Source organism: Salvelinus fontinalis, chromosome 38, assembly GCF_029448725.1.
Source record: "Salvelinus fontinalis isolate EN_2023a chromosome 38, ASM2944872v1, whole genome shotgun sequence".
In the NCBI taxonomy this organism is placed as follows: Eukaryota; Metazoa; Chordata; class Actinopteri; order Salmoniformes; family Salmonidae; genus Salvelinus; species Salvelinus fontinalis.
In genome coordinates, this window is record NC_074702.1 from 2,925,139 (window position 1) to 2,997,227 (window position 72,089).

Consider the following 72,089-nt stretch of genomic DNA (forward strand, 5'->3'; position numbering starts at 1 on the left):
TACTATAACCCTGACCACATCTAATATAACCCTGACCACATCTACTATAACCCTGACCACATCTACTATAACCCTGACTACATCTACTATAACCCTGACCACATCTACTATAGACCACATCTACTATAACCCTGACTACATCTACTATAACACTGACCACATCTACTATAACCCTGACTACATCTACTATAACCCTGACTACATCTACTATAACCCTGACTACATCTACTATAACCCTGACCACATCTACTATAACCATGACTACATCTACTATAGACCACATCTACTATAACCCTGACTACATCTACTATAGACCACATCTACTATAACCCTGACCACATCTACTATAACCCTGACCACATCTACTATAACCCTGACTACATCTACTATAGACCACATCTACTATAACCCTGACTACATCTACTATAACCCTGACCACATCTACTATAACCATGACTACATCTACTATAGACCACATCTACTATAACCCTGACTACATCTACTATAGACCACATCTACTATAACCCTGACTACATCTACTATAACCCTGACCACATCTACTATAGACCACATCTACTATAACCCTGACCACATCTACTATAGACCACATCTACTATAACCCTGACCACATCTACTATAACCCTGACCACATCTACTATAACTCTGACCACATCTACTATAACCCTGACCACATCTACTATAACCCTGATCACATCTACTATAACCCTGACCACATCTACAATAACCCTGACTACATCTAATATAACCCTGACTACATCTACTATAACCCTGACCACATCTACTATAACCCTGACTACATCTACTATAACCCTGACCACATCTACTATAACCCTGACCACATCTACTATAGACCACATCTACTATAACCCTGACCACATCTACTATAACCCTGACCACATCTACTATAACCCTGACCACATCTACTATAACCCTGACCACATCTACTATAACCCTAACCACATCTACTATAACCCTGACCACATCTACTATAACCCTGACCACATCTACTATAACCCTGACCACATCTACTATAACCCTGACCACATCTACTATAACCCTGACTACATCTACTATAACCCTGACCACATCTACTATAACCCTGACTACATCTACTATAACCCTGACCACATCTACTATAATCCTGACCACATCTACTATAGACCACATCTATTATAACCCTGACTACATCTACTATAACCCTGACCACATCTACTATAGACCACATCTACTATAACCCTGACCACATCTACTATAACCCTGACTACATCTACTATAACCCTGACCACATCTACTATAGACCACATCTACTATAGACCACATCTACTATAGACCACATCTACTATAACCCTGACCACATCTACTATAACCCTGACTACATCTACTATAACCCTAACCACATCTACTATTACCCTGACCACATCTACTATAGACCACATCTACTATAACCCTGACCACATCTACTATAACCCTGACCACATCTACTATAACCCTGACCACATCTACTATAACCCTGACCACATCTACTTAAACCTGGCCACATCTACTATAACCCTGACCACATCTACTATAGACCACATCTACTATAACCCTGACCACATCTACTATAACCCTGACTACATCTACTATAACCCTGACCACATCTACTATAGACCACATCTACTATAGACCAAATCTACTATAACCCTGACCACATCTACTATAACCCTGACTACATCTACTATAACCCTGAATACATCTACTATAGACCACATCTACTATAACCCTGACCACATCTACTATAACCCTGACCACATCTACTACAACCCTGACCACATCTACTATAACCCTGACTACATCTACTATAACCCTGACCACATCTAATATAACCCTGACCACATCTACTATAACCCTGACCACATCTACTATAACCCTGACTACATCTACTATAACCCTGACCACATTTACTATAGACCACATCTACTATAACCCTGACTACATCTACTATAACCCTGACCACATCTACTATAACCCTGACTACATCTACTATAACACTGACCACATCTACTATAGACCATATCTACTATAACCCTGACCACATATACTATAACCCTGACCACATCTACTATAACCCTGACCACAATTACTATAACCCTGACCACATCTACTATAACCCTGACTACATCTACTATAACCCTGACCACATCTACTATAGACCACATCTACTATAACCCTGACCACATCTACTATAGACCACATCTACTATAACCCTGACCACATCTACTATAACCCTGACCACATCTACTATAACCCTGACTACATCTACTATAGACCACATCTACTATAACCCTGACCACATCTACTATAGACCACATCTACTATAACCCTGACAACATCTACTATAACCCTGACCACATCTACTATAACCCTGACCACATCTACTATAACCCTGACCACATCTACTATAACCCTGACCACATCTACTATAGACCACATCTACTATAACCCTGAGCACATCTACTATAACCCTGACCACATCTACTATAGACCACATCTACTATAGACCACATCTACTATAGACCACATCTACTATAACCCTGACCACATCTACTATAACCCTGACCACATCTACTATAACCCTGACCACATCTACTATAGACCACATCTACTATAACCCTGACCACATCTACTATAGACCACATCTACTATAACACTGACCACATCTACTATAACCCTGACTACATCTACTATAGACCACATCTACTATAGACCACATCTACTATAACCCTGACCACATCTACTATAACCCTGACCACATCTACTATAACCCTGACCACATCTACTATAACCCTGACTACATCTACTATAACCCTGACCACATCTACTATAGACCACATCTACTATAACCCTGACTACATCTACTATAACCCTGACCACATATACTATAACCCTGACCACATCTACTATAACCCTGACCACATCTTCTATAGACCACATCAACTATAACCCTGACTACATCTACTATAACCCTGACCACATATACTATAGACCACATCTACTATAACCCTGACCACATCTACTATAACCCTGACCACATCTACTATAACCCTGACCACATCTACTATAACCCTGACCACATCTACTATAGACCACATCTACTATAACTCTGACCACATCTACTATAACCCTGACCACATCTACTATAACCCTGACCACATCTACTATAGACCACATCTACTATAACCCTGACCACATCTACTATAACCCTGACCACATCTACTGTAACCCTGACTACATCTACTATAGACCACATCTACTATAACTCTGAACACATCTACTATAACCCTGACCACATCTACTATAACCCTGACCACATCTACTATAGACCACATCTACTATAACCCTGACCACATCTACTATAACCCTGACCACATCTACTGTAACCCTGACTACATCTACTATAGACCACATCTACTATAACCCTGACCACATCTACCATAACCCTGACCACATCTACTATAACCCTGACCACATCTACTATAGTCCACATCTACTATAATCCTGACCACATCTACTATAGACCACATCTACTATAGACCACATCTACTATAGACCACATCTACTATAGACCACATCTACCATAACCCTGACTACATCTACTATAAACCTGACCACATCTACTATAGACCACATCTACTATAACCCTGACCACATCTACTATAACCCTGACCACATCTTCTATAGACAACATCTACTATAACCCTGACCACATCTACTATAACCCTGACCACATCTACTATAGACCACATCTACTATAACCCTGACTACATCTACTATAAACCCGAACACATCTACTATAACCCTGACCACATCTACTATAACCCTGACTACATCTACTATAACCCTGACTACATCTACTATAACCCTGACCACATCTACTATAACCCTGACAGCATCTACTATAACCCTGACCACATCTACTATAACCCTGACCACATCTACTATAACCCTGACTACATCTACTATAACCCCGACCACATCTACTATAGACCACATCTACTATAGACCACATCTACTATAGACCACATCTACTATAACCCTGACTACATCTACTATAGACCACATCTACTATAACCCTGACCACATCTACTATAACCCTGACCACATCTACTATAACCCTGACCACATCTACTATAACCCTGACCACATCTACTATAACCCTGACCACATCTACTATAACCCTGACCACATCTACTATAACCCTGACCACATCTACTATAGACCACAACTACTATAACCCTGACCACATCTACTATAACCCTGACTACATCTACTATAACCCTGACTACATCTACTATAGACCACATCTACTATAACCCTGACCACATCTACTATAACCCTGACCACATCTACTATAGACCACATCTACTATAGACCACATCTACTATAGACCACATCTACTATAACCCTGACTACATCTACTATAGACCACATCTACTATAACCCTGACCACATCTACTATAACCCTGACCACATCTACTATAACCCTGACCACATCTACTATAACCCTGACCACATCTACTATAACCCTGACCACATCTACTATAACCCTGACCACATCTACTATAGACCACAACTACTATAACCCTGACCACATCTACTATAACCCTGACGACATCTACTATAACCCTGACTACATCTACTATAGACCACATCTACTATAACCCTGACCACATCTACTATAACCCTGACCACATCTACTATAACCCTGACTACATCTACTATAACCCTGACCACATCTACTATAACCCTGACCACATCTACTATAGACCACATCTACTATAGACCACATCTACTAAAACCCTGACCACATCTACTATAACCCTGACAACATCTACTATAGACCACATCTACTATAGACCACATCTACTATAACCCTGACTACATCTACTATAACCCTGACCACATCTACTATAGACAACATCTACTATAACCCTGACTACATCTACTATAACCATTACTACATCTACTATAACCCTGACCACATCTACTATAGACTACATCTACTATAACCCTGACCACATCTACTATAGACCACATCTACTATAACCCTGACTACATCTACTATAACCCTGACCACATCTACTATAGACCACATCTACTATAGAATACATCTACTATAGACTACATCTACTATAACCCTGACCACATCTACTATAACCCTGACCACATCTACTATAACCCTGACTACATCTACTATAACCCTGACCACAATTACTATAACCCTGACCACATCTACTATAACCCTGACCACATCTACTATAACCCTGACCACATCTACTATAACCCTGACCACATCTACTATAACCCTGACCACATCTACTATAACCCTGACCACATCTACTATAGACCACATCTACTATAACCCTGACCACATCTACTATAACCCTGACCAAATCTACTATAACCCTGACTACATCTACTATAGACCACATCTACTATAACCCTGACCACATCTACCATAACCATTACTACATCTACTATAACCCTGACTACATCTACTATAACCCTGACCACATCTACTATAACCCTGACCACATCTACTATAACCCTGACCACATCTACTATAACCCTGACCACATCTACTATAGACCACATCTACTATAACCCTGACCACATCTACTATAACCCTGACCACATCTACTATAACCCTGACCACATCTACTATAGACCACATCTACTATAACCCTGACCACATCTACTATAACCCTGACCACATCTACTATAACCCTGACCACATCTACTATAGACCACATCTACTATAACCCTGACCACATCTACTATAACCCTGACCACATCTACTATAACCCTGACCACATCTACTATAGACCACATCTACTATAACCCTGACCACATCTACTATAACCCTGACCACATCTACTATAACCCTGACCACATCTACTATAGACCACAACTACTATAACCCTGACCACATCTACTATAACCCTGACTACATCTACTATAACCCTGACTACATCTACTATAGACCACATCTACTATAACCCTGACCACATCTACTATAACCCTGACCACATCTACTATAACCCTGACCACATCTACTATAACCCTGACCACATCTACTATAACCCTGACCACATCTACCATAACCATTACTACATCTACTATAACCCTGACTACATCTACTATAACCCTGACCACATCTACTATAACCCTGACCAAATCTACTATAACCCTGACCACATCTACTATAACCCTGACCACATCTACTATAGACCACATCTACTATAACCCTGACCACATCTACTATAACCCTGACCACATCTACTATAACCCTGACCACATCTACTATAGACCACATCTACTATAACCCTGACCACATCTACTATAACCCTGACCACATCTACTATAACCCTGACCACATCTACTATAGACCACATCTACTATAACCCTGACCACATCTACTATAACCCTGACCACATCTACTATAACCCTGACCACATCTACTATAGACCACATCTACTATAACCCTGACCACATCTACTATAACCCTGACCACATCTACTATAACCCTGACCACATCTACTATAGACCACAACTACTATAACCCTGACCACATCTACTATAACCCTGACTACATCTACTATAACCCTGACTACATCTACTATAGACCACATCTACTATAACCCTGACCACATCTACTATAACCATGACCACATCTACTATAACCCTGAATACATCTACTATAACCCTGACCACATCTATTATAACCCTGACCACATCTACTATAGACCACATCTACTATAACCCTGACCACATCTACCATAACCCTGACCAAATCTACTATAACCCTGACTACATCTACTATAGACCACATCTACTATAACCCTGACCACATCTACCATAACCATTACTACATCTACTATAACCCTGACTACATCTACTATAACCCTGACCACATCTACTATAACCCTGACCACATCTACTATAACCCTGACCACATCTACTATAACCCTGACCACATCTACTATAGACCACATCTACTATAACCCTGACCACATCTACTATAACCCTGACCACATCTACTATAACCCTGACCACATCTACTATAGACCACATCTACTATAACCCTGACCACATCTACTATAACCCTGACCACATCTACTATAACCCTGACCACATCTACTATAGACCACATCTACTATAACCCTGACCACATCTACTATAACCCTGACCACATCTACTATAACCCTGACCACATCTACTATAGACCACATCTACTATAACCCTGACCACATCTACTATAACCCTGACCACATCTACTATAACCCTGACCACATCTACTATAGACCACATCTACTATAACCCTGACGACATCTACTATAGACCACATCTACTATAACCCTGACCACATCTACTATAACCCTGACCACATCTTCTATAGACCACATCTACTATAACCCTGACCACATCTACTATAACCCTGACCACATCCACTATAACCCTGACTACATCTACTATAACCCTGACCACATCTACTATAACCCTGACCACATCTACTATAACCCTGACCACATCTACTATAACCCTGACCACATCTACTATAACCCTGACCACATCTACTATAACCCTGACTACATCTACTATAACCCTGACCACATCTACTATAACCCTGACCACATCTACTATAACCCTGACCACATATACTATAGACCACATCTACTATAACCCTGACCACATCTACTATAACCCTGACTACATCTACTATAACCCTGACCACATCTACTATAACCCTGACCACATCTACTATAACCCTGACTACATCTACTATAACCCTGACCACATCTACTATAGACCACATCTACTATAACCCTGACTACATCTACTATAACCCTGACCACATCTACTATAACCCTGACTACATCTACTATAACACTGACCACATCTACTATAGACCACATCTACTATAACCCTGACCACATATACTATAGACCACATCTACTATAACCCTGACCACATCTACTATAACCCTGACCACATCTACTATAACCCTGACCACATCTGCTATAACCCTGACCACAATTACTATAACCCTGACCACATCTACTATAACCCTGACTACATCTACTATAACCCTGACCACATCTACTATAACCCTGACCACATCTACTATAGACCACATCTACTATAACCCTGACCACATCTACTATAGACCACATCTACTATAACCCTGACCACATCTACTATAACCCTGACCACATCTACTATAGACCACATCTACTATAGACCACATCTACTATAACCCTGACTACATCTACTATAGACCACATCTACTATAACCCTGACCACATCTACTATAGACCACATCTACTATAACCCTGACCACATCTACTATAACCCTGACCACATCTACTATAACCCTGACCACATCTACTATAACCCTGACTACATCTACTATAGACCACATCTACTATAACCCTGACCACATCTACTATAGACCACATCTACTATAACCCTGACAACATCTACTATAACCCTGACCACATCTACTATAACCCTGACCACATCTACTATAGACCACATCTACTATAACCCTGACCACATCTACTATAACCCTGACCACATCTACTATAACCCTGACCACATCTACTATAACCCTGACCACATCTACTATAGACCACATCTACTATAACCCTGACCACATCTACTATAACCCTGACCACATCTACTATAGACCACATCTACTATAGACCACATCTACTATAACCCTGACCACATCTACTTTAGACCACATCTACTATAACCCTGACCACATCTACTATAGACCACATCTACTATAACCCTGACCACATCTACTATAACCCTAACTACATCTACTATAGACCACATCTACTATAGACCACATCTACTATAACCCTGACCACATCTACTATAACCCTGACCACATCTACTATAACCCTGACCACATCTACTATAACCCTGACCACATCTACTATAACCCTGACTACATCTACTATAACACTGACCACATCTACTATAGACCACATCTACTATAACCCTGACCACATATACTATAACCCTGACCACATCTACTATAACCCTGACCACATCTACTATAACCCTGACCACATCTACTATAGACCACATCTACTATAACCCTGACCACATCTACTATAACCCTGTCCACATCTACTATAGACCACATCTACTATAACCCTGACTACATCTACTATAGACCACATCTACTATAACCCTGACCACATCTACTATAGACCACATCTACTATAACCCTGACCACATCTACTATAACCCTGACCACATCTACTATAGACCACATCTACTATAGACCACATCTACTATAACCCTGACTACATCTACTATAGACCACATCTACTATAACCCTGACCACATCTACTATAGACCACATCTACTATAACCCTGACCACATCTACTATAACCCTGACCACATCTACTATAACCCTGACTACATCGACTATAGACCACATCTACTATAACCCTGACTACATCTACTATAGACCACATCTACTATAACCCTGACCACATCTACTATAGACCACATCTACTATAACCCTGACCACATCTACTATAACCCTGACCACATCTACTATAGACCACATCTACTATAGACCACATCTACTATAACCCTGACTACATCTACTATAGACCACATCTACTATAACCCTGACCACATCTACTATAGACCACATCTACTATAACCCTGACCACATCTACTATAACCCTGACCACATCTACTATAACCCTGACTACATCGACTATAGACCACATCTACTATAACCCTGACTACATCTACTATAGACCACATCTACTATAACCCTGACCACATCTACTATAGACCACATCTACTATAACCCTGACCACATCTACTATAACCCTGACCAAATCTACTATAACCCTGACCACATCTACTATAACCCTGACCACATCTACTATAACCCTGACCACATCTACTATAAATCTGACTACATCTACTATAACCCTGACCACATCTACTATAACCCTGACCACATCTACTATAACCCTGACTACATCTACTATACCCCTGACCACATCTACTATAACCCTGACCACATCTACTATAGACCACATCTACTATAACCCTGACCACATCTACTATAACCCTGACCACATCTACTATAACCCTGACCACATCTACTATAACCCTGACCACATCTACTTAACCCTGACGACATCTACTTAAACCTGGCCACATCTACTATAACCCTGACTACATCTACTATAACCCTGACCACATCTACTATAACCCTGACCACATCTACTATAACCCTGACCACATCTACTATAGACCACATCTACTATAACCCTGACCACATCTACTATAACCCTGACCACATCTACTATAACCCTGACCACATCTACTATAACCCTGACCACATCTACTATAGACCACATCTACTATAACCCTGACCACATCTACTATAACCCTGACCACATCTACTATAACCCTGACCACATCTACTATAGACCACATCTACTATAACCCTGACCACATCTACTATAACCCTGACCACATCTACTATAACCCTGACCACATCTACTATAGACCACATCTACTATAACCCTGACGACATCTACTATAGACCACATCTACTATAACCCTGACCACATCTACTATCACCCTGACCACATCTTCTATAGACCACATCTACTATAACCCTGACCACATCTACTATAACCCTGACCACATCTACTATAACCCTGACTACATCTACTATAACCCTGACCACATCTACTATAACCCTGACCACATCTACTATAACCCTGACCACATCTACTATAACCCTGACCACATCTACTATAACCCTGACCACATCTACTATAACCCTGACTACATCTACTATAACCCTGACCACATCTACTATAACCCTGACCACATCTACTATAACCCTGACCACATATACTATAGACCACATCTACTATAACCCTGACCACATCTACTATAACCCTGACTACATCTACTATAACCCTGACCACATCTACTATAACCCTGACCACATCTACTATAACCCTGACTACATCTACTATAACCCTGACCACATCTACTATAGACCACATCTACTATAACCCTGACTACATCTACTATAACCCTGACCACATCTACTATAACCCTGACTACATCTACTATAACACTGACCACATCTACTATAGACCACATCTACTATAACCCTGACCACATATACTATAGACCACATCTACTATAACCCTGACCACATCTACTATAACCCTGACCACATCTGCTATAACCCTGACCACAATTACTATAACCCTGACCACATCTACTATAACCCTGACTACATCTACTATAACCCTGACCACATCTACTATAGACCACATCTACTATAACCCTGACCACATCTACTATAGACCACATCTACTATAACCCTGACCACATCTACTATAACCCTGACCACATCTACTATAGACCACATCTACTATAGACCACATCTACTATAACCCTGACTACATCTACTATAGACCACATCTACTATAACCCTGACCACATCTACTATAGACCACATCTACTATAACCCTGACCACATCTACTATAACCCTGACCACATCTACTATAACCCTGACCACATCTACTATAACCCTGACCACATCTACTATAGACCACATCTACTATAACCCTGACGACATCTACTATAGACCACATCTACTATAACCCTGACCACATCTACTATAACCCTGACCACATCTACTATAACCCTGACCACATCTACTATAACCCTGACCACATCTACTATAACCCTGACTACATCTACTATAACCCTGACCACATCTACTATAACCCTGACCACATCTACTATAACCCTGACCACATATACTATAGACCACATCTACTATAACCCTGACCACATCTACTATAACCCTGACTACATCTACTATAACCCTGACCACATCTACTATAACCCTGACCACATCTACTATAACCCTGACTACATCTACTATAACCCTGACCACATCTACTATAGACCACATCTACTATAACCCTGACTACATCTACTATAACCCTGACCACATCTACTATAACACTGACCACATCTACTATAGACCACATCTACTATAACCCTGACCACATATACTATAACCCTGACCACATCTACTATAACACTGACCACATCTACTATAGACCACATCTACTATAACCCTGACCACATCTACTATAGACCACATCTACTATAACCCTGACCACATCTACTATAACCCTGTCCATATCTACTATAGACCACATCTACTATAACCCTGACTACATCTACTATAGACCACATCTACTATAACCCTGACCACATCTACTATAGACCACATCTACTATAACCCTGACCACATCTACTACAACCCTGACCACATCTACTATAGACCACATCTACTATAGACCACATCTACTATAACCCTGACTACATCTACTATAGACCACATCTACTATAACCCTGACCACATCTACTATAGACCACATCTACTATAACCCTGACCACATCTACTATAACCCTGACCACATCTACTATAACCCTGACCACATCTACTATAACCCTGACTACATCTACTATAGACCACATCTACTATAACCCTGACTACATCTACTATAGAACACATCTACTATAACCCTGACCACATCTACTATAGACCACATCTACTATAACCCTGACCACATCTACTATAACCCTGACCAAATCTACTATAACCCTGACCACATCTACTATAACCCTGACCACATCTACTATAACCCTGACCACATCTACTATAACCCTGACTACATCTACTATACCCCTGACCACATCTACTATAACCCTGACCACATCTACTATAGACCACATCTACTATAACCCTGACCACATCTACTATAACCCTGACCACATCTACTATAACCCTGACCACATCTACTATAACCCTGACCACATCTACTTAACCCTGACCACATCTACTTAAACCTGGCCACATCTACTATAACCCTGACCACTTCTACTATAGACCACATCTACTATAACCCTGACTACATCTACTTTAACCCTGACCACATCTACTATAACCCTGACTACATATACTATAACACTGACCACATCTACTATAGACCACATCTACTATAACCCTGACCACATATACTATAGACCAAATCTACTATAACCCTGACCACATCTACTATAACCCTGACCACATCTACTATAACCCTGACCACATCTACTATAACCCTGACCACATCTACTATAACCCTGACTACATCTACTATAACCCTGACTACATCTACTATAACCCTGACCACATCTACTATAGACCACATCTACTATAACCCTGACCACATCTACTATAGACCACATCTACTATAACCCTGACCACATCTACTATAACCCTGACCACATCTACTATAGACCACATCTACTATAGACCACATCTACTATAACCCTGACTACATCTACTATAGACCACATCTACTATAACCCTGACCATATCTACTATAGACCACATCTACTATAACCCTGACCACATCTACTATAACCCTGACCACATCTACTATAACCCTGACCACATCTACTATAACCCTGACCACATCTACTATAGACCACATCTACTATAACCCTGACCACATCTACTATAACCCTGACCACATCTACTATAGACCACATCTACTATAACCCTGACCACATCTACTATAACCCTGACCACATCTACTATAACCCTGACCACATCTACTATAACCCTGACCACATCTACTATAACCCTAACCACATCTACTATAACCCTGACCACATCTACTATAACCCTGACCACATCTACTATAACCCTGACCACATCTACTATAACCCTGACCACATCTACTATAACCCTGACTACATCTACTATAACCCTGACCACATCTACTATAACCCTGACTACATCTACTATAACCCTGACCACATCTACTATAACCCTGACCACATCTACTATAGACCACATCTACTATAACCCTGACCACATCTACTATAACCCTGACTACATCTACTATAACCCTGACCACATCTACTATAGACCACATCTACTATAGACCACATCTACTATAGACCACATCTACTATAACCCTGACCACATCTACTATAACCCTGACTACATCTACTATAACCCTAACCACATCTACTATTACCCTGACCACATCTACTATAGACCACATCTACTATAACCCTGACCACATATACTATGACCCTGACCACATCTACTATAACCCTGACCACATCTACTATAACCCTGACCACATCTACTTAAACCTGGCCACATCTACTATAACCCTGACCACATCTACTATAGACCACATCTACTATAACCCTGACCACATCTACTATAACCCTGACTACATCTACTATAACCCTGACCACATCTACTATAGACCACATCTACTATAGACCACATCTACTATAACCCTGACCACATCTACTATAACCCTGACTACATCTACTATAACCCTGAATACATCTACTATAGACCACATCTACTATAACCCTGACCACATCTACTATAACCCTGACCACATCTACTACAACCCTGAACACATCTACTATAACCCTGACTACATCTACTATAACCCTGACCACATCTAATATAACCCTGACCACATCTACTATAACCCTGACCACATCTACTATAACCCTGACTACATCTACTATAACCCTGACCACATCTACTATAGACCACATCTACTATAACCCTGACTACATCTACTATAACACTGACCACATCTACTATAACCCTGACTACATCTACTATAACCCTGACTACATCTACTATAACCCTGACTACATCTACTATAACCCTGACCACATCTACTATAACCCTGACCACATCTACCATAACCATTACTACATCTACTATAACCCTGACTACATCTACTATAACCCTGACCACATCTACTATAACCCTGACCACATCTACTATAACCCTGACCACATCTACTATAGACCACATCTACTATAGACCACATCTACTATAACCCTGACCACATCTACTATAACCCTGACCACATCTACTATAACCCTGACCACATCTACTATAGACCACATCTACCATAACCCTGACCACATCTACTATAACCCTGACCACATCTACTATAACCCTGACCACATCTACTATAGACCACATCTACTATAACCCTGACCACATCTACTATAACCCTGACCACATCTACTATGAACCTGACCACATCTACTATAGACCACATCTACTATAACCCTGACCACATCTACTATAACCCTGACCACATCTACTATAACCCTGACTACATCTACTATAGACCACATCTACTATAACCCTGACTACATCTACTATAACACTGACCACATCTACTATAACCCTGACTACATCTACTATAACCCTGACTACATCTACTATAACCCTGACTACATCTACTATAACCCTGACCACATCTACTATAACCATGACTACATCTACTATAGACCACATCTACTATAACCCTGACTACATCTACTATAGACCACATCTACTATAACCCTGACCACATCTACTATAACCCTGACCACATCTACTATAACCCTGACTACATCTACTATAGACCACATCTACTATAACCCTGACTACATCTACTATAACCCTGACCACATCTACTATAGACCACATCTACTATAACCCTGACCACATCTACTATAGACCACATCTACTATAACCCTGACCACATCTACTATAACCCTGACCACATCTACTATAACTCTGACCACATCTACTATAACCCTGACCACATCTACTATAACCCTGATCACATCTACTATAACCCTGACCACATCTACAATAACCCTGACTACATCTAATATAACCCTGACTACATCTACTATAACCCTGACCACATCTACTATAACCCTGACTACATCTACTATAACCCTGACCACATCTACTATAACCCTGACCACATCTACTATAGACCACATCTACTATAACCCTGACCACATCTACTATAACCCTGACCACATCTACCATAACCCTGACCACATCTACTATAACCCTGACCACATCTACTATAACCCTAACCACATCTACTATAACCCTGACCACATCTACTATAACCCTGACCACATCTACTATAACCCTGACCACATCTACTATAACCCTGACCACATCTACTATAACCCTGACTACATCTACTATAACCCTGACCACATCTACTATAACCCTGACTACATCTACTATAACCCTGACCACATCTACTATAATCCTGACCACATCTACTATAGACCACATCTATTATAACCCTGACTACATCTACTATAACCCTGACCACATCTACTATAGACCACATCTACTATAACCCTGACCACATCTACTATAACCCTGACTACATCTACTATAACCCTGACCACATCTACTATAGACCACATCTACTATAGACCACATCTACTATAACCCTGACCACATCTACTATAACCCTGACCACATCTACTATAACCCTGACCACATCTACTATAGACCACATCTACCATAACCCTGACCACATCTACTATAACCCTGACCACATCTACTATAACCCTGACCACATCTACTATAGACCACATCTACTATAACCCTGACCACATCTACTATAACCCTGACCACATCTACTATGAACCTGACCACATCTACTATAGACCACATCTACTATAACCCTGACCACATCTACTATAACCCTGACCACATCTACTATAACCCTGACTACATCTACTATAGACCACATCTACTATAACCCTGACTACATCTACTATAACACTGACCACATCTACTATAACCCTGACTACATCTACTATAACCCTGACTACATCTACTATAACCCTGACTACATCTACTATAACCCTGACCACATCTACTATAACCATGACTACATCTACTATAGACCACATCTACTATAACCCTGACTACATCTACTATAGACCACATCTACTATAACCCTGACCACATCTACCATAACCATTACTACATCTACTATAACCCTGACTACATCTACTATAACCCTGACCACATCTACTATAACCCTGACCACATCTACTATAACCCTGACCACATCTACTATAGACCACATCTACTATAGACCACATCTACTATAACCCTGACCACATCTACTATAACCCTGACCACATCTACTATAACCCTGACCACATCTACTATAGACCACATCTACCATAACCCTGACCACATCTACTATAACCCTGACCACATCTACTATAACCCTGACCACATCTACTATAGACCACATCTACTATAACCCTGACCACATCTACTATAACCCTGACCACATCTACTATGAACCTGACCACATCTACTATAGACCACATCTACTATAACCCTGACCACATCTACTATAACCCTGACCACATCTACTATAACCCTGACTACATCTACTATAGACCACATCTACTATAACCCTGACTACATCTACTATAACACTGACCACATCTACTATAACCCTGACTACATCTACTATAACCCTGACTACATCTACTATAACCCTGACTACATCTACTATAACCCTGACCACATCTACTATAACCATGACTACATCTACTATAGACCACATCTACTATAACCCTGACTACATCTACTATAGACCACATCTACTATAACCCTGACCACATCTACTATAACCCTGACCACATCTACTATAACCCTGACTACATCTACTATAGACCACATCTACTATAACCCTGACTACATCTACTATAACCCTGACCACATCTACTATAGACCACATCTACTATAACCCTGACCACATCTACTATAGACCACATCTACTATAACCCTGACCACATCTACTATAACCCTGACCACATCTACTATAACTCTGACCACATCTACTATAACCCTGACCACATCTACTATAACCCTGATCACATCTACTATAACCCTGACCACATCTACAATAACCCTGACTACATCTAATATAACCCTGACTACATCTACTATAACCCTGACCACATCTACTATAACCCTGACTACATCTACTATAACCCTGACCACATCTACTATAACCCTGACCACATCTACTATAGACCACATCTACTATAACCCTGACCACATCTACTATAACCCTGACCACATCTACCATAACCCTGACCACATCTACTATAACCCTGACCACATCTACTATAACCCTAACCACATCTACTATAACCCTGACCACATCTACTATAACCCTGACCACATCTACTATAACCCTGACCACATCTACTATAACCCTGACCACATCTACTATAACCCTGACTACATCTACTATAACCCTGACCACATCTACTATAACCCTGACTACATCTACTATAACCCTGACCACATCTACTATAATCCTGACCACATCTACTATAGACCACATCTATTATAACCCTGACTACATCTACTATAACCCTGACCACATCTACTATAGACCACATCTACTATAACCCTGACCACATCTACTATAACCCTGACTACATCTACTATAACCCTGACCACATCTACTATAGACCACATCTACTATAGACCACATCTACTATAGACCACATCTACTATAACCCTGACCACATCTACTATAACCCTGACTACATCTACTATAACCCTAACCACATCTACTATTACCCTGACCACATCTACTATAGACCACATCTACTATAACCCTGACCACATCTACTATAACCCTGACCACATCTACTATAACCCTGACCACATCTACTATAACCCTGACCACATCTACTTAAACCTGGCCACATCTACTATAACCCTGACCACATCTACTATAGACCACATCTACTATAACCCTGACCACATCTACTATAACCCTGACTACATCTACTATAACCCTGACCACATCTACTATAGACCACATCTACTATAGACCACATCTACTATAACCCTGACCACATCTACTATAACCCTGACTACATCTACTATAACCCTGAATACATCTACTATAGACCACATCTACTATAACCCTGACCACATCTACTATAACCCTGACCACATCTACTACAACCCTGACCACATATACTATAACCCTGACTACATCTACTATAACCCTGACCACATCTAATATAACCCTGACCACATCTACTATAACCCTGACCACATCTACTATAACCCTGACTACATCTACTATAACCCTGACCACATCTACTATAGACCACATCTACTATAACCCTGACTACATCTACTATAACACTGACCACATCTACTATAACCCTGACTACATCTACTATAACCCTGACTACATCTACTATAACCCTGACTACATCTACTATAACCCTGACCACATCTACTATAACCATGACTACATCTACTATAGACCACATCTACTATAACCCTGACTACATCTACTATAGACCACATCTACTATAACCCTGACCACATCTACTATAACCCTGACCACATCTACTATAACCCTGACTACATCTACTATAGACCACATCTACTATAACCCTGACTACATCTACTATAACCCTGACCACATCTACTATAACCATGACTACATCTACTATAGACCACATCTACTATAACCCTGACTACATCTACTATAGACCACATCTACTATAACCCTGACTACATCTACTATAACCCTGACCACATCTACTATAGACCACATCTACTATAACCCTGACCACATCTACTATAGACCACATCTACTATAACCCTGACCACATCTACTATAACCCTGACCACATCTACTATAACTCTGACCACATCTACTATAACCCTGACCACATCTACTATAACCCTGATCACATCTACTATAACCCTGACCACATCTACAATAACCCTGACTACATCTAATATAACCCTGACTACATCTACTATAACCCTGACCACATCTACTATAACCCTGACTACATCTACTATAACCCTGACCACATCTACTATAACCCTGACCACATCTACTATAGACCACATCTACTATAACCCTGACCACATCTACTATAACCCTGACCACATCTACTATAACCCTGACCACATCTACTATAACCCTGACCACATCTACTATAACCCTAACCACATCTACTATAACCCTGACCACATCTACTATAACCCTGACCACATCTACTATAACCCTGACCACATCTACTATAACCCTGACCACATCTACTATAACCCTGACTACATCTACTATAACCCTGACCACATCTACTATAACCCTGACTACATCTACTATAACCCTGACCACATCTACTATAATCCTGACCACATCTACTATAGACCACATCTATTATAACCCTGACTACATCTACTATAACCCTGACCACATCTACTATAGACCACATCTACTATAACCCTGACCACATCTACTATAACCCTGACTACATCTACTATAACCCTGACCACATCTACTATAGACCACATCTACTATAGACCACATCTACTATAGACCACATCTACTATAACCCTGACCACATCTACTATAACCCTGACTACATCTACTATAACCCTAACCACATCTACTATTACCCTGACCACATCTACTATAGACCACATCTACTATAACCCTGACCACATCTACTATAACCCTGACCACATCTACTATAACCCTGACCACATCTACTATAACCCTGACCACATCTACTTAAACCTGGCCACATCTACTATAACCCTGACCACATCTACTATAGACCACATCTACTATAACCCTGACCACATCTACTATAACCCTGACTACATCTACTATAACCCTGACCACATCTACTATAGACCACATCTACTATAGACCAAATCTACTATAACCCTGACCACATCTACTATAACCCTGACTACATCTACTATAACCCTGAATACATCTACTATAGACCACATCTACTATAACCCTGACCACATCTACTATAACCCTGACCACATCTACTACAACCCTGACCACATCTACTATAACCCTGACTACATCTACTATAACCCTGACCACATCTAATATAACCCTGACCACATCTACTATAACCCTGACCACATCTACTATAACCCTGACTACATCTACTATAACCCTGACCACATTTACTATAGACCACATCTACTATAACCCTGACTACATCTACTATAACCCTGACCACATCTACTATAACCCTGACTACATCTACTATAACACTGACCACATCTACTATAGACCATATCTACTATAACCCTGACCACATATACTATAACCCTGACCACATCTACTATAACCCTGACCACAATTACTATAACCCTGACCACATCTACTATAACCCTGACTACATCTACTATAACCCTGACCACATCTACTATAGACCACATCTACTATAACCCTGACCACATCTACTATAGACCACATCTACTATAACCCTGACCACATCTACTATAACCCTGACCACATCTACTATAACCCTGACTACATCTACTATAGACCACATCTACTATAACCCTGACCACATCTACTATAGACCACATCTACTATAACCCTGACAACATCTACTATAACCCTGACCACATCTACTATAACCCTGACCACATCTACTATAACCCTGACCACATCTACTATAACCCTGACCACATCTACTATAGACCACATCTACTATAACCCTGAGCACATCTACTATAACCCTGACCACATCTACTATAGACCACATCTACTATAGACCACATCTACTATAGACCACATCTACTATAACCCTGACCACATCTACTATAACCCTGACCACATCTACTATAACCCTGACCACATCTACTATAGACCACATCTACTATAACCCTGACCACATCTACTATAGACCACATCTACTATAACACTGACCACATCTACTATAACCCTGACTACATCTACTATAGACCACATCTACTATAGACCACATCTACTATAACCCTGACCACATCTACTATAACCCTGACCACATCTACTATAACCCTGACCACATCTACTATAACCCTGACTACATCTACTATAACCCTGACCACATCTACTATAGACCACATCTACTATAACCCTGACTACATCTACTATAACCCTGACCACATATACTATAACCCTGACCACATCTACTATAACCCTGACCACATCTTCTATAGACCACATCAACTATAACCCTGACTACATCTACTATAACCCTGACCACATATACTATAGACCACATCTACTATAACCCTGACCACATCTACTATAACCCTGACCACATCTACTATAACCCTGACCACATCTACTATAACCCTGACCACATCTACTATAGACCACATCTACTATAACTCTGACCACATCTACTATAACCCTGACCACATCTACTATAACCCTGACCACATCTACTATAGACCACATCTACTATAACCCTGACCACATCTACTATAACCCTGACCACATCTACTGTAACCCTGACTACATCTACTATAGACCACATCTACTATAACTCTGAACACATCTACTATAACCCTGACCACATCTACTATAACCCTGACCACATCTACTATAGACCACATCTACTATAACCCTGACCACATCTACTATAACCCTGACCACATCTACTGTAACCCTGACTACATCTACTATAGACCACATCTACTATAACCCTGACCACATCTACCATAACCCTGACCACATCTACTATAACCCTGACCACATCTACTATAGTCCACATCTACTATAATCCTGACCACATCTACTATAGACCACATCTACTATAGACCACATCTACTATAGACCACATCTACTATAGACCACATCTACCATAACCCTGACTACATCTACTATAAACCTGACCACATCTACTATAGACCACATCTACTATAACCCTGACCACATCTACTATAACCCTGACCACATCTTCTATAGACAACATCTACTATAACCCTGACCACATCTACTATAACCCTGACCACATCTACTATAGACCACATCTACTATAACCCTGACTACATCTACTATAAACCCGAACACATCTACTATAACCCTGACCACATCTACTATAACCCTGACTACATCTACTATAACCCTGACTACATCTACTATAACCCTGACCACATCTACTATAACCCTGACAGCATCTACTATAACCCTGACCACATCTACTATAACCCTGACCACATCTACTATAACCCTGACTACATCTACTATAACCCCGACCACATCTACTATAGACCACATCTACTATAGACCACATCTACTATAGACCACATCTACTATAACCCTGACTACATCTACTATAGACCACATCTACTATAACCCTGACCACATCTACTATAACCCTGACCACATCTACTATAACCCTGACCACATCTACTATAACCCTGACCACATCTACTATAACCCTGACCACATCTACTATAACCCTGACCACATCTACTATAACCCTGACCACATCTACTATAGACCACAACTACTATAACCCTGACCACATCTACTATAACCCTGACTACATCTACTATAACCCTGACTACATCTACTATAGACCACATCTACTATAACCCTGACCACATCTACTATAACCCTGACCACATCTACTATAGACCACATCTACTATAGACCACATCTACTATAGACCACATCTACTATAACCCTGACTACATCTACTATAGACCACATCTACTATAACCCTGACCACATCTACTATAACCCTGACCACATCTACTATAACCCTGACCACATCTACTATAACCCTGACCACATCTACTATAACCCTGACCACATCTACTATAACCCTGACCACATCTACTATAGACCACAACTACTATAACCCTGACCACATCTACTATAACCCTGACGACATCTACTATAACCCTGACTACATCTACTATAGACCACATCTACTATAACCCTGACCACATCTACTATAACCCTGACCACATCTACTATAACCCTGACTACATCTACTATAACCCTGACCACATCTACTATAACCCTGACCACATCTACTATAGACCACATCTACTATAGACCACATCTACTAAAACCCTGACCACATCTACTATAACCCTGACAACATCTACTATAGACCACATCTACTATAGACCACATCTACTATAACCCTGACTACATCTACTATAACCCTGACCACATCTACTATAGACAACATCTACTATAACCCTGACTACATCTACTATAACCATTACTACATCTACTATAACCCTGACCACATCTACTATAGACTACATCTACTATAACCCTGACCACATCTACTATAGACCACATCTACTATAACCCTGACTACATCTACTATAACCCTGACCACATCTACTATAGACCACATCTACTATAGAATACATCTACTATAGACTACATCTACTATAACCCTGACCACATCTACTATAACCCTGACCACATCTACTATAACCCTGACTACATCTACTATAACCCTGACCACAATTACTATAACCCTGACCACATCTACTATAACCCTGACCACATCTACTATAACCCTGACCACATCTACTATAACCCTGACCACATCTACTATAACCCTGACCACATCTACTATAACCCTGACCACATCTACTATAGACCACATCTACTATAACCCTGACCACATCTACTATAACCCTGACCAAATCTACTATAACCCTGACTACATCTACTATAGACCACATCTACTATAACCCTGACCACATCTACCATAACCATTACTACATCTACTATAACCCTGACTACATCTACTATAACCCTGACCACATCTACTATAACCCTGACCACATCTACTATAACCCTGACCACATCTACTATAACCCTGACCACATCTACTATAGACCACATCTACTATAACCCTGACCACATCTACTATAACCCTGACCACATCTACTATAACCCTGACCACATCTACTATAGACCACATCTACTATAACCCTGACCACATCTACTATAACCCTGACCACATCTACTATAACCCTGACCACATCTACTATAGACCACATCTACTATAACCCTGACCACATCTACTATAACCCTGACCACATCTACTATAACCCTGACCACATCTACTATAGACCACATCTACTATAACCCTGACCACATCTACTATAACCCTGACCACATCTACTATAACCCTGACCACATCTACTATAGACCACAACTACTATAACCCTGACCACATCTACTATAACCCTGACTACATCTACTATAACCCTGACTACATCTACTATAGACCACATCTACTATAACCCTGACCACATCTACTATAACCCTGACCACATCTACTATAACCCTGACCACATCTACTATAACCCTGACCACATCTACTATAACCCTGACCACATCTACCATAACCATTACTACATCTACTATAACCCTGACTACATCTACTATAACCCTGACCACATCTACTATAACCCTGACCAAATCTACTATAACCCTGACCACATCTACTATAAACCTGACCACATCTACTATAGACCACATCTACTATAACCCTGACCACATCTACTATAACCCTGACCACATCTACTATAACCCTGACCACATCTACTATAGACCACATCTACTATAACCCTGACCACATCTACTATAACCCTGACCACATCTACTATAACCCTGACCACATCTACTATAGACCACATCTACTATAACCCTGACCACATCTACTATAACCCTGACCACATCTACTATAACCCTGACCACATCTACTATAGACCACATCTACTATAACCCTGACCACATCTACTATAACCCTGACCACATCTACTATAACCCTGACCACATCTACTATAGACCACAACTACTATAACCCTGACCACATCTACTATAACCCTGACTACATCTACTATAACCCTGACTACATCTACTATAGACCACATCTACTATAACCCTGACCACATCTACTATAACCATGACCACATCTACTATAACCCTGAATACATCTACTATAACCCTGACCACATCTATTATAACCCTGACCACATCTACTATAGACCACATCTACTATAACCCTGACCACATCTACCATAACCCTGACCAAATCTACTATAACCCTGACTACATCTACTATAGACCACATCTACTATAACCCTGACCACATCTACCATAACCATTACTACATCTACTATAACCCTGACTACATCTACTATAACCCTGACCACATCTACTATAACCCTGACCACATCTACTATAACCCTGACCACATCTACTATAACCCTGACCACATCTACTATAGACCACATCTACTATAACCCTGACCACATCTACTATAACCCTGACCACATCTACTATAACCCTGACCACATCTACTATAGACCACATCTACTATAACCCTGACCACATCTACTATAACCCTGACCACATCTACTATAACCCTGACCACATCTACTATAGACCACATCTACTATAACCCTGACCACATCTACTATAACCCTGACCACATCTACTATAACCCTGACCACATCTACTATAGACCACATCTACTATAACCCTGACCACATCTACTATAACCCTGACCACATCTACTATAACCCTGACCACATCTACTATAGACCACATCTACTATAACCCTGACGACATCTACTATAGACCACATCTACTATAACCCTGACCACATCTACTATAACCCTGACCACATCTTCTATAGACCACATCTACTATAACCCTGACCACATCTACTATAACCCTGACCACATCCACTATAACCCTGACTACATCTACTATAACCCTGACCACATCTACTATAACCCTGACCACATCTACTATAACCCTGACCACATCTACTATAACCCTGACCACATCTACTATAACCCTGACCACATCTACTATAACCCTGACTACATCTACTATAACCCTGACCACATCTACTATAACCCTGACCACATCTACTATAACCCTGACCACATATACTATAGACCACATCTACTATAACCCTGACCACATCTACTATAACCCTGACTACATCTACTATAACCCTGACCACATCTACTATAACCCTGACCACATCTACTATAACCCTGACTACATCTACTATAACCCTGACCACATCTACTATAGACCACATCTACTATAACCCTGACTACATCTACTATAACCCTGACCACATCTACTATAACCCTGACTACATCTACTATAACACTGACCACATCTACTATAGACCACATCTACTATAACCCTGACCACATATACTATAGACCACATCTACTATAACCCTGACCACATCTACTATAACCCTGACCACATCTACTATAACCCTGACCACATCTGCTATAACCCTGACCACAATTACTATAACCCTGACCACATCTACTATAACCCTGACTACATCTACTATAACCCTGACCACATCTACTATAACCCTGACCACATCTACTATAGACCACATCTACTATAACCCTGACCACATCTACTATAGACCACATCTACTATAACCCTGACCACATCTACTATAACCCTGACCACATCTACTATAGACCACATCTACTATAGACCACATCTACTATAACCCTGACTACATCTACTATAGACCACATCTACTATAACCCTGACCACATCTACTATAGACCACATCTACTATAACCCTGACCACATCTACTATAACCCTGACCACATCTACTATAACCCTGACCACATCTACTATAACCCTGACTACATCTACTATAGACCACATCTACTATAACCCTGACCACATCTACTATAGACCACATCTACTATAACCCTGACAACATCTACTATAACCCTGACCACATCTACTATAACCCTGACCACATCTACTATAGACCACATCTACTATAACCCTGACCACATCTACTATAACCCTGACCACATCTACTATAACCCTGACCACATCTACTATAACCCTGACCACATCTACTATAGACCACATCTACTATAACCCTGACCACATCTACTATAACCCTGACCACATCTACTATAGACCACATCTACTATAGACCACATCTACTATAACCCTGACCACATCTACTTTAGACCACATCTACTATAACCCTGACCACATCTACTATAGACCACATCTACTATAACCCTGACCACATCTACTATAACCCTAACTACATCTACTATAGACCACATCTACTATAGACCACATCTACTATAACCCTGACCACATCTACTATAACCCTGACCACATCTACTATAACCCTGACCACATCTACTATAACCCTGACCACATCTACTATAACCCTGACTACATCTACTATAACACTGACCACATCTACTATAGACCACATCTACTATAACCCTGACCACATATACTATAACCCTGACCACATCTACTATAACCCTGACCACATCTACTATAACCCTGACCACATCTACTATAGACCACATCTACTATAACCCTGACCACATCTACTATAACCCTGTCCACATCTACTATAGACCACATCTACTATAACCCTGACTACATCTACTATAGACCACATCTACTATAACCCTGACCACATCTACTATAGACCACATCTACTATAACCCTGACCACATCTACTATAACCCTGACCACATCTACTATAGACCACATCTACTATAGACCACATCTACTATAACCCTGACTACATCTACTATAGACCACATCTACTATAACCCTGACCACATCTACTATAGACCACATCTACTATAACCCTGACCACATCTACTATAACCCTGACCACATCTACTATAACCCTGACTACATCGACTATAGACCACATCTACTATAACCCTGACTACATCTACTATAGACCACATCTACTATAACCCTGACCACATCTACTATAGACCACATCTACTATAACCCTGACCACATCTACTATAACCCTGACCACATCTACTATAGACCACATCTACTATAGACCACATCTACTATAACCCTGACTACATCTACTATAGACCACATCTACTATAACCCTGACCACATCTACTATAGACCACATCTACTATAACCCTGACCACATCTACTATAACCCTGACCACATCTACTATAACCCTGACTACATCGACTATAGACCACATCTACTATAACCCTGACTACATCTACTATAGACCACATCTACTATAACCCTGACCACATCTACTATAGACCACATCTACTATAACCCTGACCACATCTACTATAACCCTGACCAAATCTACTATAACCCTGACCACATCTACTATAACCCTGACCACATCTACTATAACCCTGACCACATCTACTATAAATCTGACTACATCTACTATAACCCTGACCACATCTACTATAACCCTGACCACATCTACTATAACCCTGACTACATCTACTATACCCCTGACCACATCTACTATAACCCTGACCACATCTACTATAGACCACATCTACTATAACCCTGACCACATCTACTATAACCCTGACCACATCTACTATAACCCTGACCACATCTACTATAACCCTGACCACATCTACTTAACCCTGACGACATCTACTTAAACCTGGCCACATCTACTATAACCCTGACTACATCTACTATAACCCTGACCACATCTACTATAACCCTGACCACATCTACTATAACCCTGACCACATCTACTATAGACCACATCTACTATAACCCTGACCACATCTACTATAACCCTGACCACATCTACTATAACCCTGACCACATCTACTATAACCCTGACCACATCTACTATAGACCACATCTACTATAACCCTGACCACATCTACTATAACCCTGACCACATCTACTATAACCCTGACCACATCTACTATAGACCACATCTACTATAACCCTGACCACATCTACTATAACCCTGACCACATCTACTATAACCCTGACCACATCTACTATAGACCACATCTACTATAACCCTGACGACATCTACTATAGACCACATCTACTATAACCCTGACCACATCTACTATCACCCTGACCACATCTTCTATAGACCACATCTACTATAACCCTGACCACATCTACTATAACCCTGACCACATCTACTATAACCCTGACTACATCTACTATAACCCTGACCACATCTACTATAACCCTGACCACATCTACTATAACCCTGACCACATCTACTATAACCCTGACCACATCTACTATAACCCTGACCACATCTACTATAACCCTGACTACATCTACTATAACCCTGACCACATCTACTATAACCCTGACCACATCTACTATAACCCTGACCACATATACTATAGACCACATCTACTATAACCCTGACCACATCTACTATAACCCTGACTACATCTACTATAACCCTGACCACATCTACTATAACCCTGACCACATCTACTATAACCCTGACTACATCTACTATAACCCTGACCACATCTACTATAGACCACATCTACTATAACCCTGACTACATCTACTATAACCCTGACCACATCTACTATAACCCTGACTACATCTACTATAACACTGACCACATCTACTATAGACCACATCTACTATAACCCTGACCACATATACTATAGACCACATCTACTATAACCCTGACCACATCTACTATAACCCTGACCACATCTGCTATAACCCTGACCACAATTACTATAACCCTGACCACATCTACTATAACCCTGACTACATCTACTATAACCCTGACCACATCTACTATAGACCACATCTACTATAACCCTGACCACATCTACTATAGACCACATCTACTATAACCCTGACCACATCTACTATAACCCTGACCACATCTACTATAGACCACATCTACTATAGACCACATCTACTATAACCCTGACTACATCTACTATAGACCACATCTACTATAACCCTGACCACATCTACTATAGACCACATCTACTATAACCCTGACCACATCTACTATAACCCTGACCACATCTACTATAACCCTGACCACATCTACTATAACCCTGACCACATCTACTATAGACCACATCTACTATAACCCTGACGACATCTACTATAGACCACATCTACTATAACCCTGACCACATCTACTATAACCCTGACCACATCTACTATAACCCTGACCACATCTACTATAACCCTGACCACATCTACTATAACCCTGACTACATCTACTATAACCCTGACCACATCTACTATAACCCTGACCACATCTACTATAACCCTGACCACATATACTATAGACCACATCTACTATAACCCTGACCACATCTACTATAACCCTGACTACATCTACTATAACCCTGACCACATCTACTATAACCCTGACCACATCTACTATAACCCTGACTACATCTACTATAACCCTGACCACATCTACTATAGACCACATCTACTATAACCCTGACTACATCTACTATAACCCTGACCACATCTACTATAACACTGACCACATCTACTATAGACCACATCTACTATAACCCTGACCACATATACTATAACCCTGACCACATCTACTATAACACTGACCACATCTACTATAGACCACATCTACTATAACCCTGACCACATCTACTATAGACCACATCTACTATAACCCTGACCACATCTACTATAACCCTGTCCATATCTACTATAGACCACATCTACTATAACCCTGACTACATCTACTATAGACCACATCTACTATAACCCTGACCACATCTACTATAGACCACATCTACTATAACCCTGACCACATCTACTACAACCCTGACCACATCTACTATAGACCACATCTACTATAGACCACATCTACTATAACCCTGACTACATCTACTATAGACCACATCTACTATAACCCTGACCACATCTACTATAGACCACATCTACTATAACCCTGACCACATCTACTATAACCCTGACCACATCTACTATAACCCTGACCACATCTACTATAACCCTGACTACATCTACTATAGACCACATCTACTATAACCCTGACTACATCTACTATAGAACACATCTACTATAACCCTGACCACATCTACTATAGACCACATCTACTATAACCCTGACCACATCTACTATAACCCTGACCAAATCTACTATAACCCTGACCACATCTACTATAACCCTGACCACATCTACTATAACCCTGACCACATCTACTATAACCCTGACTACATCTACTATACCCCTGACCACATCTACTATAACCCTGACCACATCTACTATAGACCACATCTACTATAACCCTGACCACATCTACTATAACCCTGACCACATCTACTATAACCCTGACCACATCTACTATAACCCTGACCACATCTACTTAACCCTGACCACATCTACTTAAACCTGGCCACATCTACTATAACCCTGACCACTTCTACTATAGACCACATCTACTATAACCCTGACTACATCTACTTTAACCCTGACCACATCTACTATAACCCTGACTACATATACTATAACACTGACCACATCTACTATAGACCACATCTACTATAACCCTGACCACATATACTATAGACCAAATCTACTATAACCCTGACCACATCTACTATAACCCTGACCACATCTACTATAACCCTGACCACATCTACTATAACCCTGACCACATCTACTATAACCCTGACTACATCTACTATAACCCTGACTACATCTACTATAACCCTGACCACATCTACTATAGACCACATCTACTATAACCCTGACCACATCTACTATAGACCACATCTACTATAACCCTGACCACATCTACTATAACCCTGACCACATCTACTATAGACCACATCTACTATAGACCACATCTACTATAACCCTGACTACATCTACTATAGACCACATCTACTATAACCCTGACCATATCTACTATAGACCACATCTACTATAACCCTGACCACATCTACTATAACCCTGACCACATCTACTATAACCCTGACCACATCTACTATAACCCTGACTACATCTACTATAGACCACATCTACTATAACCCTGACCACATCTACTATAGACCACATCTACTATAACCCTGACAACATCTACTATAACCCTGACCACATCTACTATAACCCTGACCACATCTACTATAACCCTGACCACATCTACTATAGACCACATCTACTATAACCCTGACCACATCTACTATAACCCTGACCACATCTACTATAACCCTGACCACATCTACTATAACCCTGACCACATCTACTATAACCCTGACCACATCTACTATAACCCTGACCACATCTACTATAACCCTGACCACATCTACTATAACCCTGACCACATCTACTATAACCCTGACCACATCTACTATAACCCTGACCACATCTACTATAACCCTGACCACATCTACTATAACCCTGACCACATCTACTATAACCCTGACCACATCTACTATAACCCTGACCACATATACTATAGACCACATCTACTATAACCCTGACCACATCTACTATAACCCTGACTACATCTACTATAACCCTGACCACATCTACTATAACCCTGACCACATCTACTATAACCCTGACCACATCTACTATAACCCTGACCACATCTACAATAGACCACATCTACTATAACCCTGACTACATCTACTATAACCCTGACCACATCTACTATAACCCTGACTACATCTACTATAACCCTGACCACATCTACTATACCTGACCACATCTACTATAACCCTGACCACATATACTATAGACCACATCTACTATAACCCTGACCACATCTACTATAACCCTGACCACATCTACTATAACCCTGACCACATCTACTATAACCCTGACCACATCTACTATAACCCTGACTACATCTACTATAACCCTGACCACATCTACTATAGACCACATCTACTATAACCCTGACCACATCTACTATAGACCACATCTACTATAACCCTGACCACATCTACTATAACCCTGACCACATCTACTATAGACCACATCTACTATAGACCACATCTACTATAACCCTGACTACATCTACTATAGACCACATCTACTATAACCCTGACCACATCTACTATAGACCACATCTACTATAACCCTGACCACATCTACTATAACCCTGACCACATCTACTATAACCCTGACCACATCTACTATAACCCTGACTACATCTACTATAGACCACATCTACTATAACCCTGACCACATCTACTATAGACCACATCTACTATAACCCTGACAACATCTACTATAACCCTGACCACATCTACTATAACCCTGACCACATCTACTATAGACCACATCTACTATAACCCTGACCACATCTACTATAACCCTGACCACATCTACTATAACCCTGACCACATCTACTATAACCCTGACCACATCTACTATAGACCATATCTACTATAACCCTGACCACATCTACTATAACCCTGACCACATCTACTATAGACCACATCTACTATAGACCACATCTACTATAGACCACATCTACTATAACCCTGACCACATCTACTTTAGACCACATCTACTATAACCCTGACCACATCTACTATAGACCACATCTACTATAACCCTGACCACATCTACTATAACCCTGACTACATCTACTATAGACCACATCTACTATAGACCACATCTACTATAACCCTGACCACATCTACTATAACCCTGACCACATCTACTATAACCCTGACCACATCTACTATAACCCTGACCACATCTACTATAACCCTGACTACATCTACTATAACACTGACCACATCTACTATAGACCACATCTACTATAACCCTGACCACATATACTATAACCCTGACCACATCTACTATAACACTGACCACATCTACTATAGACCACATCTACTATAACCCTGACCACATCTACTATAGACCACATCTACTATAACCCTGACCACATCTACTATAACCCTGTCCATATCTACTATAGACCACATCTACTATAACCCTGACTACATCTACTATAGACCACATCTACTATAACCCTGACCACATCTACTATAGACCACATCTACTATAACCCTGACCACATCTACTACAACCCTGACCACATCTACTATAGACCACATCTACTATAGACCACATCTACTATAACCCTGACTACATCTACTATAGACCACATCTACTATAACCCTGACCACATCTACTATAGACCACATCTACTATAACCCTGACCACATCTACTATAACCCTGACCACATCTACTATAACCCTGACCACATCTACTATAACCCTGACTACATCTACTATAGACCACATCTACTATAACCCTGACTACATCTACTATAGAACACATCTACTATAACCCTGACCACATCTACTATAGACCACATCTACTATAACCCTGACCACATCTACTATAACCCTGACCAAATCTACTATAACCCTGACCACATCTACTATTACCCTGACCACATCTACTATAACCCTGACCACATCTACTATAACCCTGACTACATCTACTATACCCCTGACCACATCTACTATAACCCTGACCACATCTACTATAGACCACATCTACTATAACCCTGACCACATCTACTATAACCCTGACCACATCTACTATAACCCTGACCACATCTACTATAACCCTGACCACATCTACTTAACCCTGACCACATCTACTTAAACCTGGCCACATCTACTATAACCCTGACCACTTCTACTATAGACCACATCTACTATAACCCTGACTACATCTACTTTAACCCTGACCACATCTACTATAACCCTGACTACATATACTATAACACTGACCACATCTACTATAGACCACATCTACTATAACCCTGACCACATCTACTATAACCCTGACTACATCTACTATAACCCTGACCACATCTACTATAACCCTGACCACATCTACTATAACCCTGACCACATATACTATAGACCACATCTACTATAACCCTGACCACATCTACTATAACCCTGACTACATCTACTATAACCCTGACCACATCTACTATAACCCTGACCACATCTACTATAACCCTGACTACATCTACTATAACCCTGACCACATCTACTATAGACCACATCTACTATAACCCTGACTACATCTACTATAACCCTGACCACATCTACTATAACACTGACCACATCTACTATAGACCACATCTACTATAACCCTGACCACATATACTATAACCCTGACCACATCTACTATAACACTGACCACATCTACTATAGACCACATCTACTATAACCCTGACCACATCTACTATAGACCACATCTACTATAACCCTGACCACATCTACTATAACCCTGTCCATATCTACTATAGACCACATCTACTATAACCCTGACTACATCTACTATAGACCACATCTACTATAACCCTGACCACATCTACTATAGACCACATCTACTATAACCCTGACCACATCTACTACAACCCTGACCACATCTACTATAGACCACATCTACTATAGACCACATCTACTATAACCCTGACTACATCTACTATAGACCACATCTACTATAACCCTGACCACATCTACTATAGACCACATCTACTATAACCCTGACCACATCTACTATAACCCTGACCACATCTACTATAACCCTGACCACATCTACTATAACCCTGACTACATCTACTATAGACCACATCTACTATAACCCTGACTACATCTACTATAGAACACATCTACTATAACCCTGACCACATCTACTATAGACCACATCTACTATAACCCTGACCACATCTACTATAACCCTGACCAAATCTACTATAACCCTGACCACATCTACTATAACCCTGACCACATCTACTATAACCCTGACCACATCTACTATAACCCTGACTACATCTACTATACCCCTGACCACATCTACTATAACCCTGACCACATCTACTATAGACCACATCTACTATAACCCTGACCACATCTACTATAACCCTGACCACATCTACTATAACCCTGACCACATCTACTATAACCCTGACCACATCTACTTAACCCTGACCACATCTACTTAAACCTGGCCACATCTACTATAACCCTGACCACTTCTACTATAGACCACATCTACTATAACCCTGACTACATCTACTTTAACCCTGACCACATCTACTATAACCCTGACTACATATACTATAACACTGACCACATCTACTATAGACCACATCTACTATAACCCTGACCACATATACTATAGACCAAATCTACTATAACCCTGACCACATCTACTATAACCCTGACCACATCTACTATAACCCTGACCACAATTACTATAACCCTGACCACATCTACTATAACCCTGACTACATCTACTATAACCCTGACCACATCTACTATAGACCACATCTACTATAACCCTGACCACATCTACTATAGACCACATCTACTATAACCCTGACCACATCTACTATAACCCTGACCACATCTACTATAGACCACATCTACTATAGACCACATCTACTATAACCCTGACTACATCTACTATAGACCACATCTACTATAACCCTGACCACATCTACTATAGACCACATCTACTATAACCCTGACCACATCTACTATAACCCTGACCACATCTACTATAACCCTGACCACATCTACTATAACCCTGACTACATCTACTATAGACCACATCTACTATAACCCTGACCACATCTACTATAGACCACATCTACTATAACCCTGACAACATCTACTATAACCCTGACCACATCTACTATAACCCTGACCACATCTACTATAACCCTGACCACATCTACTATAGACCACATCTACTATAACCCTGACGACATCTACTATAGACCACATCTACTATAACCCTGACCACATCTACTATAACCCTGACCACATCTTCTATAGACCACATCTACTATAACCCTGACCACATCTACTATAACCCTGACCACATCTACTATAACCCTGACTACATCTACTATAACCCTGACCACATCTACTATAACCCTGACCACATCTACTATAACCCTGACCACATCTACTATAACCCTGACCACATCTACTATAACCCTGACCACATCTACTATAACCCTGACTACATCTACTATAACCCTGACCACATCTACTATAACCCTGACCACATCTACTATAACCCTGACCACATATACTATAGACCACATCTACTATAACCCTGACCACATCTACTATAACCCTGACTACATCTACTATAACCCTGACCACATCTACTATAACCCTGACCACATCTACTATAACCCTGACTACATCTACTATAACCCTGACCACATCTACTATAGACCACATCTACTATAACCCTGACTACATCTACTATAACCCTGACCACATCTACTATAACCCTGACTACATCTACTATAACACTGACCACATCTACTATAGACCACATCTACTATAACCCTGACCACATATACTATAGACCACATCTACTATAACCCTGACCACATCTACTATAACCCTGACCACATCTGCTATAACCCTGACCACAATTACTATAACCCTGACCACATCTACTATAACCCTGACTACATCTACTATAACCCTGACCACATCTACTATAGACCACATCTACTATAACCCTGACCACATCTACTATAGACCACATCTACTATAACCCTGACCACATCTACTATAACCCTGACCACATCTACTATAACCCTGACTACATCTACTATAACCCTGACCACATCTACTATAACCCTGACCACATCTACCATAACCATTACTACATCTACTATAACCCTGACTACATCTACTATAACCCTGACCACATCTACTATAACCCTGACCACATCTACTATAACCCTGACCACATCTACTATAACCCTGACCACATCTACTATAGACCACATCTACTATAACCCTGACCACATCTACTATAACCCTGACCACATCTACTATAACCCTGACCACATCTACTATAACCCTGACTACATCTACTATAGACCACATCTACTATAACCCTGACCACATCTACTATAGACCACATCTACTATAACCCTGACAACATCTACTATAACCCTGACCACATCTACTATAACCCTGACCACATCTACTATAGACCACATCTACTATAACCCTGACCACATCTACTATAACCCTGACCACATCTACTATAACCCTGACCACATCTACTATAACCCTGACCACATCTACTATAGACCATATCTACTATAACCCTGACCACATCTACTATAACCCTGACCACATCTACTATAGACCACATCTACTATAGACCACATCTACTATAGACCACATCTACTATAACCCTGACCACATCTACTTTAGACCACATCTACTATAACCCTGACCACATCTACTATAGACCACATCTACTATAACCCTGACCACATCTACTATAACCCTGACTACATCTACTATAGACCACATCTACTATAGACCACATCTACTATAACCCTGACCACATCTACTATAACCCTGACCACATCTACTATAACCCTGACCACATCTACTATAACCCTGACCACATCTACTATAACCCTGACTACATCTACTATAACACTGACCACATCTACTATAGACCACATCTACTATAACCCTGACCACATATACTATAACCCTGACCACATCTACTATAACACTGACCACATCTACTATAGACCACATCTACTATAACCCTGACCACATCTACTATAGACCACATCTACTATAACCCTGACCACATCTACTATAACCCTGTCCATATCTACTATAGACCACATCTACTATAACCCTGACTACATCTACTATAGACCACATCTACTATAACCCTGACCACATCTACTATAGACCACATCTACTATAACCCTGACCACATCTACTACAACCCTGACCACATCTACTATAGACCACATCTACTATAGACCACATCTACTATAACCCTGACTACATCTACTATAGACCACATCTACTATAACCCTGACCACATCTACTATAGACCACATCTACTATAACCCTGACCACATCTACTATAACCCTGACCACATCTACTATAACCCTGACCACATCTACTATAACCCTGACTACATCTACTATAGACCACATCTACTATAACCCTGACTACATCTACTATAGAACACATCTACTATAACCCTGACCACATCTACTATAGACCACATCTACTATAACCCTGACCACATCTACTATAACCCTGACCAAATCTACTATAACCCTGACCACATCTACTATAACCCTGACCACATCTACTATAACCCTGACCACATCTACTATAACCCTGACTACATCTACTATACCCCTGACCACATCTACTATAACCCTGACCACATCTACTATAGACCACATCTACTATAACCCTGACCACATCTACTATAACCCTGACCACATCTACTATAACCCTGACCACATCTACTATAACCCTGACCACATCTACTTAACCCTGACCACATCTACTTAAACCTGGCCACATCTACTATAACCCTGACCACTTCTACTATAGACCACATCTACTATAACCCTGACTACATCTACTTTAACCCTGACCACATCTACTATAACCCTGACTACATATACTATAACACTGACCACATCTACTATAGACCACATCTACTATAACCCTGACCACATATACTATAGACCACATCTACTATAACCCTGACCACATCTACTATAACCCTGACCACATCTACTATAACCCTGACCACAATTACTATAACCCTGACCACATCTACTATAACCCTGACTACATCTACTATAACCCTGACCACATCTACTATAGACCACATCTACTATAACCCTGACCACATCTACTATAGACCACATCTACTATAACCCTGACCACATCTACTATAACCCTGACCACATCTACTATAGACCACATCTACTATAGACCACATCTACTATAACCCTGACTACATCTACTATAGACCACATCTACTATAACCCTGACCACATCTACTATAGACCACATCTACTATAACCCTGACCACATCTACTATAACCCTGACCACATCTACTATAACCCTGACCACATCTACTATAACCCTGACTACATCTACTATAGACCACATCTACTATAACCCTGACCACATCTACTATAGACCACATCTACTATAACCCTGACAACATCTACTATAACCCTGACCACATCTACTATAACCCTGACCACATCTACTATAGACCACATCTACTATAACCCTGACCACATCTACTATAACCCTGACCACATCTACTATAACCCTGACCACATCTACTATAACCCTGACCACATCTACTATAACCCTGACCACATCTACTATAGACCACATCTACTATAACCCTGACCACATCTACTATAGACCACATCTACTATAGACCACATCTACTATAACCCTGACCACATAGACTATAACCCTCACCACATCTACTATAACCCTGACCACAATTACTATAACCCTGACCACATCTACTACAACCCTGACTACATCTACTATAACCCTGACCACATATACTATAGACCACATCTACTATAACCCTGACCACATCTACTATAGACCACATCTACTATAACCCTGACCACATCTACTATAACCCTGACCACATCTACTATAGACCACATCTACTATAACCCTGACTACATCTACTATAGACCACATCTACTATAACCCTGACCACATCTACTATAGACCACATCTACTATAACCCTGACCACATCTACTATAGACCACATCTACTATAGACCACATCTACTATAACCCTGACTACATCTCCTATAGACCACATCTACTATAACCCTGACCACATCTACTATAGACCACATCTACTATAACCCTGACCACATCTACTATAACCCTGACCACATCTACTATAACCCTGACCACATCTACTATAACCCTGACTACATCTACTATAGACCACATCTACTATAACCCTGACTACATCTACTATAGACCACATCTACTATAACCCTGACCACATCTACTATAGACCACATCTACTATAACCCTGACCACATCTACTATAACCCTGACCACATCTACTATAACCCTGACCACATCTACTATAACCCTGACCACATCTACTATAACCCTGACCACATCTACTATAACCCTGACTACATCTACTATAACCCTGACCACATCTACTATAACCCTGACTACATCTACTATAACCCTGACCACATCTACTATAACCCTGACCACATCTACCATAACCCTGACCACATCTACTATAGACCACATCTACTATAACCCTGACCACATCTACTATAACCCTGACTACATCTACTATAACCCTGACCACATCTACTATAGACCACATCTACTATAGACCACATCTACTATAACCCTGACCACATCTACTATAACCCTGACTACATCTACTATAACCCTGACTACATCTACTATAGACCACATCTACTATAACCCTGACCACATCTACTATAACCCTGACCACATCTACTATAACCCTGACCACATCTACTATAACCCTGACCACATCTACTATAACCCTGACCACATCTAATATGACCCTGACCACATCTAATATAACCCTGACCATATCTACTATTACCCTGACCACATCTACTATAACCCTGACTACATCTACTATAACCCTGACTACATCTACTATAACCCTGACTACATCTACTATAACCCTGAGCACATCTACTATAACCCTGACCACATCTACTATAACCCTGACCACATCTACTATAACCCTGACCACATCTACTATAACCCTGACTACATCTACTATAGACCACATCTACTATAACCCTGACCACATCTACTATAACCCTGACCACATCTACTATAGACCACATCTACTATAAACCCGACCTTATCTACTATAACCCTGACCACATCTACTATAACCCTGACTACATCTACAATAAGCCTGACTACATCTACTATAACCCTGACTACATCTGCTATAACCCTGACCACATCTACTATAACCCTGACCACATCTCCTATAACCCTGACTACTTCTACTATAACCCTGACTACATCTACTATAGACCACATCTACTATAACCCTGACCACATCTACTATAACCCTGACCACATCTACTATAACCCTGACCACATCTACTATAACCCTGACCACATCTACTATAACCCTGACCACATCTACTATAGATCACATCTACTATAACCCTGACCACATCTACTATAACCCTGACCACATCTACTATAGACCACATCTACTATAACCCTGACTACATCTACTATAGACCACATCTACTATAACCCTGACCATATCTACTATAACCCTGACCACAATTACTATAACCCTGACTACATCTACTATAGACCACATGTACTATAACCCTGACCACATCTACTATAACCCTGACCACATCTACTATAACCCTGACTACATCTACTATAGACCACATGTACTATAACCCTGACCACATCTACTATAACCCTGACCACATCTACTATAACCCTGACCACATCTACTATAGACCACATCTACTATAACCCTGACCACATCTACTATAACCCTGACCACATCTACTATAACCCTGACTACATCTACTATAGACCACATCTACTATAACCCTGACCACATCTACCATAACCCTGACCACATCTACCATAACCCTGACTACATCTACTATAGACCACATCTACTATAGACCACATCTACTATAACCCTGACCACATCTACTATAACCCTGACCACATCTACTATAGACCACATCTACTATAACCCTGACTACATCTACTATAGACCACATCTACTATAACCCTGACCACATCTACCATAACCCTGACTACATCTACTATAGACCACATCTACTATAGACCACATCTACAATAGACCACATCTACTATAGACCACATCTACTATAGACCACATCTACTATAACCCCGACCACATCTACTATAACCCTGACCACATCTACCATAACCCTGACTACATCTACTATAACCCCGACCACATCTACAATAACCCTGACCACATCTACTATAGACCACATCTACTATAGACCACATCTACTATAGACCACATCTACTATAACCCTGACAACATCTACGATAGACCACATCTACTTTAACCATGACCACATCTACTATAACCCTGACCACATCTACTATAACCCTGACTACATCTACTATAGACCACATCTACTATAACCCTGACCACATCTACAATAACCCTGACCACATCTACTATAACCCTGACCACATCTACTATAGACCACATCTACTATAACCCTGACCACATCTACTATAACCCTGACCACATCTACTATAACCCTGACCACATCTACTATAACCCTGACCACATCTACTATAGACCACATCTTCTATAACCCTGACCACATCTACTATAACCCTGACCACATCTACTATAACCCTGACTACATCTACTATAGACCACATCTACTATAGACTACATCTACTATAACCCTGACCACATCTACTATAACCCTGACCACATCTACTATAACCCTGACCACATCTACTATAACCTGGACCACATCTACTATAACCCTGCCCACATCTACTATAGACCACATCTACTATAACCCTGACCACATCTACTAAAGACCACATCTACTATAACCCTGACCACATCTACTATAACCCTGACCACATCTACTATAACCCTGACTACATCTACTATAACCCTGACCACATCTACTATAACCCTGACCACATCTACTTTAACCCTGACCACATCTACTATAGACCACATCTACTATAACCCTGACTACATCTACTATAACCCTGACCACATCTACTATAACCCTGACCACATCTACTATAACCCTGACTACATCTACTATAACCCTGACCACATCTACCATAGACCACATCTACTATAACCCTGACTACATCTACTATAACCCTGACCACATCTACTATAACCCTGACTACATCTACTATAACACTGACCACATCTACTATAGACCACATCTACTATAACCCTGACCACATATACTATAACCCTGACCACATCTACTATAACCCTGACCACAATTACTATAACCCTGACCACATCTACTATAACCCTGACTACATCTACTATAACCCTGACCACATCTACTATAGACCACATCTACTATAACCCTGACCACATCTACTATAGACCACATCTACTATAACCCTGACCACATCTACTATAACCCTGACCACATCTACTATAGACCACATCTACTATAGACCACATCTACTATAACCCTGACTACATCTACTATAGACCACATCTACTATAACCCTGACCACATCTACTATAACCCTGACCACATCTACTATAACCCTGACCACATCTACCATAACCCTGACTACATCTACTATAACCCAGACCACATCTACTATAACCCTGACCACATCTACTATAGACCACATCTACTATAGACCACATCTACTATAGACCACATCTACTATAACCCTGACAACATCTACTATAGACCACATCTACTATAACCATGACCACATCTACTATAACCCTGACCACATCTACTATAACCCTGACTACATCTACTATAGACCACATCTACTATAACCCTGACCACATCTACTATAACCCTGACCACATCTACTATAACCCTGACCACATCTACTATAACCCTGACCACATCTACTATAACCCTGACTACATCTACTATAACCCTGACCACATCTACTATAGACCACATCTACTATAACCCTGACCACATCTACTATAGACCACATCTACTATAACCCTGACCACATCTACTATAACCCTGACCACATCTACTATAGACCACATCTACTATAGACCACATCTACTATAACCCTGACTACATCTACTATAGACCACATCTACTTTAACCCTGACCACATCTACTATAGACCACATCTACTATAACCCTGACCACATCTACTATAACCCTGACCACATCTACTATAACCCTGACCACATCTACCATAACCCTGACTACATCTACTATAACCCCGACCACATCTACTATAACCCTGACCACATCTACTATAGACCACATCTACTATAACCCTGACAACATCTACTATAGACCACATCGACTATAACCCTGACCACATCTACTATAACCCTGACCACATCTACTATAACCCTGACTACATCTACTATAGACCACATCTACTATAACCCTGACCACATCTACTATAACCCTGACCACATCTACTATAGACCACATCTACTATAACCCTGACCACATCTACTATAACCCTGACCACATCTACTATAACCCTGACTACATCTACTATAACCCTGACCACATCTAATATAACCCTGACCACATCTACTATAACCCTGACCACATCTACTATAACCCTGACCACATCTACTATAACCCTGACCACATCTACTATAACCCTGACCACATCTACTATAACCCTGACCACATCTACTATAACCCTGACCACATCTACTATAGACCACATCTACTATAACCCTGACCACATCTACTATAACCCTGACTACATCTACTATAACCCTGACCACATCTACTATAACCCTGACCACATCTACTATAACCCTGACTACATCTACTATAACCCTGACCACATCTACTATAGACCACATCTACTATAACCCTGACTACATCTACTATAACCCTGACCACATCTACTATAACCCTGACTACATCTACTATAACACTGACCACATCTACTATAGACCACATCTACTATAACCCTGACCACATATACTATAACCCTGACCACATCTACTATAACACTGACCACAATTACTATAACCCTGACCACATCTACTATAACCCTGACTACATCTACTATAACCCTGACCACATCTACTATAGACCACATCTACTATAACCCTGACCACATCTACTATAGACCACATCTACTATAACCCTGACCACATCTACTATAACCCTGACCACATCTACTATAACCCTGACCACATCTACTATAACCCTGACCACATCTACTATAACCCTGACCACATCTACTATAACCCTGACTACTTCTACTATAACCCTGACCACATCTACTATAACCCTGACCACATCTACTATAACCCTGACCACATCTACTATAACCCTGACCACATCTACTATAGACCACATCTTCTATAACCCTGACCACATCTACTATAACCCTGACCACATCTACTATAACCCTGACTACATCTACTATAGACCACATCTACTATAGACTACATCTACTATAACCCTGACCACATCTACTATAACCCTGACCACATCTACTATAACCCTGACCACATCTACTATAACCTGGACCACATCTACTATAACCCTGACCACATCTACTATAGACCACATCTACTATAACCCTGACCACATCTACTAAAGACCACATCTACTATAACCCTGACCACATCTACTATAGACCACATCTACTATAACCCTGACCACATCTACTATAACCCTGACCACATCTACTATAGACCACATCTACTATAGACCACATCTACTATAACCCTGACTACATCTACTATAGACCACATCTACTTTAACCCTGACCACATCTACTATAGACCACATCTACTATAACCCTGACCACATCTACTATAACCCTGACCACATCTACTATAACCCTGACCACATCTACCATAACCCTGACTACATCTACTATAACCCCGACCACATCTACTATAACCCTGACAACATCTACTATAGACCACATCGACTATAACCCTGACCACATCTACTATAACCCTGACCACATCTACTATAACCCTGACTACATCTACTATAGACCACATCTACTATAACCCTGACCACATCTACTATAACCCTGACCACATCTACTATAGACCACATCTACTATAACCCTGACCACATCTACAATAACCCTGACCACATCTACTATAACCCTGACTACATCTACTATAACCCTGACCACATCTAATATAACCCTGACCACATCTACTATAACCCTGACCACATCTACTATAACCCTGACCACATCTACTATAACCCTGACTACATCTACTATAACCCTGACCACATCTACTATAACCCTGACCACATCTACTATAACCCTGACCACATCTACTATAGACCACATCTACTATAACCCTGACCACATCTACTATAACCCTGACTACATCTACTATAACCCTGACCACATCTACTATAACCCTGACCACATCTACTATAACCCTGACTACATCTACTATAACCCTGACCACATCTACTATAGACCACATCTACTATAACCCTGACTACATCTACTATAACCCTGACCACATCTACTATAACCCTGACTACATCTACTATAACCCTGACCACATCTACTATAGACCACATCTACTATAACCCTGACTACATCTACTATAACCCTGACCACATCTACTATAACCCTGACCACATCTACTATAACCCTGACCACATCTACTATAGACCACATCTACTATAGACCACATCTACTATAACCCTGACTACATCTACTATAGACCACATCTACTTTAACCCTGACCACATCTACTATAGACCACATCTACTATAACCCTGACCATATCTACTATAACCCTGACCACATCTACTATAACCCTGACCACATCTACCATAACCCTGACTACATCTACTATAACCCCGACCACATCTACTATAACCCTGACAACATCTACTATAGACCACATCGACTATAACCCTGACCACATCTACTATAACCCTGACCACATCTACTATAACCCTGACTACATCTACTATAGACCACATCTACTATAACCCTGACCACATCTACTATAACCCTGACCACATCTACTATAGACCACATCTACTATAACCCTGACCACATCTACAATAACCCTGACCACATCTACTATAACCCTGACTACATCTACTATAACCCTGACCACATCTAATATAACCCTGACCACATCTACTATAACCCTGACCACATCTACTATAACCCTGACCACATCTACTATAACCCTGACTACATCTACTATAACCCTGACCACATCTACTATAACCCTGACCACATCTACTATAACCCTGACCACATCTACTATAGACCACATCTACTATAACCCTGACCACATCTACTATAACCCTGACTACATCTACTATAACCCTGACCACATCTACTATAACCCTGACCACATCTACTATAACCCTGACTACATCTACTATAACCCTGACCACATCTACTATAGACCACATCTACTATAACCCTGACTACATCTACTATAACCCTGACCACATCTACTATAACCCTGACCACATCTACTATAACACTGACCACATCTACTATAGACCACATCTACTATAACCCTGACCACATATACTATAACCCTGACCACATCTACTATAACACTGACCACAATTACTATAACCCTGACCACATCTACTATAACCCTGACTACATCTACTATAACCCTGACCACATCTACTATAGACCACATCTACTATAACCCTGACCACATCTACTATAGACCACATCTACTATAACCCTGACCACATCTACTATAACCCTGACCACATCTACTATAGACCACATCTACTATAGACCACATCTACTATAACCCTGACTACATCTACTATAGACCACATCTACTATAACCCTGACCACATCTACTATAACCCTGATCACATCTACTATAACCCTGACCACATCTACCATAACCCTGACTACATCTACTATAACCCAGACCACATCTACTATAGACCACATCTACTATAGACCACATCTACTATAGACCACATCTACTATAACCCTGACAACATCTACTATAGACCACATCTACTATAACCATGACCACATCTACTATAACCCTGACCACATCTACTATAACCCTGACTACATCTACTATAGACCACATCTACTATAACCCTGACCACATCTACTATAACCCTGACCACATCTACTATAACCCTGACCACATCTACTATAACCCTGACTACATCTACTATAACCCTGACCACATCTACTATAACCCTGACTACATCTACTATAACCCTGACCACATCTACTATAACCCTGACTACATCTACTATAACACTGACCACATCTACTATAGACCACATCTACTATAACCCTGACCACATCTACTATAGACCACATCTACTATAACCCTGACCACATCTACTATAACCCTGACCACATCTACTATAGACCACATCTACTATAGACCACATCTACTATAACCCTGACTACATCTACTATAGACCACATCTACTTTAACCCTGACCACATCTACTATAGACCACATCTACTATAACCCTGACCACATCTACTATAACCCTGACCACATCTACTATAACCCCGACCACATCTACCATAACCCTGACTACATCTACTATAACCCCGACCACATCTACTATAACCATGACCACATCTACTATAGACCACATCTACTATAGACCACATCTACTATAACCCTGGCAACATCTACTATAGACCACATCTACTATAACCCTGACCACATCTACTATAACCCTGACCACATCTACTATAACCCTGACTACATCTACTATAGACCACATCTACTATAACCCTGACCACATCTACTATAACCCTGACCACATCTACTATAGACCACATCTACTATAACCCTGACCACATCTACTATAACCCTGACCACATCTACTATAACCCTGACTACATCTACTATAACCCTGACTACATCTACTATAACCCTGACCACATCTAATATAACCCTGACCACATCTACTATAACCCTGACCACATCTACTATAACCCTGACCACATCTACTATAACCCTGACCACATCTACTATAACCCTGACCACATCTACTATAACCCTGACCACATCTACTATAGACCACATCTACTATAACCCTGACCACATCTACTATAACCCTGACCACATCTACTATAGACCACATCTACTATAACCCTGACCACATCTACTATAACCCTGACCACATCTACTATAGACCACATCTACTATAGACCACATCTACTATAACCCTGGCAACATCTACTATAGACCACATCTACTATAACCCTGACCACATCTACTATAACCCTGACCACATCTACTATAACCCTGACTACATCTACTATAGACCACATCTACTATAACCCTGACCACATCTACTATAACCCTGACCACATCTACTATAGACCACATCTACTATAACCCTGACCACATCTACTATAACCCTGACCACATCTACTATAACCCTGACTACATCTACTATAACCCTGACTACATCTAATATAACCCTGACCACATCTAATATAAACCTGACCACATCTACTATAACCCTGACCACATCTACTATAACCCTGACCACATCTACTATAACCCTGACTACATCTACTATAACCCTGACCACATCTACTATAACCCTGACCACATCTACTATAACCCTGACCACATCTACTATAGACCACATCTACTATAACCCTGACCACATCTACTATAACCCTGACTACATCTACTATAACCCTGACCACATCTACTATAACCCTGACCACATCTACTATAACCCTGACTACATCTACTATAACCCTGACCACATCTACTATAGACCACATCTACTATAACCCTGACTACATCTACTATAACCCTGACCACATCTACTATAACCCTGACTACATCTACTATAACACTGACCACATCTACTATAGACCACATCTACTATAACCCTGACCACATATACTATAACCCTGACCACATCTACTATAACACTGACCACAATTACTATAACCCTGACCACATCTACTATAACCCTGACTACATCTACTATAACCCTGACCACATCTACTATAGACCACATCTACTATAACCCTGACCACATCTACTATAGACCACATCTACTATAACCCTGACCACATCTACTATAACCCTGACCACATCTACTATAACCCTGACCACATCTACTATAACCCTGACCACATCTACTATAACCCTGACCACATCTACTATAACCCTGACCACATCTACTATAACCCTGACTACATCTACTATAACCCTGACCACATCTACTATAACCCTGACCACATCTACTATAACCCTGACCACATATACTATAGACCACATCTACTATAACCCTGACCACATCTACTATAACCCTGACCACATCTACTATAACCCTGACCACATCTACTATAACCCTGACCACATCTACTATAGACCACATCTACTTTAGACCACATCTACTATAGACCACATCTACTATAACCCTGACAACATCTACTATAGACCACATCTACTATAACCATGACCACATCTACTATAACCCTGACCACATCTACTATAACCCTGACTACATCTACTATAGACCACATCTACTATAACCCTGACCACATCTACTATAACCCTGACCACATCTACTATAACCCTGACCACAATTACTATAACCCTGACCACATCTACTATAACCCTGACTACATCTACTATAACCCTGACCACATCTACTATAGACCACATCTACTATAACCCTGACCACATCTACTATAGACCACATCTACTATAACCCTGACCACATCTACTATAACCCTGACCACATCTACTATAGACCACATCTACTATAGACCACATCTACTATAACCCTGACTACATCTACTATAAACCGCATCTACTATAACCCTGACCACATCTACTATAGACCACATCTACTATAGACCACATCTACTATAACCCTGACCACATCTACTATAACCCTGACCACATCTACTATAACCCTGACCACATCTACCATAACCCTGACTACATCTACTATAACCCTGACCACATCTACTATAACCCTGACCACATCTACTATAGACCACATCTACTATAGACCACATCTACTATAACCCTGACAACATCTACTATAGACCACATCTACTATAACCATGACCACATCTACTATAACCCTGACCACATCTACTATAACCCTGACTACATCTACTATAGACCACATCTACTATAACCCTGACCACATCTACTATAACCCTGACCACATCTACTATAGACCACATCTACTATAACCCTGACCACATCTACTATAACCCTGACCACATCTACTATAACCCTGACCACATCTACTATAACCCTGACTACATCTACTATAGACCACATCTACTATAGACTACATCTACTATAACCCTGACCACATCTACTATAACCCTGACCACATCTACTATAACCCTGCCCACATCTACTATAACCCTGACCACATCTACTATAACCTGGACCACATCTACTATAACCCTGACCACATCTACTATAGACCACATCTACTATAACCCTGACCACATCTACTAAAGACCACATCTACTATAACCCTGACCACATCTACTATAACCCTGACCACATCTACTATAACCCTGACCACATCTACTATAGACCACATCTACTATACCCCTGACCACATCTACTATAACCCTGACTACATCTACTATAACCCTGACCACATCTACTATAACCCTGACCACATCTACTATAACCCTGACTACATCTACTATTACCCTGACCACATCTACTATAGACCACATCTATTATAACCCTGACTACATCTACTATAACCCTGACCACATCTACTATAACCCTGACTACATCTACTATAACACTGACCACATCTACTATAGACCACATCTACTATAACCCTGACCACATATACTATAACCCTGACCACATCTACTATAACCCTGACCACAATTACTATAACCCTGACCACATCTACTATAACCCTGACTACATCTACTATAACCCTGACCACATCTACTATAGACCACATCTACTATAACCCTGACCACATCTACTATAGACCACATCTACTATAACCCTGACCACATCTACTATAGACCACATCTACTATAACCCTGACCACATCTACTATAGACCACATCTACTATAACCCTGTCAACATCTACTATAACCCTGACCACATCTACTATAACCCTGACCACATCTACTATAGACCACATCTACTATAACCCTGACCACATCTACTATAACCCTGACCACATCTACTATAACCCTGACCACATCTACTATAACCCTGACCACATCTACTATAGACCACATCTACTATAACCCTGACCACATCTACTATAGACCACATCTACTATAACCCTGACCACATCTACTATAGACCACATCTACTATAACCCTGACCACATCTACTATAACCCTGAACACATCTACTATAGACCACATCTACTATAGACCACATCTACTATAACCCTGACCACATCTACTATAGACCACATCTACTAAAACCCTGACCACATCTACTATAGTCCACATCTACTATAACCCTGACCACATCTACTATAGACCACATCTACTATAACCCTGACCACATCTACTATAGACCACATCTACTATAACCCTGACCACATCTACTATAGACCACATCTACTATAACCCTGACAACATCTACTATAACCCTGACCACATCTACTATAGACCACATCTACTATAACCCTGACCACATCTACTATAACCCTGACCACATCTACTATAACCCTGACCACATCTACTATAACCCTGACCACATCTACTATAACCCTGACTACATCTACTATAACCCTGACCACATATACTATAAACCACATCTACTATAACCCTGACCACATCTACTATAACCCTGACCACATCTACTATAACCCTGACCACATCTACTATAACCCTGACCACATCTACTATAACCCTGACAACATCTACTATAACCCTGACCACATCTACTATAACCCTGACTACATCTACTATAGACCACATCTACTATAGACTACATCTACTATGACCCTGACCACATCTACTATAACCCTGACCACATCTACTATAACCCTGACTACATCTACTATAACCCTAACCACATCTACTATAACCCTGACCACATCTACTATAGACCACATCTACTATAACCCTGACCACATCTACTATAACCCTGACCACATCTACTATAACCCTGACCACATCTACTATAACCCTGACCACATCTACTTAAACCTGGCCACATCTACTATAACCCAGACCACATCTACTATAACCCTGACTACATCTACTATAACCCTGACCACATCTACTATAACCCTGACTACATCTACTATAACCCTGACTACATCTACTATAGACCACATCTACTATAACCCTGACCACATCTACTATAACCTTGACCACATCTACTATAACCCTGACTACATCTACTATAACCCTGACCACATCTACTATACCCCTGACCACATCTACTATAACCCTGACCACATCTACTATAGACCACATCTACTATAACCCTGACCACATCTACTATAACCCTGACCACATCTACTATAACCCTGACTACATCTACTATAGACCACATCTACTATAACCCTGACCACATCTACTATAACCCTGACCACATCTACTATAACCCTGACTACATCTACTATAACCCTGACCACATCTACTATACCCCTGACCACATCTACTATAACCCTGACCACATCTACTATAGACCACATCTACTATAACCCTGACCACATCTACTATAACCCTGACTACATCTACTATAACCCTGACCACATCTACTATAACCCTGACCACATCTACTATAACCCTGACTACATCTACTATAACCCTGACCACATCTACTATAGACCACATCTACTATAACCCTGACTACATCTACTATAACCCTGACCACATCTACTATAACCCTGACTACATCTACTATAACACTGACCACATCTACAATAGACCACATCTACTATAACCCTGACCACATATACTATAACCCTGACCACATCTACTATAACCCTGACCACAATTACTATAACCCTGACCACATCTACTATAACCCTGACTACATCTACTATAACCCTGACCACATCTACTATAGACCACATCTACTATAACCCTGACCACATCTACTATAGACCACATCTACTATAACCCTGACCACATCTACTATAACCCTGACCACATCTACTATAACCCTGACCACATCTACTATAACCCTGACCACATCTACTATAGACCACATCTACTATAACCCTGACCACATCTACTATAGACCACATCTACTATAACCCTGACCACATCTACTATAACCCTGAACACATCTACTATAGACCACATCTACTATAGACCACATCTACTATAACCCTGACCACATCTACTATAGACCACATCTACTAAAACCCTGACCACATCTACTATAGACCACATCTACTATAACCCTGACCACATCTACTATAGACCACATCTACTATAACCCTGACCACATCTACTATAGACCACATCTACTATAACCCTGACCACATCTACTATAGACCACATCTACTATAACCCTGACAACATCTACTATAACCCTGACCACATCTACTATAGACCACATCTACTATAACCCTGACCACATCTACTATAACCCTGACCACATCTACTATAACCCTGACCACATCTACTATAACCCTGACCACATCTACTATAACCCTGACTACATATACTATAAACCACATCTACTATAACCCTGACCACATCTACTATAACCCTGACCACATCTACTATAACCCTGACCACATCTACTATAACCCTGACCACATCTACTATAACCCTGACAACATCTACTATAACCCTGACCACATCTACTATAACCCTGACTACATCTACTATAGACCACATCTACTATAGACTACATCTACTATGACCCTGACCACATCTACTATAACCCTGACCACATCTACTATAACCCTGACTACATCTACTATAACCCTAACCACATCTACTATAACCCTGACCACATCTACTATAGACCACATCTACTATAACCCTGACCACATCTACTATAACCCTGACCACATCTACTATAACCCTGACCACATCTACTATAACCCTGACCACATCTACTTAAACCTGGCCACATCTACTATAACCCTGACCACATCTACTATAACCCTGACTACATCTACTATAACCCTGACCACATCTACTATAACCCTGACTACATCTACTATAACCCTGACTACATCTACTATAGACCACATCTACTATAACCCTGACCACATCTACTATAACCTTGACCACATCTACTATAACCCTGACTACATCTACTATAACCCTGACCACATCTACTATACCCCTGACCACATCTACTATAACCCTGACCACATCTACTATAGACCACATCTACTATAACCCTGACCACATCTACTATAACCCTGACCACATCTACTATAACCCTGACTACATCTACTATAGACCACATCTACTATAACCCTGACCACATCTACTATAACCCTGACCACATCTACTATAACCCTGACTACATCTACTATAACCCTGACCACATCTACTATACCCCTGACCACATCTACTATAACCCTGACCACATCTACTATAGACCACATCTACTATAACCCTGACCACATCTACTATAACCCTGACTACATCTACTATAACCCTGACCACATCTACTATAACCCTGACCACATCTACTATAACCCTGACTACATCTACTATAACCCTGACCACATCTACTATAGACCACATCTACTATAACCCTGACTACATCTACTATAACCCTGACCACATCTACTATAACCCTGACTACATCTACTATAACACTGACCACATCTACAATAGACCACATCTACTATAACCCTGACCACATATACTATAACCCTGACCACATCTACTATAACCCTGACCACAATTACTATAACCCTGACCACATCTACTATAACCCTGACTACATCTACTATAACCCTGACCACATCTACTATAGACCACATCTACTATAACCCTGACCACATCTACTATAGACCACATCTACTATAACCCTGACCACATCTACTATAACCCTGACCACATCTACTATAACCCTGACCACATCTACTATAACCCTGACCACATCTACTATAGACCACATCTACTATAACCCTGACCACATCTACTATAGACCACATCTACTATAACCCTGACAACATCTACTATAACCCTGACCACATCTACTATAACCCTGACCACATATACTATAGACTACATCTACTATAACCCTGACCACATCTACTATAACCCTGACCACATCTACTATAGACCACATCTACTATAACCCTGACTACATCTACTATAACCCTGACCACATCTACTATAACCCTGACCACATCTACTATAACCCTGACTACATCTACTATAACCCTGACCACATCTACTATAGACCACATCTACTATAACCCTGACTACATCTACTATAACCCTGACCACATCTACTATAACCCTGACTACATCTACTATAACACTGACCACATCTACAATAGACCACATCTACTATAACCCTGACCACATATACTATAACCCTGACCACATCTACTATAACCCTGACCACAATTACTATAACCCTGACCACATCTACTATAACCCTGACTACATCTACTATAACCCTGACCACATCTACTATAGACCACATCTACTATAACCCTGACCACATCTACTATAGACCACATCTACTATAACCCTGACCACATCTACTATAACCCTGACCACATCTACTATAACCCTGACCACATCTACTATAACCCTGACCACATCTACTATAGACCACATCTACTATAACCCTGACCACATCTACTATAGACCACATCTACTATAACCCTGACAACATCTACTATAACCCTGACCACATCTACTATAACCCTGACCACATATACTATAGACTACATCTACTATAACCCTGACCACATCTACTATAACCCTGACCACATCTACTATAGACCACATCTACTATAACCCTGACTACATCTACTATAACCCTGACCACATCTACTATAGACCACATCTACTATAGACCACATCTACTATAGACCACATCTACTATAACCCTGACCACATCTACTATAACCCTGACCACATCTACTATAGACCACATCTACTATAACCCTGACCACATCTACTATAGACCACATCTACTATAACCCTGACCACATCTACTATAACCCTGACTACATCTACTATAGACCACATCTACTATAGACCACATCTACTATAACCCTGACCACATCTACTATAACCCTGACCACATCTACTATAACCCTGACCACATCTACTATAACCCTGACCACATCTACTATAACCCTGACCACATCTACTATAACCCTGACCACATATACTATAGACCACATCTACTATAACCCTGACCACATCTACTATAACCCTGACCACATCTACTATAACCCTGACCACATCTACTATAACCCTGACCACATCTACTATAACCCTGACTACATCTACTATAACCCTAACCACATCTACTATAACCCTGACCACATCTACTATAGACCACATCTACTATAACCCTGACCACATCTACTATAACCCTGACCACATCTACTATAACCCTGACCACATCTACTATAACCCTGACCACATCTACTTAAACCTGGCCACATCTACTATAGACCACATCTACTATAGACCACATCTAGTATAACCCTGACCACATCTACTATAACCCTGACTACATCTACTATAACCCTGACTACATCTACTATAGACCACATCTACTATAACCCTGACCACATCTACTATAACCCTGACCACATCTACTATAACCCTGACCACATCTACTATAACCCTGACTACATCTACTATAACCCTGACCACATCTAATATAACCCTGACCACATCTACTATAACCCTGACCACATCTACTATAACCCTGACCACATCTACTATAACCCTGACTACATCTACTATAACCCTGACTACATCTACTATAGACCACATCTACTATAACCCTGACCACATCTACTATAACCCTGACCACATCTACTATAACCCTGACCACATCTACTATAACCCTGACTACATCTACTATAACCCTGACCACATCTAATATAACCCTGACCACATCTACTATAACCCTGACCACATCTACTATAACCCTGACCACATCTACTATAACCCTGACTACATCTACTATAACCCTGACCACATCTACTATAACCCTGACCACATCTACTATAACCCTGACCACATCTACTATAGACCAAATCTACTATAACCCTGACCACATCTACTATAACCCTGACTACATCTACTATAACTCTGACCACATCTACTATAACCCTGACCACATCTACTATAACCCTGACTACATCTACTATAACCCTGACCACATCTACTATAGACCACATCTATTATAACCCTGACTACATCTACTATAACCCTGACCACATCTAATATAACCCTGACTACATCTACTATAACACTGACCACATCTACTATAGACCACATCTACTATAACCCTGACCACATATACTATAACCCTGACCACATCTACTATAACCCTGACCACAATTACTATAACCCTGACCACATCTACTATAACCCTGACTACATCTACTATAACCCTGACCACATCTACTATAGACCACATCTACTATAACCCTGACCACATCTACTATAGACCACATCTACTATAACCCTGACCACATCTACTATAACCCTGACCACATCTACTATAACCCTGACCACATCTACTATAACCCTGACTACATCTACTATAGACCACATCTACTATAACCCTGACCACATCTACTCTAGACCACATCTACTATAACCCTGACAACATCTACTATAACCCTGACCACATCTACTATAACCCTGACTACATCTACTATAACCCTGACCACATCTACTATAACCCTGACCACATCTACTATAACCCTGACTACATCTACTATAACCCTAACCACATCTACTATAACCCTGACCACATCTACTATAGACCACATCTACTATAACCCTGACCACATCTACTATAACCCTGACCACATCTACTATAACCCTGACCACATCTACTATAACCCTGACCACATCTACTTAAACCTGGCCAAATCTACTATAGACCACATCTACTATAACCCTGACCACGTCTACTATAACCCTGACTACATCTACTATAACCCTGACCACATCTACTATAGACCACATCTACTATAGACCACATCTACTATAACCCTGACTACATCTACTATAACCCTGACTACATCTACTATAGACCACATCTACTATAACCCTGACCACACCTACTATAACCCTGACCACATCTACTATAACCCTGACCACATCTACTATAACCCTGACCACATCTACTATAACCCTGACCACATCTACTATAACCCTGACCACATCTAATATAACCCTGACCACATCTACTATAACCCTGACCACATCTACTATAACCCTGACTACATCTACTATAACCCTGACCACATCTACTATAACCCTGACCACATCTACTATAACCCTGACCACATCTACTATAGACCACATCTACTATAACCCTGACCACATCTACTATAACCCTGACCACATCTACTATAACCCTGACCACATCTACTATAACCCTGACCACATCTACTATAACCCTGACTACATCTACTATAACCCTGACCACATCTACTATAGACCACATCTACTATAACCCTGACTACATCTACTATAACCCTGACCACATCTACTATAACCCTGACTACATCTACTATAACACTGACCACATCTACTATAACCCTGACCACATCTACTATAACCCTGACCACAATTACTATAACCCTGACCACATCTACTATAACCCTGACTACATCTACTATAACCCTGACCACATCTACTATAACCCTGACCACATCTACTATAACCCTGACCACATCTACTATAACCCTGACTACATCTACTATAACCCTGACCACATCTACTATAACCCTGACCACATCTACTATAACCCTAACCACATCTACTATAACCCTGACCACATCTACTATAACCCTGACTACATCTACTATAACCCTGACCACATCTACTATAACCCTGAACACATCTACTATTACCCTGACTACATCTACTATAACCCTAACCACATCTACTATAACCCTGACCACATCTACTATAGACCACATCTACTATAACCCTGACCACATCTACTATAACCCTGACCACATCTACTATAACCCTGACCACATCTACTATAACCCTGACCACATCTACTTAAACCTGGCCACATCTACTATAGACCACATCTACTATAACCCTGACCACATCTACTATAACCCTGACTACATCTACTATAACCCTGACCACATCTACTATAGACCACATCTACTATAGACCACATCTAGTATAACCCTGACCACATCTACTATAACCCTGACTACATCTACTATAACCCTGACTACATCTACTATAGACCACATCTACTATAACCCTGACCACATCTACTATAACCCTGACCACATCTACTATAACCCTGACCACATCTACTATAACCCTGACCACATCTACTATAACCCTGACTACATCTACTATAACCCTGACCACATCTAATATAACCCTGACCACATCTACTATAACCCTGACCACATCTACTATAACCCTGACCACATCTACTATAACCCTGACTACATCTACTATAACCCTGACCACATCTACTATAACCCTGACCACATCTACTATAACCCTGACCACATCTACTATAGACCACATCTACTATAACCGTGACCACATCTACTATAACCCTGACCACATCTACTATAACCCTGACCACATCTACTATAACCCTGACCACATCTACTATAACCCTGACTACATCTACTATAACCCTGACCACATCTACTATAGACCACATCTACTATAACCCTGACTACATCTACTATAACCCTGACCACATCTACTATAACCCTGACTACATCTACTATAACACTGACCACATCTACTATAGACCACATCTACTATAACCCTGACCACATATACTATAACCCTGACCACATCTACTATAACCCTGACCACAATTACTATAACCCTGACCACATCTACTATAACCCTGACTACATCTACTATAACCCTGACCACATCTACTATAGACCACATCTACTATAACCCTGACCACATCTACTATAGACCACATCTACTATAACCCTGACCACATCTACTATAACCCTGACCACATCTACTATAACCCTGACCACATCTACTATAACCCTGACCACATCTACTATAACCCTGACCACATCTACTATAACCCTGACCACATCTACTATAACCCTGACTACATCTACTATAACCCTGACCACATATACTATAGACCACATCTACTATAACCCTGACCACATCTACTATAACCCTGACCACATCTACTATAACCATGACCACATCTACTATAACCCTGACCACATCTACTATAACCCTGACCACATCTACTATAACCCTGACTACATTTACTATAACCCTGACCACATCTACTATAACCCTGACCACATCTACTATAACCCTGACCACATCAACTATAACCCTGACCACATCTACTATAGACCACATCTACTATAACCCTGACCACATCTACTATAACCCTGACCACATCTACTATAACCCTGACCACATCTACTATAACCCTGACCACATCTACTTAAACCTGGCCACATCTACTATAACCCTGACCACATCTACTATAGACCACATCTACTATAACCCTGACCACATCTACTATAACCCTGACTACATCTACTATAACCCTGACCACATCTACTATAGTCCACATCTACTATAGACCACATCTACTATAACCCTGACCACATCTACTATAACCCTGACTACATCTACTATAACCCTGACTACATCTACTATAGACCACATCTACTATAAGCCTGACCACATCTACCATAACCCTGACCACATCTACTATAACCCTGACAACATCTACTATAACCCTGACTACATCTACTATAACCCTGACCACATCTAATACAACCCTGACCACATCTACTATAGACCACATCTACTATAGACCACATCTAGTATAACCCTGACCACATCTACTATAACCCTGACTACATCTACTATAACCCTGACTACATCTACTATAGACCACATCTACTATAACCCTGACCACATCTACTATAACCCTGACCACATCTACTATAACCCTGACCACATCTACTATAACCCTGACCACATCTACTATAACCCTGACCACATCTACTATAACCCTGACTACATCTACTATAACCCTGACCACATCTAATATAACCCTGACCACATCTACTATAACCCTGACCACATCTACTATAACCCTGACCACATCTACTATAACCCTGACTACATCTACTATAACCCTGACCACATCTACTATAACCCTGACCACATCTACTATAACCCTGACCACATCTACTATAGACCAAATCTACTATAACCCTGACCACATCTACTATAACCCTGACTACATCTACTATAACTCTGACCACATCTACTATAACCCTGACCACATCTACTATAACCCTGACTACATCTACTATAACCCTGACCACATCTACTATAGACCACATCTACTATAACCCTGACTACATCTACTATAACCCTGACCACATCTACTATAACCCTGACTACATCTACTATAACACTGACCACATCTACTATAGACCACATCTACTATAACCCTGACCACATATACTATAACCCTGACCACATCTACTATAACCCTGACCACAATTACTATAACCCTGACCACATCTACTATAACCCTGACTACATCTACTATAACCCTGACCACATCTACTATAGACCACATCTACTATAACCCTGACCACATCTACTATAGACCACATCTACTATAACCCTGACCACATCTACTATAACCCTGACCACATCTACTATAACCCTGACCACATCTACTATAACCCTGACTACATCTACTATAGACCACATCTACTATAACCCTGACCACATCTACTCTAGACCACATCTACTATAACCCTGACAACATCTACTATAACCCTGACCACATCTACTATAACCCTGACTACATCTACTATAACCCTGACCACATCTACTATAACCCTGACCACATCTACTATAACCCTGACTACATCTACTATAACCCTAACCACATCTACTATAACCCTGACCACATCTACTATAGACCACATCTACTATAACCCTGACCACATCTACTATAACCCTGACCACATCTACTATAACCCTGACCACATCTACTATAACCCTGACCACATCTACTTAAACCTGGCCACATCTACTATAGACCACATCTACTATAACCCTGACCACGTCTACTATAACCCTGACTACATCTACTATAACCCTGACCACATCTACTATAGACCACATCTACTATAGACCACATCTACTATAACCCTGACTACATCTACTATAACCCTGACTACATCTACTATAGACCACATCTACTATAACCCTGACCACACCTACTATAACCCTGACCACATCTACTATAACCCTGACCACATCTACTATAACCCTGACTACATCTACTATAACCCTGACCACATCTAATATAACCCTGACCACATCTACTATAACCCTGACCACATCTACTATAACCCTGACCACATCTACTATAACCCTGACTACATCTACTATAACCCTGACCACATCTACTATAACCCTGACCACATCTACTATAACCCTGACCACATCTACTATAGACCACATCTACTATAACCCTGACAACATCTACTATAACCCTGACCACATCTACTATAACCCTGACCACATCTACTATAACCCTGACCACATCTACTATAACCCTGACCACATCTACTATAACCCTGACTACATCTACTATAACCCTGACCACATCTACTATAGACCACATCTACTATAACCCTGACTACATCTACTATAACCCTGACCACATCTACTATAACCCTGACTACATCTACTATAACACTGACCACATCTACTATAGACCACATCTACTATAACCCTGACCACATCTACTATAACCCTGACCACAATTACTATAACCCTGACCACATCTACTATAACCCTGACTACATCTACTATAACCCTGACCACATCTACTATAACCCTGACCACATCTACTATAACCCTGACCACATCTACTATAACCCTGACTACATCTACTATAACCCTGACCACATCTACTATAACCCTGACCACATCTACTATAACCCTAACCACATCTACTATAACCCTGACCACATCTACTATAACCCTGACTACATCTACTATAACCCTGACCACATCTACTATCACCCTGAACACATCTACTATTACCCTGACTACATCTACTATAACCCTAACCACATCTACTATAACCCTGACCACATCTACTATAGACCACATCTACTATAACCCTGACCACATCTACTATAACCCTGACCACATCTACTATAACCCTGACCACATCTACTATAACCCTGACCACATCTACTTAAACCTGGCCACATCTACTATAGACCACATCTACTATAACCCTGACCACATCTACTATAACCCTGACTACATCTACTATAACCCTGACCACATCTACTATAGACCACATCTACTATAGACCACATCTAGTATAACCCTGACCACATCTACTATAACCCTGACTACATCTACTATAACCCTGACTACATCTACTATAGACCACATCTACTATAACCCTGACCACATCTACTATAACCCTGACCACATCTACTATAACCCTGACCACATCTACTATAACCCTGACTACATCTACTATAACCCTGACCACATCTAATATAACCCTGACCACATCTACTATAACCCTGACCACATCTACTATAACCCTGACCACATCTACTATAACCCTGACTACATCTACTATAACCCTGACCACATCTACTATAACCCTGACCACATCTACTATAACCCTGACCACATCTACTATAGACCACATCTACTATAACCGTGACCACATCTACTATAACCCTGACCACATCTACTATAACCCTGACCACATCTACTATAACCCTGACTACATCTACTATAACCCTGACCACATCTACTATAGACCACATCTACTATAACCCTGACTACATCTACTATAACCCTGACCACATCTACTATAACCCTGACTACATCTACTATAACACTGACCACATCTACTATAGACCACATCTACTATAACCCTGACCACATATACTATAACCCTGACCACATCTACTATAACCCTGACCACAATTACTATAACCCTGACCACATCTACTATAACCCTGACTACATCTACTATAACCCTGACCACATCTACTATAGACCACATCTACTATAACCCTGACCACATCTACTATAGACCACATCTACTATAACCCTGACCACATCTACTATAACCCTGACCACATCTACTATAACCCTGACCACATCTACTATAACCCTGACCACATCTACTATAACCCTGACCACATCTACTATAACCCTGACCACATCTACTATAACCCTGACTACATCTACTATAACCCTGACCACATATACTATAGACCACATCTACTATAACCCTGACCACATCTACTATAACCCTGACCACATCTACTATAACCATGACCACATCTACTATAACCCTGACCACATCTACTATAACCCTGACCACATCTACTATAACCCTGACTACATTTACTATAACCCTGACCACATCTACTATAACCCTGACCACATCTACTATAACCCTGACCACATCAACTATAACCCTGACCACATCTACTATAGACCACATCTACTATAACCCTGACCACATCTACTATAACCCTGACCACATCTACTATAACCCTGACCACATCTACTATAACCCTGACCACATCTACTTAAACCTGGCCACATCTACTATAACCCTGACCACATCTACTATAGACCACATCTACTATAACCCTGACCACATCTACTATAACCCTGACTACATCTACTATAACCCTGACCACATCTACTATAGTCCACATCTACTATAGACCACATCTACTATAACCCTGACCACATCTACTATAACCCTGACTACATCTACTATAACCCTGACTACATCTACTATAGACCACATCTACTATAAGCCTGACCACATCTACCATAACCCTGACCACATCTACTATAACCCTGACAACATCTACTATAACCCTGACTACATCTACTATAACCCTGACCACATCTAATACAACCCTGACCACATCTACTATAACCCTGACCATATCTACTATAACCCTGACCACATCTACTATAACCCTGACTACATCTACTATAACCCTGACTACATCTACTATAACCTTGAGCACATCTACTATAACCCTGACCACATCTACTATAACCCTGACCACATCTACTATAACCCTGACCACATCTACTATAACCCTGACTACATCTACTATAACCCTGACTACATCTACTATAGACCACATCTACTATAACCCTGACCACATCTACTATAACCCTGACCACATCTACTATAGACCACATCTACTATAACCCTGACCACATCTACTATAACCCTGACCACATTTACTATAACCCTGACCACATCTACTATAGATCACATCTACTATAACCCTGAACACATCTACTATAACCCTGACCACATCTACTATAACCCTGACTACATCTACTATAACCCTGACCACAGCTAATATAACCCTGACCACATCTACTATAACCCTGACCACATCTACTATAACCCTGACCACATCTACTATAACCCTGACTACATCTACTATAACCCTGACCACATCTACTATAACCCTGACCACATCTACTATAACCCTGACCACATCTACTATAGACCACATCTACTATAACCCTGACCACATCTACTATAACCCTGACCACATCTACTATAACCCTGACCACATCTACTATAACCCTGACCACATCTACTATAACCCTGACTACATCTACTATAACCCTGACCACATCTACTATAGACCACATCTACTATAACCCTGACTACATCTACTATAACCCTGACCACATCTACTATAACCCTGACTACATCTACTATAACACTGACCACATCTACTATAGACCACATCTACTATAACCCTGACCACATATACTATAACCCTGACCACATCTACTATAACCCTGACCACAATTACTATAACCCTGACCACATCTACTATAACCCTGACTACATCTACTATAACCCTGACCACATCTACTATAGACCACATCTACTATAACCCTGACCACATCTACTATAGACCACATCTACTATAACCCTGACCACATCTACTATAACCCTGACCACATCTACTATAACCCTGACCACATCTACTATAACCCTGACTACATCTACTATAGACCACATCTACTATAACCCTGACCACATCTACTATAACCCTGACCACATCTACTATAACCCTGACAACATCTACTATAACCCTGACCACATCTACTATAACCGTGACTACATCTACTATAACCCTGACCACATCTACTATAGACCACATCTACTATAGACCACATCTACTATAACCCTGACCACATCTACTATAACCCTGACCACATCTACTATAACCCTGACCACATATACTATAGACTACATCTACTATAACCCTGACCACATCTACTATAGACCACATCTACTATAGACCACATCTACTATAACCCTGACCACATCTACTATAACCCTGACCACATCTACTATAACCCTGACCACATATACTATAGACTACATCTACTATAACCCTGACCACATCTACTATAACCCTGACCACATCTACTATAGACCACATCTACTATAACCCTGACCACATCTACTATAACCCTGACCACATCTACTATAGACCACATCTACTATAGACCACATCTACTATAACCCTGACCACATCTACTATAACCCTGACCACATCTACTATAGACCACATCTACTATAACCCTGACCACATCTATTATAGACCACATCTACTATAACCCTGACCACATCTACTATAACCCTGACTACATCTACTATAGACCACATCTACTATAGACCACATCTACTATAACCCTGACCACATCTACTATAACCCTGACCACATCTACTATAACCCTGACCACATCTACTATAACCCTGACCACATCTACTATAACCCTGACCACATATACTATAGACCACATCTACTATAACCCTGACCACATCTACTATAACCCTGACCACATCTACTATAACCCTGACCACATCTACTATAACCCTGACCACATCTACTATAACCCTGACCACATCTACTATAACCCTGACTACATCTACTATAACCCTGACCACATCTACTATAACCCTGACCACATCTACTATAACCCTGACCACATCTACTTAAACCTGGCCACATCTACTATAACCCTGACCACATCTACTATAGACCACATCTACTATAACCCTGACCACATCTACTATAACCCTGACTACATCTACTATAACCCTGACCACATCTACTATAGTCCACATCTACTATAGACCACATCTACTATAACCCTGACCACATCTACTATAACCCTGACTACATCTACTATAACCCTGACTACATCTACTATAGACCACATCTACTATAACCCTGACCACATCTACTATAACCCTGACCACATCTACTATAACCCTGACCACATCTACTATAACCCTGACTACATCTACTATAACCCTGACTACATCTACTATAACCCTGACCACATCTAATACAACCCTGACCACATCTACTATAACCCTGACCATATCTACTATAACCCTGACCACATCTACTATAACCCTGACTACATCTACTATAACCCTGACTACATCTACTATAACCCTGAGCACATCTACTATAACCCTGACCACATCTACTATAACCCTGACCACATCTACTATAACCCTGACTACATCTACTATAACCCTGACTACATCTACTATAGACCACATCTACTATAACCCTGACCACATCTACTATAACCCTGACCACATCTACTATAGACCACATCTACTATAACCCTGACCACATCTACTATAACCCTGACCACATCTACTATAGACCACATCTACTATAACCCTGACCACATCTACTATAGACCACATCTACTATAACCCTGACCACATCTACTATAACCCTGACTACATCTACTATAGACCACATCTACTATAGACCACATCTACTATAACCCTGACCACATCTACTATAACCCTGACCACATCTACTATAACCCTGACCACATCTACTATAACCCTGACCACATCTACTATAACCCTGACCACATCTACTATAACCCTGACCACATATACTATAGACCACATCTACTATAACCCTGACCACATCTACTATAACCCTGACCACATCTACTATAACCCTGACCACATCTACTATAACCCTGACCACATCTACTATAACCCTGACCACATCTACTATAACCCTGACTACATCTACTATAACCCTGACCACATCTACTATAACCCTGACCACATCTACTATAACCCTGACCACATCAACTATAACCCTGAACACATCTACTATAGACCACATCTACTATAACCCTGACCACATCTACTATAACCCTGACCACATCTACTATAACCCTGACCACATCTACTATAACCCTGACCACATCTACTTAAACCTGGCCACATCTACTATAACCCTGACCACATCTACTATAGACCACATCTACTATAACCCTGACCACATCTACTATAACCCTGACTACATCTACTATAACCCTGACCACATCTACTATAGTCCACATCTACTATAGACCACATCTACTATAACCCTGACCACATCTACTATAACCCTGACTACATCTACTATAACCCTGATTACATCTACTATAGACCACATCTACTATAACCCTGACCACATCTACTATAACCCTGACTACATCTACTATAACCCTGACCACATCTACTATAGACCACATCTACTATAACCCTGACCACATCTACTATAGACCACATCTACTATAACCCTGACCACATATACTATAACCCTGACCACATCTACTATAACCCTGACCACAATTACTATAACCCTGACCACATCTACTATAACCCTGACTACATCTACTATAACCCTGACCACATCTACTATAGACCACATCTACTATAACCCTGACCACATCTACTATAGACCACATCTACTATAACCCTGACCACATCTACTATAACCCTGACCACATCTACTATAACCCTGACCACATCTACTATAACCCTGACTACATCTACTATAGACCACATCTACTATAACCCTGACCACATCTACTATAGACCACATCTACTATAACCCTGACAACATCTACTATAACCCTGACCACATCTACTATAACCGTGACTACATCTACTATAACCCTGACCACATCTACTATAGACCACATCTACTATAGACCACATCTACTATAACCCTGACCACATCTACTATAACCCTGACCACATCTACTATAACCCTGACCACATATACTATAGACTACATCTACTATAACCCTGACCACATCTACTATAACCCTGACCACATCTACTATAGACCACATCTACTATAACCCTGACCACATCTACTATAACCCTGACCACATCTACTATAGACCACATCTACTATAGACCACATCTACTATAGACCACATCTACTATAACCCTGACCACATCTACTATAACCCTGACCACATCTACTATAGACCACATCTACTATAACCCTGACCACATCTACTATAGACCACATCTACTATAACCCTGACCACATCTACTATAACCCTGACTACATCTACTATAGACCACATCTACTATAGACCACATCTACTATAACCCTGACCACATCTACTATAACCCTGACCACATCTACTATAACCCTGACCACATCTACTATAACCCTGACCACATCTACTATAACCCTGACCACATATACTATAGACCACATCTACTATAACCCTGACCACATCTACTATAACCCTGACCA